A 69,366-nucleotide genomic window follows, 5' to 3' on the forward strand; every position below is an offset into this window, starting at 1 on the left:
TAATAAAAGAAGAAGAAGAAGCCACATCAAGACTGGTAGGATGGGCAGAGATGCGAAATGTGCTGGCCCAAAACATCTGTGTGGTGGATGAAAATTGGGAGGGATATCTTGGCCATGGAGGTTCCTCACCGAGGAGCAAGGAACTCTAGTCTCACACCAGGCTTGCCATCCAGGAGAGGAGCCCCCAAACATCTGGCTGTGAAAACAGTGGGGATTCCAACCATCTGGGTGGGATGGAGGGCTACAAGAAATCCAGACATCCTCTTAAAAGGGCCTGTGCACAGACTCGCTCACAGGTACTTACCCTGGGCTCTGGCAGAGGAATGGTGACTTGGGGAACATCAGATGCATACAGGTGGGGAGGGCAGACTGGGGTTTCTGGCCTCAGTGGACAGTCTGGAGGACAACTGGTAATTTCCCTGTTTGGTTCCTCTTCCCATGCAGCCAGCAGGCAGGTGCCATCTTTCCTGTATTGAGCCTGCCCCCACGCTTATGGCAAATCTGAATATGATTGGCCTGGTGAGCTCCACAGCTCCTTCCTACTGACTCACTGAGACCCTGACATACCTAACTCCATACCACAGGAGGCTTTATGTGTGGCTGAACCTTACCAGAGCCAGCAACTGGCAGCAGGTGGCAGCAGGCCTCAGAGTGTCCTAGCTTTATGTAGAGCTACCCCAGACCCAGTACTGGTGGCAGCTGTCCTCAGTTCACACCATGGCCTCTCCTACATGCCTCCAGGTCCAGCACAGGCAGTGACCAAACATGGATCACTTTGTAGCTCCTGCCAGATAGTCCCTGACCAGTCACTGGCTGACCTGGGCCTGCACTGGAGTCCATCCAAAAAGGCCCAAGAACCAACATACTTGGAGGTTGGCTTCAGACCACAGGAAAGCACTGTTCAGTTAGCCCCACAAGTGGCACCTCATAGGGTGGTCTCAACAGACACCAGAGCCTACTGGGGTGAATCTCACTCCATATGGTAAAACCCCCCAGCACAGCAGCCCATAAGCTGTGAATGTGGCCAAACCCCACATCCAGTCAGCCTGAGGAGCAATCCCACCCACTGACATGCCAATAACAATCAAGGCTCAAATATAACAGGAGGGCACACACAACCCACACAAGGAACATTGCTGGAGCACCTGGCTCAGATGACCAGAAAGATTGTGCCAGGGCCCCACAGGGCTCCTACAACATAAGGCCATCCAGCAAGAGATGTAGCAGAGCTACCTAACACACAGAAACAGAGAGGCAGCCAAAATGAAGAAACAAAAAAAATATGTCCCAAATGAAAGAACAGGAGAAAACTCCAGAAAAAGAACTAAATGAAATGGAGGAAAGCAACTTACCAGAGACAGAGTTCAAAACACTGGTTATAAAGATGCTCAAGAAATGTAGTGAGAACTTCAACAGAGAGATAGTAAGCATAAAGAAGGACATAGAAACCATGAAAAAGAACCAGTGAGAAGTGAAGAATACAACTGAAGTGAAGAATGCACTAGAAGGAATCACCAGCAGACAAGATGATGCAGAGGATCGAATCAATGATTTGGAAGACAAGGTAGCAGAAACACCCAATCAAAACAGCAAAAGAAAAAAGTAATTAAAAAAATGAGGAGAGTTTAAGAGACTTTTGGGACAATATGAAACATAACAACATTCACATCATAGGAGTACCAGAAGCAGAAGAGAGAAAGCAAGGGATTGAGAACCTACTTGAAGAAATAATGACTGAAATATTTCCTAACCTGGCAAAGGAAAGAGACATACAAACCCAGAAGGGGCAAAGAGTTCCAAACAAGATGAACCCAAAAAGACCCACACCAGGACACATTATAATTAAAATGGCCAAGGTTAAAGATGAAGAGAGAATCCTAACAGTAGAAAGAGAAAGGCAACTAGTAACTTATAAGGGGGCTCCCATAACATTGTCAGTTGATTTCTCAGCAGAAACTTTGCAGGCCAAAAGGGATTGGCATGAAATATTCAAAGTCATGAAAAAAGATCTACAACCAAGGCTACTCTACCCAGAAAGGCTATCATTTAAAATCTAAGGACAGATAAAGATCTTCCTAGAAAAGCAAAAGCAAAAGGAGTTCATCACCACCAAACCAGTATTACAAGGAATATTAGAGGGACTTCTTTAAGACAAAAAACAAAAAAGAGAGAAAGCAAAAAAAGAACAAAAACATGAATAATAAAATGCAAATAGTTACGTATCTATCAATAATTACTTTAAATGTAAATGGATTGAATGTTTCTTCAATCAAAAACATAGGGTGGCTGAATGGATATGCAAACAAAACCCTTACATAATTTTATGCTGCCTACAACAGACTCATTTCAGATTGAAAGACACACAGAGACTGAAAGTAAGGGCATGGGAAAAGATATTTCATGAAAATGGAAAAAAAGAAAGTTGGGGTAGCAATACTTATACCAGACAAAATAGACTTTAAAACAAAGGAATTACATTTCTTGTAATACTGAATGGTGTTGCTAACAAGAGACAAAGAAGGACCCAGTAGTCCCACTTCTAGGTATTTATCTGAAGAAACACAAAATACTACTTCAAGGGGACGTGTGCATCCATATGTTCATTGCAGCATGATTTACAATAGCCAAGATGTGGTGGCAGCTTGGGTGCCCATCGATGGAAGAATAGATAAAGAGGAGGTGGTACATATATACAGAGGATGCCAAAAGAATGCATACAAATTTTAAGAAAAGAAAAAATGTATTAAAATTATAACACTAAATATATACCGAAAACAAAAGATGAATACAAGTCATGTGTATACTTTTCTTTGGCATCCCCAGTATAAAGGAATATTGCTTGTCTATAGATGGGAATGGGTTGTTGCCATCTGCAGTGGCATGAATGGACCTGGAGGGTGTTGTGCTGAGTGCAGTATGTCAGACAGAGAAAGACAGATGCAATGTGATTTCACTTATATGTAGAATCTAAAGAACAAAATAAACAAACAAAACAGAAACACACATTCATAGATAAAAAGAACATTTTGATGGTTGCCAGATGGGAGGGGGGTTGAGGGAGTGGGTGAAATATGGGAAGGGATTAAGAAGTACAAATTCGTTGTTACACAGTAGTCATGGGGATGTAGGGTACAGCATAAGAAATATAGTCAATAATATTGTAATAATTACGTATGGCGTCAGATGGGTACTAGATTTATCAGGGATGATAGATGGGAGGGGGTTTTGGGGCAGGGTGAAAATGGTGAAGGGATTAAGAAGTACAAATTGGTAGTTAAAAAATAGTCATAGGGATGTAAAGTAAAGCATAGAGAATATAGTCATAACATGGTAAAATCTATTAGGTTGGTGCAAACATAATTGCAGTTTTCACAATTATTTTTAAACTTTTAAACCACAATTACTTTTGCATCAGACTAATATGCATAGTGCCAGGTACGAGACTAGTCAGGGGGATCACTTCTTAAATTATACAAATGTCTAACCACTATGCTGTACATCTGAAATTAATACAAAACAATATTGAATGTTAACTGTATTTGAAAAACATTTAAAGGGGGGTAAAAAGATGAAGGGGAATAAGAGGTTCAAATTTATAGGTATAGAACAAATAAGTCATGGCGATCTAACGTACAGCATGGGGAATATAGTCAATATTCAATATAATCAATAGTACTGTGATAGCATAGTACAGTATCAGATGGTTGCTGGACTTATGGTGATCACTTCTTTAGGTATATAAACGTTGAACTACTCTGGTGTACACCTGAAACTAATATAACATTGTATGTTAGTTATATTTTTAATAAAAAATATTTTTAAAACACAGTGTAATATACCATTTATAGTATTCTTTCTACTTATAACTTTTTAAATAATATGGTAAAAATTTTATTTAAAATCTATTTTACCTAATAGATTTTACCATAGAGTTGACATACAATATTATATTACTTTCAGGTATACTACATAATGATTAGACATTTATATAAATTAAAAATTGATCACCCCAATAAATCCTGTACCCATCTGACTCTATAGTTATTACAATATTATTGACTATATTCCATGTGCTATACTTTACATCCCCAGGATTATTTTGTAACTACCAATTTGTACTTCTTAATCCCTTCCCCGTTTTACCCACCCTTAACCCCCTCCCAACTGGCAAACATCAAAATGTTCTTTGTATCTATCAGTTTATTTCTGTTTTTATTTATTTTGTTCTTTAGATTCCACATATAAGTGAAATCATATGGCATTTGTCTTTCTCTGTCTGACTTACTCCACTCAGCACAGTATCCTCTGGGTCCACCGATATTGCAGATGGGTCCACCAATATGGAAAGACTTCATTTTTTTATGGGGGGCTGAGTAATATTCCATTGTATATATGTACCACCTCTTCTTTATTCATCCATCAATTGATGGACACCAAGTTTGCCTCCATATCTTGGCTGTTGTAAATAATGCTGCAATGAATAAATGGATGAACATGTCCCTTTGAAGTAGTGGGTTGGGCTTCTTTGGATAAATACCCAGAAGTAGGATTACTGGGTCCTTCTTTGTCTCTTGTTATAGTAGCTCCTTTTTTTTTCAATTAAAGTTTATTGGGGTGACAATTGTTAGTAAAGTTACATAGATTTCAGGTGTACAATTCTGTATTACATCACCTATAAATCACATTGTGTATTCACCACTCAGAGTCAGTTCTCCTTCCATCACCATATATTTGATCCCCTTTACCCTCATCTACCACCCCCCACACCCCTTACCCTCTGGTAACCACTGAACTATTGTCTCTGTGTGTGAGTTTTTGTTTCTCATTTGTTTGTCTTGTTCTTTTGTTGTTTATATATCACACATCAGTGAAATCATATGGTTCTCTGCTTTTTCTGTCTGCCTTAAATTTCGCTTAGCATTATACTCTCAAGATCCATCCATGTTGTCACAAATGGTCCTATTTCATCTTTTCTTACTGCCGAATAGGATTCCATTGTGTATATATACCACAACTTCTTTATCCATTCATCTATCGAAGGACATTTTGGTTGTTTCCATGTCTTGGCCACTGTAAATAAAGCTGCAAAGAACATTGGAGCATCCTTGTCTTTATGTATAAAGGTTTTCAGATTTTTTGGGTAGATACCCAGGAGAGGGATTGCTGGGTCATATGGTAATTCTATTCTTAATTTTTTGAGGAAACTCCACACTGCCTTCCATAACGGCTGCACCACTCTGCATTCCCACCAACAGTGTATGAGGGTTCCTTTTTCTCCACAGCCTCTCCAAAACTTGTTACTATTTGTCTTGTTGATGATAGCCATTCTGACTGGGATGAGGTGATATCTCATTGTGGTATTTATTTGCATTTTTCTGATGATTAATGATGTTGAGCATTTTTTTCATATGTCTATTTGCCATTTGTATGTCCTCTTTGGAGAAATGTCTCTTCAGGTCCTCTGCCCATTTTTCAGTTGGGTTGTTTGTTTTTCTGTTGTTGAGTTGCATGAGTTCCTTGTATATTTTGGATATTAGTCCCATTCACTTATTTTAGCTTTTACTTCCCTGGCCTTTGGAGTCAAATTCATAAAATGCTCTTTGAACCCAAGTTCCATAAGTTTAGTACCTATGTTTTCTTCTATGCAGTTTATTGTGTCAGGTCTTATGCTTAAGTCTTTGATCCATTTTGAATTAATGTAGGTACATGGTGACAGATAGCAGTCCAGTTTCATTCATTTGCATGTGGCTTTCCAATTCTGGCAGCACAATTGATTGAACAGGCTGTCTTTTCTCCATTGTATGTTTTTTGCTTCTTTGTCAAAAATTATCTGTCCATATTTATGTGGTTTTATTTCTGGGTTCTCAATTCTAGTCCATTGGTCTACGTGTCTGTTTTTCTGCCAGTACCATGCTGTTTTGATTATTGTTGCCCTGTAGTACAAGCTAAAGTCAGGGAGTGTGATATCTCCAGCATTGCTCTTTTTTCTTAAGATTGCTTTGTGTTATAGCCCCTTTTAAAAGTCTATTTTGTGTGGTATAATATTGTTCCCATGGCTTTTGTTTGTTTGTTTGTTTCTATTTTCATGCAATAGTTTTTCCATCCCTTTACTTTCAGTCTGTGTGTGTCTTTTGATCTCAAGTAAGTCTCTTGTAGGTAGCATATGTATGGGTCTTGATTTCTTATCCATTGAGCCATATTAGCTTTTGATTGGAACATTTAATACACTTATATTTAAAGTAATTGTTGATAGATATGTAGTTATTGCCATTTTATTATTCGTATTTTTTTTTTCATTTTAAAGAAGTCCCTCTAACATTCCTTGTAATACTGGTTTAGAGGTGAAAAACTTCTTTAGCGTTTTCTTATCTGGGAAGTTCTATATCTGTCCTTCAATTCTAAATGGTAGCTTTCCTAGTTAGAGTAATCTTGGCTGTAGGTCCTTGCTTTTCATCACTTTGAATATTCCATGAAATCCTTTCTGGCCTGCAAAGCTTCCATTGAGAAAACAGCTGACAATTTTACTGGGGCTCCCTTCTAGGTAACTAATTGCTTTTCTCTTGCTGCTTTTAAGAGTCTATTTTTGTGTTTAACCTTTGGCATTCTAATTATGATGTGTCTTGGTGTGGGCCTGTTTTGTTTCCTCTTGTTTGGCATTCTCCACACTTCCTGGACTTGTATGTCTATTTCCTTCACCGGGTTAGAAAAGTTTTCAGTCATTATTTCTTCAAATAGGTTTTCAATTCCTTGCTGTCTCTCTTCTCTGATTCCCCTATGATGCAAATGTTGGTACTCTTGACGTTGTCCCAGAGGCCCCTTAAATTGTCCTCATTTTTTTTAAAACAATAAATTAATTGGGGTGACATTTGATAGTTAAATTATGTAGGTTTTAAGTGTACATTTCTGTAATACATTATCTACGTATTGCATTGTGTGTTCACCACCAGAATCAGTACTCTTTCCATCACCATATATTTGATCCCCTTTTCCCTCTTCTACCACTCTTCCTCCCCGCTTACCCTCTGGTAACCACTAAACTGTTTTCTGTGTCTATGAGTTTTTGTTTCTTTGTTTGTTTGTCTTCTTCCTTTGTTGTTTTCATTTTTATATCCCACATTTGTGAATTCATATGGTTCTTGACTTTTTCTGTCTATTTCACTTAGCATAATAATATCAAGATCCATTCATTCATGTTTTTGCAAATGGTAGTATCTCATTTTTTTATTCTTTTTTCTTTTTGCCATTGTGATTCAGTGTTTTCTGATACCTTAACTTCTAATTTGCTGATTTGATCCTCTGCTTCATCTAATGCACTGTTGATTCCTTCTAATGTATTATTTATTTCAGTTACTGTATTCTTCATTTCTGACTGGTTCTTTTTTAAGTTTTCTGTCTCCATTTTTATGTTTCCCATCTCTTTGTTGAAGTTCTCACTGAGTTCATCTACTCTTTCCCTAAGTTCATTGAACATCCTTATCATCAGTGTTTTGAACTCTGCGTCTGGAGATTGTTTGTCTCCATTTTGTTTAGTTCTTTCTCTGGAGCTCTATTCTGTTCTTTTATTTGGGACATATTTCTCTATCTCTCCATTTTTTGCTGATTCCCTGTGTTTGTTTCTATGTATTGGGTAGGGCTTGTATGTCTCCTGGTCTTAGTAAAGTAGCCTTATGTAGTAGGTGTTCTGTGGGGCCCAGTAGCATGAGCTCCCTGGTCACCTGAGCCAGGTGCTCCAGGTGTGTCCCTTGTGTGTGTTGTGTGTGCCCACTTATTGTAGTTGAACCTTGGTTGCTGTTTGCATGTCTATGGGAGGGATTGATCCTCAGGTTCATTGGTTGTGAAGACTGGCTGTGACTACAGTGGAGGAGCTGGTCAGCAGGGTCTGACCTTATGGAGCAAGATTCACTTTAGCAGGGCTCTGGTTCCTGTCCAGTCTTCCTTTCGGTGTGTCACTCACAGAGACAGCTGGGTGGCACTCTGGCTTGGTCCAAAGCTGGCCACTGGGCATGCCAACCCTAGGGTCTCATGGGAGAGGCCGTGCTGCAGGCCAAGTTCAGCTGCAGCCTGTGCCCTGCCCAGGGCCACCATAATGCACCTCAAAGCAATCTACATATGGGTTCCACCCAAGCTGGGCTTGGAGATGCCTGGCAGAAACCAAGCCACAAACTGAGGCCTGCTGCTACTAGTGCCAGGCTTGAAGCAGCTCAGCACAAGGTACATGGCTTCCCAAGGCCAGACACTGCTTGTTTCGGGTATTGTGAACCTTTGAGAGATTTTAGGAAAGTCCACAACATGAGCCAAGACAAGCTGTTTGTGTGTAAAAGCCATTGGAAGTAGTTTCATTGAGCCCACAGTTGGGTGGGGCAGGGTATCAGGCAATTAGCATATCAGGGTGAAGAGTGTTAGCCAGGTTGATAGAGACTCCGATATGGCAGCTGCCTGCATCTGCACACCAGGCAGGGAAAGAGCTCAACAAAGAAATAATGGATTCTGCCAGCACTTCTGTCTGGGATAAAGCTGCCCCTCCAGCTCTCACCCTGAAGCCAGACAATTCAGCTCCTCCCCATTTGTCCCTAGAGCCTTTTTAGCTGCTGCCTCAGGACTGAAGCTCAGAGCGATTGAGTTCATCCACAAGTAAGTCTGTGCGAGGGCATTTTATGATGAATGCCTGGGAGTGCAACCTCTGTCTCACTCAGCCACAATCTTTGCTGGTTTTCACAGCCAGAAGTTGTGGGGACTTCTCTTCCTGTCACTAGTACTCTGGGCTGGGGAGCCTAGTGTGGGACTGGGACCCCTTTCTCCTTTGGGGGTATCTCCACAGTCAATATATCACTCCCGATTTTTAACCTCCACCTGTGGATGTGGGACCAGCCCACTCCATGTCTCCGCCCCTCCTACCAGTCTCGAGGTGGCATCTTCTGTATATCCTTAGTTGTAGGAGTCCTGTTCAGCTAGACTTCATGTGATTCTCAATGATTGTTTTTCTGTAGTTTAGTTGTAATTTTGATGTGGTCTTGAGAGGAGGCAAGCACAGCGTTTATGTACTCCACCATCTTGTGCAGAAATTATGACTTTTTGTTAAGAAGATTGATTGCTAATAAAATCACACAATTTTAGTGCTAAAATAGATGGTAATAATTCTTTTTTGTCACTCATTTTATAGACAAAGGAAATGAGATTACTAGAGGAAAAGTGACTAGCCCAATAACATATAGCTTACTTGTGTAAGAACTGAGAATCTAACCCATCTCTCTCTCTGACTGCAAAATCTCACTACCATCCACAAGATATTTCCTCCAGTGGTCTACCACAGTGAGTGCAAGTCCACCGACAGTAACTTTCTTTGTTTTATTTTGTTTTGTTTTTTAACAGTAACTTTCTTTGAAATAAGGTTTTGCATTAAACCCTCTGTCTTCATCACTCATTTACACAAAGAGAAGGCCTGCTATAAAATTTTTTACCTAAACCATTAGTTGATAGGACACAGAAGTAATTTTTGATGAGGAGGAGGAAAGAAGGAAGGAAGGAGAAAGACAGACCAGGGCAGACACCAGAGTATCTGTCTCAAAGTAAGGGAAAAGAATAAGAACATTGACTAACTAGAGAAATAGTCTAAAGAGGTATTAAAGCTAGTACTGGAGTGCTGATAAAGAAAAGTAGTGGTGGGTGGTAAAAACAAATATCACCTAACTCTTATTAAATGAATGAACTTCGGAAAGTGCTTTGCTCTTTACAAAGTGCTTTATGTAAAGCATTTCCTAAAGAGCCTGCTGCTAGTAGGCATTAAATAAATGCTAAATTTGTTTTTATTTCTTTTCCTTATATCTTTCCTTCTTAAAAATATGTTGAGGTATATCAGGTCCAGAGGCGTCGTGCCTGTTTTAACACCAAGTTGTGCCTCATAGTAGAAAGAGAATGAACTTCAGAGTCAGACAGATAGGACATGAATCCTGTTTCAATCATTTATTAGTTGGTGCTGTGAAGATAAAAACCCAATTCCATTCTGAGAAAGATAGTCAAGTTATTTTTTTTCCTGAAATGGAATGGTTTTCCCTGAAAATATTCTAGGGAGAAGGCTGAGATGCTCATGAGAGCTCCCAAAATTCTGTTTTCGAATTCAGATGAAAACTTTATGGGAAGAGGGGCCAGGCTTTCTGGGGCACAGATTTGTATATTTTCACCTGCTCAGTGCCCTCTTGAGATTGTTTTCTTTTAGCTCTTTATTCAACAACCTCTCAAAGAAATGAGCTTCTTTTATCAATTACACATTTGGCCAGAATGCAAGTTCATGTGCTAATATAAATACAGAATGCAACAGAGGAAAATAAAAGAGAGAAGTCATGAGTGCTGCATTTTGCAATTTATAACTGATAATGCTAATATCTCACATTTTTTAACACAAAAAAGCACTATTGCTTTATGTTATCCCAAGAAAATGAAAGGGCTTCCTGTGTGATTGGTAATGAGGAAGAAACTTTTCCAACTCCTTAAAATCAAGCTGAACCTCACTTTAAGGAAATCAAAAGCAGAAGATGGCACCAAAATGGATGAGCAGTGGATTTTGACAAGGTAAAAGATGGTTTTCCATATTCTCTGGTACCATATCTGGTTTCTTGGTTTAGTTGTTCAGAGGACTGTGGTAAAAAGGCTCAGCAGTAAAGAGAACAATTTTCAATTATTGATGCTACTATGGTGTAGGATATTGGAATGGAAACATGGATGCCATATAGTTGCTGTCTCTGGGACACACTTACAAATGACTGTCTAGGACCTATGATCATCATCTCTATGTAACTATCCATTATCCTCTTGGTACAGTCTGAGAACTTCTCAAGCCAAGAAGTAGGAGAAAACCGCAGGAACAATATTCAGGATGTGTGGCATATAAATGTTCATGTGGGCAAGTGCTGGTTCCTGTGTCTGCAAGCACTTCTAACGTAATTTCACAACCTAGATGATTTATCAGTCTTGTCTATTATTATTGCCTTAGAGTGGATGCTTCTTTGAGCATATTTGAGTATCATGATGTCATGGAACACTCATTTTGTTTTAAGCATGGGAATGTTCTAAAAGGTTTGGAAATCAAAGGATATGTAATTTGAATAACAAGTGGTTCTTTTTAGCTGACTAAGGTATAGGATATGTGAAGGATGAAAGCAGAGATAAAATTGATATGCCAGAGTGAGGAGTTTTCATGTAACCCAGTATGTAGTAGAGGAACATGGAATGGCTTCTGAGTGATAAGATCAGTGCCATGTTTTTAAAAATAAATTGGTATAATAATATTAATAGCTAACTCTGTTAAGCATGCTTTGAACTACTGTGTGTGTGTGTGTGTGTGTGTGTGTGTGTGTGTGTGTGTGTGTGTGTGCAGGGTAATCTCACAGCAAACCTAAGAGATAAGTGCTACTAAAATCCTCATTTTTTTACAAGCAAGAAAATGGAAACACAAAGGATTAAGTATTTTGCCCATTGTAACATGAGCAGTAAGTGATAGAGGCAGAATTCAAACCCAGGCAGCCCATCTCCCCAGCTTGTTATTAATCTTGTCTGATTCTCAATACTGAGTACAAATAGACTAGAGAACTTTTAAAATATATTCATATCTGGGCTCCAGCAAGACAAAATAAGACAAAATCTCTGGAGATGGGACCCTACCTAGCATCTGTAGTTTTTAAAAGTGTCTGGGTGATTCTGATGCACTGTGAAGTTCAAGAATCACTTCACTACATTCTGCTGTAAGTGGACAAAATGCATTAACATGTTCGTTTAAAGAAGAATAAAGTAGAATCTCTTGAACCTACCCTTACCCATAGATGATCACAGTTAGACTTTTGGTCTATGCATATATAGAGAAATGACATTTAAAACATGTAACAACTAGCACAGGACAGATACCAAACAGAACAGACAGTGGTCATAAACAACTAGTGTTTTGTAACCTTCTCAGTGTGTACTAGTTGAATTTGTTAAAATATACATACATATGTATCTGTACATATATATCTATATACATAAATATGTACGTAGTAATATATATTACAGATATTTTCAAAGTCAATAAAAGGCATCTACATTACCCTTTTTAGTAGCTGTATCATTTTTCACTGTATGGAGTTAGCACACTTTATTTAATCAGTTCTCTGGTTATGTCTATTTTTTTTTCTTATTGGAATTGGACTCAAGTGTTCTCTTTAGACTTGCTGCACATTTTGTATTGTGAGTTGATGCTCCCTAAACAACCAAAAAGTAACAGAAGACTAGGCATTAGTTCAAACAGACTAGAAATGATTTCAATTTGTAGATGGAAATCAAGACCTTTACTCACATTTTTTTCCCTGGCTGCTGTAGGCCAGCCCTGCAATTGACACTCATCTTGCAAAAAAATGTATAAATCATCTGGCCAGGACAGCTTGCTGTGGGCCCAGGTCTCTTAAAGTAGGGGACAATATATTTGCTCTTTGGCTCACTGCACCTGTTTTGGCTTCCATAGAGGTTTTGCCTGTGCTTGAACTTCTGACTGCCCTCTTTACCTTGTCTTTCTGCATTTTGGTCCTCTTTGAATTTCTTAAGCATGTCTACCTGTGCTTCCCCCCAGGCCTGCCCCATCACATGCATTTATCAATTATATGTCTTCTGCTTGCAGGCTTGGTTTGTGATTTGATCTTTGCCTTGATTTTTTTTTTAAAAATTTTTTATTAGTTTCAGGTGTACAAAACAATGTAATAGTTAGACATTTATACCTCTCACAAAATGATAGCTCCCTTTCTCCTATCTACTACCCTTCTGACATCGTATATAGCTGTTACAATTCCATTTGATTTGGGTGTGATTTCAGGTTTCTAGTTACTTTCCCACCTAGATAACCATGCACTGCATATCCTGGACCCTTGACTTCCGGCCTGTTCTTTACCCTGTCTCAAAGCTGTGGGTGTCTGTAATATTATGGGAATAAAAATCCTACTAACAATAGAGAGTATTCCCTACATAGTATAGAAATGAATTAACTATGTTTTATTATTGAATAAGCATATTCAAGTTACATGTGCATAGACAGTTTGTATGAGAGTATAAAGTCAGGGCATTTTCACACACATTTGTATAATTTGTAGCCATATATAACACATGTCCTTCAGGTTTTATGGTATCCTTATGTCTCCTATAAGAGAACATAACAGGACAATTTGTATACTTTTTTTTTTCCATATAGTTCATCTTAAGTTCACTTGAGAATTGAAATAACTATTTGTTTTAGTTAATCGCCTTCACCCAAAGGAATAACAGAACCTCTCTTATCTCCTCTATAAGCAAATGGTTGCAGCCTGAGACAGACACAGTTGAGCTATCAAGGTGGCAGGAAGACTTTGCTAGGTGTTTACTTTCCAAGTCAATAAAATACAGACCCTTGAAGAGAGTTATTTACATTCCTAAAGATTAGAGTACAGGCCCTTGCTTAATTTGGTCTCCCAAAGAAAGATTCTTAGAAGGGGAGGGCAAGTAATCTATTTGTCCTTTATAAAAAGGCACAATAGTTTTTATTTATTCTTACAGTAGCTCTGTCATTGACAACAGTGGGACTTCAGACCCAAAGAGTAGTTAGGCAGACCCAGAGAGCTGCCTAAAATGCAGCAGCAAAATCATCCACAGAGCTGAAAAGACTCAAGAGATCTTATCTTCCAGGTGTGATCTTAACTCACAGAGCACAAGTAAGATATAAGATTGCTCCTAAGTTCTCCAACAGCATCTCAGGGGCCCAAAAGTCTAGGAGCTGTCTATTTCCCACTAGTATCAGATAATCCACTCATGCCCTTAAGGCACTCATTAGAGTGATGTTTAGCTTTCTGTTAACTTGGATCATTTCTTTGTTTCAGACAAGTCATTTCAGTAAATAATTTTACTTTCCTAAGTACATTTGTATCAAGGCCATTTGTCAGAAGAGGTACATGTATAGGTGATTCATGCAGTGTTATGGTATTCTAGACATGTTCTTCACATCTGTCAGTCTTCATGTTTAGTTTAATACATTTCCTTGTAACAGACATACTAGATCTCAGAAATCACTCATATTCATGATTACTGATGTCTAATCCCATGATCTTCAAATCTCAAAATGCTTAATGAACCTCTGGCCTGCATGATAGATTTGAGAAATGACAAGCACTTTGGACACTAATACAGATTTTGCTCAAATTTGTTGTAAGATAATGTGTCACTTTGTGCTCTGGAAGTGAATAACAATTTTAAAAGAAGACAATTGTTGAAGTTTCCAAACAACCTAGCTGAGTGGTTGTTACTAATAGATTAACACACTTTATGTAGATTATGCCAAACAGGCTCTTTGCCTGAGAAGAGATGGATCCTCTAGTTTGCTTCATGCTTGTACCAGAATAAGGGTTAAAATTTATTCTGATGTATGAACATGACTTAAAGGTGCAGGCAGTGATAAATGGACTCTCACCAGGAGAATCAAAACTAATAGAAGAAAAACAGGGGGGTGGGAAACTGGGATCAAGAGGAGGAAGGAGAGGAGTCAGAGAAAGAGGAAGAAGGGTAGAGAAAGAGGGAATGTTGATTTTTCAACTTTGAGGAGTTGGCAAATATCTCCAATGTGGAATGCATGGGTGGAGGCCAGAGACAAAGAAAAAAACAGACATAAATGGTCTTAACACATAGAAGCCAAACTAAAATTATTTACCATGTCCATATTTACATGTACAAATATAAATGAGTTTAGAAAAAAATGATGCCAATTTAAGATTTCAGATGAGTCAGAAAGGTTGGCATTCTAATGGTTTTATCTGTGTCAGATAAATCCTAAGAATAAGGGGGGAAAAAGGCAACTGGTGACATCATAGATTGTCACTGCTTGAAGGAACCAATAATAAGTTAGTCTAACTCACTCCTTTAATGAATGAAGAAACTGAGGCCCAAAATGAAAAGACTTGACAAAATTCAGACATTTAGGAATAGAACTTAGCCTTTTAAAATCTTAGGATATACTTGCTTTTTAAAAGTTGTCAAAAAATTTTTCTGCTTATTTTTTACACACAGCTATTTTTTAAAGATTTTATTGGGGAAGGGGAACAGGACTTTATTGGGAAACAGTGTGTACTTCCAGGATTTTATACGTGTCAAGTTGTCCTTTCAATCGTAGTTGTGGAAGGCGCAGTTCAGCTCCAGGTCCAGTTGCTGTTGTTAGTTGCAGTGGGTGCAGTCAGGGGGCGCAGCCCACTATCCCTTGCGGGAGTCGAACCAACAACGTTGTAGTTGAGAGCCCACTGGCCCATGTGGGAATCGAACTAGCAGCCTTCAGCGTTAGGAGCACGGAGCTCCAACCCCCTGAGCCACCGGGCCGGCCCAACATACAGTAAATGTATCTATTTACTATGTTTAAAAGACTAGAAGTTCATGGATTTGAATTTAGGACAATCTTTAACAATCTTTAACATCAGAGGAAATGCCCACTTTATAGGTCAGACTGGAAGACTTGGTCATACTCTCATCAACTAATGAGATATTTAAAGTGAAGGGACAGAAACTAAAGCTAACACATCAATTCCTCATCAATAGAAACTCTAAGGCAAACATGAAAATATTTGGAGAAACCACTAAATGTATTTTGTATTTAATTTTTTTCTTTTTTCTTTTTTGTTTTTTTTTTGGGGGGGGAGGGAAAAGGAGATCTGGTCTCTTTTTTTTTTTTAAATTAAATTTATTGGGGTGACAATTGTTAGTAAAATTACATAGATTTCAGGTGTACAATTCTGTATTACATCATCTATAAATCCCATTGTGTGTTCACCACCCAGAGTCAGTTCTCCTTCCATCACCATATATTTGATCCCCTTTACCCTCATCCCCCAACCCCCACCCCCTTTACCCTCTGGTAACCACTAAACCATGTGATTTCACTGATATGTGGTATATAAACCAAAAACAACAAAAGAACAAGACAAACAAATGAGAAACAGAAACTCATAGACACAGACAATAGTTTAGTAGTTTAGTGGGTGTCCTGTGTTTTATTCGGCAACCCTACCCATGGCAGGCTACATAGAGGGGAACCAAGGTGCTCTGGTCAACAGCCCCAGCTGAGCCCCCATCAGACGCCAGCACCAAGCGCCTATGTGAGTGAGCTCTCCTGGGTGTCCCAGCCAAGTGGAGCCTCCAGATGACTGTAGCTCCAGGTGACAAATTCCACATGAAGCAGAAAAGCACCCAGCTGAGCCCAGTCAACCAACAGGTTCCTGAAAGATAATAAGTGGCTATTGTTTGAAGATGTTGTTAAGTAGAAAGGGTATCCAAAATTTCGCTTTGGGTGTACTCTCCCTCTTTTTCTGTGGTCTTTTATCATTGGATAAAACAATGGTTCTCTTATCCTTCTAGCCTGGGTAGGTCTTTGTTCTACGTTTGGCTATTATGTATGGGTATCAACTTCTGACCATTTCATCAATTTCTTTGTGAAAGGATTACCAAAGGAATTTTCATGATATATGATTTTCACTTTAGTCTTGGAACTTGGAAACTCATCCCAATTCCACTGATCATGACACGAGCCTCCACTGCAGTCACACATGTTAAGGAATTGAGAGGCCGGTACTACACATGGTTCTGTGAGCCACATGGAAAGCTGTGTCCTCAGAATGTGGCTTGGTGACTATGCAATCCGAACAGGGGGTAGTTATTCACTTTGAGACGTGTCCCTCAAAGACGGTGCCCTGAAACACTTTCTGTTGCTCAGGGACAGCCTTGCAAGGAAGACACTTTCCTTGGGCACATGTAGACAGGACTCCTTCACGAGACGGCAGATAGATGGGCATTGCAGTCCTTAGCCTTTGCCACTGTCGTACTCCAGTACTGCTGGGTGAACAAGTCTGTCCTATGCTGGGTTAATTAAGAAGAAGCACCTTGCCTGCAGACCTAAGCCACTTCCTCCAACAGCACATTTACAAGGAATGGAACAGACGAATTGCATTCCTTATTCTTTTGTCATATTTCTTAGTTGGTTCAGAGCTCAGATGTGGAGAAGGGGTGTATTTGGGGGCCCCTAATGACTCAAGTATTTTGGAGCAAGACCTTAGGAGTAGTAGGGGAGCTGGCGAGACACAGAAAAGGGGAGAAGGGCTGTAAGCCCATTGTAAGTCCCACCCCTGGCGGCGCAGAGCAGAACATATGCTCCCTGAGCACGGATTGCTACCAAGAGTTTTGAAAGGAGAGGTCTGGGCTATGCAATGCCTGTTTCTCCTTGCAACCTCACTAATGAGGGAAGTTACTCTAGCAGAAGAGAAACAGTTTGTGTGTAGAGGGGCTGGAAGAGTTTTGGTCATGAAGGTCCCTCCACGTGGAAGAAATATCAGGAATGATGGATAAGAATTCCCCAGGATAAACCAATGTATGGTTGAAGCAGTAGGGTTTCTGCCTAGTAAATGACTATAATAGTTTAGGCCCGCCTCCCTGAAATAACTGTGAGAGTTCTCAAATGACACTTTTTGTATATGTAGCTACACCATTCAGTCAGATGATTATAGACAGTTCTCAGTTCTCTGCCACAGATGGTTGTCTGCTTAGCATTCGTGTGATTTTACATGTTCACCCTCCCAGGCTAGCCCATTTCCAACAAACCTAGGAAACTCTCCTGGGTCTGTGTGTGCTCATAACACTGCCTTCCTGTCTCTTTAAAGCAAACAAAATTCTTGACGATTTGGACATGATGGGTTGGAAGACCTAGTCAGAGTTCCCACAATCGCCCGGTTCCTAGTCTAGTGTATTGTATCACTATACTTCCTCATCGGGCAGCAAGAAGAGCGAAAGTGTTTTGCTTTTAGCAAAGCGCAAGGGGAGTGTGGACTTTGCGGAGGTGGTTCCAGTGTGCAGGATAAACATGCACATTGCAGTTGCCATGGAACCCGAACATTAATCTGCGACCTTGAGACTTTTCAGTAGAAAGAGACTTAGACTGGAAGGAGAGCAGGTCTTGTCCACAAGCTTTTGGGACTGAGCTGAGGGTGTGGGACCCCGTGGTGAGCATGGACTGCCTTGGGGAGAGGGGAGACAAAGGGATCCAGATCCAAGTCGCCTCTTCGTTGCTTTGGGGTTCGGTGCCCTGGAGGTCTGGTAGGTAAAGCCATTGTGGTCCTGTCCAGCCCTAATGGGTATGGTGTTCTACTCTAGGGGTGTTCTGGAGGTAGTCTCCTTCTGAAGGCAGGGACGTGGCAGGTAAGAGGAGCAAGGACTCTCTCTGAGCCCCAGTTTCCCCCTTTGTCAAGTGGGGACAAGAATGCTTAAGCCTGAGAATCGCTGTGCACACTTGCTGAGGACCCATGCGTAAACCCACGGCTTTGAGGTTCTAATGGGATCATAATGCTTGCCTGAATACATGCCTCTTCTTCCTTTTCAATTTTGTTGTTAGGGGACATCTGAGGAAAGGAGAAGCAAAGGCCCTGATGAGCAGCCAATTGTAATATCTGGTTGTTAGGATCACTAGGCATTTGTATCAGGGTCCTTGTCACTAACCCAGTGCCTAGCCTGTGGTGCCTGGCACATAGTGGCACCAGAAATGCATAGTCATTGCTGGCATGTCTCTCCCTGTGCAGCAACTCATGCTGGTGGGAGAACTCCTATCAGGTGTCTGAAGGAGGCAGGTTTTGAACAGTGTCCTGATGGCAGCTGAGGCTTCTATTACAGGTTCAGGGCAGCCGTCCTCAGGAGACCCTAACACATTGCAATCCTGGTGAGATCTCACACCTGACTCAAGTGAGTTCATAGATGTGAACAAAAGCATGTAGTGCAATCGCTCCTGTGAGGGTCACAAACCAGCTTCAAAATAGAGAAACTACTTTGCTGTCTTCTGGGAGGCGAGGTAGAGATCTAGCAGGTGGAATGGTGGAATGTCATTCCATTGGAGGCTGCAGGCTTTGTAATAGCTCTGAGGCTCATGTAAGAGAAGGAGTTGTTTTTTTGTTTTGTTTTGTTTTTTTTGGAAAGTGGGGTGGGTCAGAAAAGCAATGAATTGTCCAGCTGGAGAGGGAAGTTGGTCTTTAACATGCTTTTGCAGTAAATATACTTGTGGTTTAAGCATTCTTATTCCCATTTGACAGAGAGGGAAGCTGGGGCTCAGAGAGACTCCTTGCTGATCTTAACGCCTGAGTCCCTGCCTTCAGAAGGAGAATAGCTCCAGGATACCCCTGGAGCAGGACACCATAGTTCCTGGGTTGGGCGGGACCACAATGGCTTACCTATAAGATCAGGCATTGAAACCCAAAGCGGGAAAGAAGCAACTTGGATCTGGATCCCTTTGTCTCTCCACAACCCAGGGTGGGACAGCACCCACTACTGGGACCCACACCCTCAGCTGAGTCCCAAATATCTGCAGGGGGGACCCAGATCTTGTCAGCAGGCCACAACTGTCTCTGTTAAAATGTCATCATGGGGCCGGCCCGGTGGCTCAGGCTGTTGGAACTCTGTGCTCCTAACTCCGAAGGCTGCCGGTTCGATTCCCACATGGGCCAGTGGGCTCTCAACCACAAGGTTGCCGGTTCAACTCCTCGAGTCCCACAAGGGATGGTGGGCTCTGCCCCCTGCAACTAAGATTGAACATGGCACCTTGAGCTGAGCTGCCCCCCGGATGGCTCAGTTGGTTGGAGCGCGTCCTCTCAACCACAAGGCTGCCGGTTCGACTCCCGCAAGGGATGGTGGGCTGCGCCCCCTGCAACTAGCAATGGCAACTGGACCTGGAGCTGAGCTGCGCCCTCCACAACTAAGACTGAAAGGACCACAACTTGATTTGGAAAAAAGCCCTGGAAGTACACACTGTTCCCCAATAAAGTCCTGTTTCCCTTCCCCAATAAAATAAAAAAAAAATTTAAATGTGATCACGGTCATCGCCACAAAGGTGGAATTCCTTGGGTATATGAGAGCGCACTTCCCTTTTCCTCCTAAGACTGTGTATCCATTTCTGGAGCCAAGACAGCAAAGACTTCTCCCCAGACCAGAGTGGAGCCATCTTGGCAGACTGGACTGGAACAGAGCTGAGCAGAGCAGTGAAAGACACTTTATTCAATGCCAACAGCTTAACTGTGATACAGCATGGCCCTGAGAACAGCATGGCTGTGGAACAGCTCAGTAGTGCCACAGATCCATTCTGAAGCAACAGGCTGTGAAACAGCATCTCTGTGAGGAGGCCCTGGGGAGATGAGCCCCCTAGCCAGCTAGGCTCTGCTCTGAGCTACTCTACTCTGAGGTGGTGTGCTCTGGGCTGCACTGCTCCACTGTACTCCACTCTGAGGTGCTGTGCTGTGAGCTGTTCCTCTCTGAACTACACCGCTCTCAGGTGCTCTGAGCTGCTCTGCTCTGCTCTGATCTATTCTGCTCTGAGCTATTCAACTCTGAGGTGCTTCGCCCTGCTCTGCTCTGTTCTGAGGTGCTCCAATCCGAGCTGCTCCTCTCTTCTCCATGGAGACACCTTCAGTGTTTCAGATCTGACCAGGGAATCACACTCTCCAGACTTGGGTGCAAAGGGAACCTGCTCATGTCTAGACAAAGGGGTGCTGACTTATGTCGTGTGGGAGACCCTGCTCGCTGCGCCATTTGTCGTGTGCTGAGGCCTGCTCGCCTGCCATTTTTCAGGCGGGGCGGCCTGCGGGGTCTCTGCTCCCACTCCCCACACAAGAACGCAGGATATGGTGAGGCCAAAAAGGAACACTCACGGAGCCATAGGTAGGGGAGCCATACCACTATGGTCTCACTGGAGGCTGGGCCCACCGGACGTGCGACCTGCCGTCCGCCTTTCCGCCAACCGACCGACCGATGACTCTCCTCCACTCTCCTCGACTCTGTTCCTCTCCTCTCTTCCGCTCTCTTTGGCTCTCCTCTTCCGCTCTCTTCGGCTCTGCTCGGCTGCTCGGCTCCTCGGCAATCCTCGGCAGTCCTCGGCTCTCCTCCGTAGCCACAGCAGTTATACCAGCGGCCAATCGGCTAACCGGCCACAGCCGACAGCCAATCAGCCACAGCCAACGGCCATCCACCACCCGAGCCAGCACCTTTCCACATGAGGCCGAGAGCCTGTAAACTACTCTCTGGGGCTCTGTCCCCACACTTATATAGACAGAAGTTCCCACTGCTGTTCCCTGATTGGTCAATCCTCATGCAAATGGGGTATGAAATCCTCACAGTTTCAGTGGTCCAAAACGCACTGTCCTGATTGGTCAGAATGCGGCCACCCTGATTAGTCGGTGGAGATGCTAATGAGGATATAACTGCACAACTCTGATTGTATATGGAAAGTCTCAGTTCTATTGGTTGAAATACAATTCCAAGACCTCCTTTATAAGGGCTTGCTCAGATGGCAAGAACACAGTGCAGGCAGGCAGTTCAGGGCAGGCTTCTCCCTGAAGTGCAGTTTGCCTGAGGCCCCTGTGTAGAAATGGCTGCTAGGCTCTGCTTTTAAATTTGAGCCCAGATAGCCACCAGGAGCCCTTCTTGGCAGGTATGTTCTTTCTCAGGGTCCACAGACTTAACAGTCAGGAAAAATGTGAAAGAGTTCCCTATCACCACCACCATTATATGGTCCAAATACAGTACATTAGACAATGCTTTTAGACAACATACTTAACCATGGTGGAGTTTGGAAAAACATTATAATTTCAGGTGATTTTATCCCATACTTGGTAATCCCTTGAGATGAAATGAAAAACAGGTAAGACAGAGGTTATCAGTGACCATAAAAGTTTATTTCTAACATGCACTAAACATATTTGCAATGAAGCAAAAGTATGAGCTATGTGAAAGAAAAATGTGTGCTCCATTTCAAAGCCCATCATCCCCAAAGCACATTCTTAACCGTTATCTGGCTGTGTCTGTGAAAGGCATTTTACAACTCTGCATTTAATGTACTGTAATTGATCCTACTGCGATATAATCCTGTCTATATCCAAGCCATTGAATTCCGTCCTGGGGGAAGGAAATTCTTTCCTCTTGATAAAATATCTGTTTGTCTCCATTTGAAACATCAGTTCAACATTCTTGATCTACACGTGTGACAAAAGGAGGTTGTTGAGTTGGCAAGTGTAATTTCAGTGGAAGTGTGGGGCAACACAACCAAACGGATGGTGTCGTTGGGGCTAATGTCTGTTAACGAACAAAGGGATGGATGGGTGCATGGATCGATGCAGGAAATGTCAAACATGGGCTGGCAATTCATGGATTTTTATATCATTTGAATAGCAGCACTCTCCATGCAGAAGACAGAACCCTTGGTGTTGGGTGGCTGACAAGGTGCAGCTTTTCAGGATGCTGCAACTGATGGCTTTCAGATGGGAGGCGTTTCCGGTTTTGAAAACAGGCCTGAGCTTCGTGATTGCCATAGAATCCTGATGTCATCATTACGGTGACTGTCGCGTCCCACACGACGAGAGATGTGGGTGGGGGGCGGCGAGGAGAGCAGCGCAAGGTTAAGAAAAGACAGTAGCCATGAATAGAGTTTAAGCGGGGCCAAGGGACCTGCAGTCTCAAAGACTGGACACCTAATCGGGCCTCACATCAGCTTTTATTAGTTAGGTGAGGAAGTAAAGGAGATAAAGCTTGTCAATCTCAAGATCTGTGAATCCTATACATCATGATAGGAAACTGATTCAAGCCAATCACCCTTGCCTGCAGGCAGCTGAACCCTAAGTCTCAGGATGTTTGTACTTCCCCAAGGGACAAAACCTAATGCATATGAATAGATGGAGAGCACATCATTGAATCACTTCCCAAGCAGGTTGTGGGAAGGAATGCAGCCACAGAGGCAGAGGCTCTCCTTAGCCGGGGGAAGGTGGGGGGCTGTGCCCACCTCTATGAACCCCGTGGATTCTCCTGTTGGTCCCCACTCGACTGTGCCTGGCTTGAGTTGTCCCCCCTCCCCCGTGGGGAATCTTACTCGTCATTGGCTGACCAGCCATCTTTCTGGGACCAAATAGGGAGACATAAGGTGCAAGCACAAAGGTAAAGCAAAGTCCCTGAAAGGATCCGTCTCACAGACTCTCCTTTCTTTAGGGGCAGGTACAGGGAGACAGACAGGTAGGCTACTGTGTGGCAACAGGTGACAACTGTGACGACATTTTAATAGAGACAGACCTGGCCTGTTGACAAGATCTGGGTCCCGCCTGCAGGTGTTTGGGACTCAGCTGAGGGTGTGGGTCCCAGCAGTGGGTGCTGAACCACCTGAGGCGTGGGGAGACAAAGGGATCCAGATCCAAGTTGCCTCTTTCCCATTTGGGGTTCGAAGCCCCGGCTGTCTTGTAGGCAAAGCCATTGTGGTCCTGCCCGGCCCCAGTGAGTGTGGTGTCCTGGAGCTGCTCTCCTTCTAAAGGCACGGGCGTGGGAGGTAAGACAGGCAACAACTCTCTCTGAGCCCCAGCTTCCCCCTCTGTCAAGTGGGGATAAGAATGCTTAAGCCACAGGATCGCTGTGGACACGCGCTGATGACTCATGAATATACGGCACAGCCCTGTAGTTCTCAGACATCCTGATGCCTGTGTGAATACACGCCCCCTCTTCCTCTTCTTCTTCTTCTTCTTCTTCTTCTTCTTCTTCTTCTTCTTCTTCTTCTTCTTCTTCTTCTTCTTCTTCTTCCTCTCCTTCTCCTTCTCCTCCTCCTCCTCCTCCTCCTCCTCCTCCTCCTCCTCCTCCTCCTCCTCCTCCTCCTTCTTCTTCTTCTTCTTCTTCAATTTTCTTGTTAGGAGACAGCCAAGGAAAGAAGAAAAGGCCCTGGTGAGAAGCCCATTGTAACATCTGATTGTTGGGATCACTAGATATTTGTGTCAGTGTCATTGTCACTAACCCAGTGCCTAACCTGTGGTGCCGGACACATAGTGGCACCAGAAAAGCATAGTGCTTGCTGGATCTGTCTCTCCCCGTGCAGCTCCTCATGCCGGTGGCCGAGCTCATATCAGGTGTCTGAAGGAGGCAGGTTCTGAGCATCAGTGTCCTGATGGCAGCTGAGGCTTCTACTACAAGTTCAAGGGCAGCTGTCCTAAGGAGACCCCAATACGTCACAACCCTGTTGGGATCTGACACCTGGCTCAAGTGAGTTCATGGATTTGAACAAAAGCATGTAGTGGAATCGCTCCTGTGAGGGTCACAAACCAGCCTCAAAGTAGAGAAGCTACTTTGATCTCATCCTGGGGGAAGAGGTTTAGCTGTGGAATGTGATTCCATCAGAGGCTACACGCTTTGTAATAGCCCTGAGGCTCACCTTTTTTTGGGGGGAGGGGGTAAGAAAAAGCAATGAATTGTCCAGTTGGAGAAGGAAGTTGGTCTTTAACATGCATTTGCAATAAATATACCCAAATCGTTCAAACCGTGCAAGTAATGATCAGCAATCCCCTTGTATCTCGCCTATGGTTTTGCAAATAGGCAGTTATTAGATCTTCCTAGCAATTTGACATTGTAATGTAGATTCCTCCCTGGTGACCTCATTTTATCCCCATTATATAATGAAATATTTTAGAAAGGCAGAAATTTTCTAAGTGTCAGTTTAAAATGTCAATTACCATAACTTAATATATTTTTTTAAATATTTGTTACCCTTGAGTTTGCCCTATTATAATGATACTCAGCCACATTTTCCCAAATAACCAGCAACTCCTGTTAAATATCATTATGAATATTTTCCTAGGATATAGTATTTTTATTTCTGTACATCAGAAAGACATGGATATCAGCTTTCCCTGAATATTGGGATATATTTCTGGGGTGGCTGGTTTGCCAAGTGGTTAGAGCACAGTGCTCATAACACCAGGGTGGCCGGTTGGATTCCCACATGGGCCAGTGAGATGCACCCTCCACAACTAGACTGAAAACAACGACTTGACATGGAGCTGATGGGTCCTGGAAAAACACACTGCTGCACAATATTCCCCAATATAAATAAATAAATAAATAAGTAAATAAATAAATAAATAAATACACATTTGGACATATTTCATTGCAAGTCATTATAGCTATTTTGGTTATATGTCGTGTGGAGCAATTTGATAAGGCATAGTGTGGATGTGTTAATAATACAAAAGCATAATCGTGGGAATTGTTCACCTGATTAATTTAATTATATCACAGAATTGTCATTATATAAGTATATTTCCAATACTTTATTCAGGTATGGTTGATATACAATACATTGTGCATATTTGAAATATGTGTTCTAATAAATTTATATATATATATATATATATGCATATAGCCAAAAAATGTGTACATGTTTTAAGAAAGGAAAAAAACTGTATTAATTTTAATAATCAATATATACTGACAACAAAAGATGAATACAAGTCACATTTGACTTCTGCAATTACGAGAAGTACTTAAAGTGGTTACCATCAGTGTCCAGACAATTCTGATTGCAGTGAACTACTGCTTGAGCAACGTTGACCAAAGTGTCCACTTGCACACATTTTTTTGACAGGCCCGGTGTGTGTGTGTGTGTGTGTGTGTGTGTGTGTGTGTGTGTGAATCCAATGCTACAATCAAGATAATGAACACATCCATCACCTCAAGAGTCCTTCTTTGTGTCCCTTTGTAATACCTCCATGTACCTCTCCCACCTCCCCCTCCACGTCATCTTAACCCACTCCCACTGATCGTTTGTCGTGGTAGCATAGTTTTCTTTTCCCATCATTTTATGTGAATGGACACATACCATGTATGTTCTTTTATGTCTGTCTTCTTTATTTCAATCTAATTATTTCTGGATTGATCCATTTGTTGCATGTATGAATAGTTCCTTGTTTTCATTGTTGATTCATATTCCATTTTATGGATATACCACAATTTCTTCTATCCATTCATTTGGCAATGGACATGTGGATTGTTTCCAATTTGGGGCTCTTGTAAAATAGAGCTGCTGTGAACATTTGTGTATAAGATTTTGCTTAGACATATGCTTTCTTTCTCTCAGGTGAATACTTAGGAGTACAATGGCTAGGTCATATAGTATTTCTAAGATTACTCTTGTAAGAAACTGATTAACTCTTTTCCAGATATGGCCACACCATTTTTGTTTGCCACCAGCAGTGTCTGAGAGTTCCATCCTCCACATCCTTGCCAAGACTTGGTATGGTCAGTCTTTTCAATTTTGGCTATTCTCAGAGGGCTGTAGTGGTATTACATGTCCCTAATGACTAATGATGTTGAGCATCTTTTCACGTGCTTATTTGAAATTTGTATGTCTTCTTTGGTGAACTATCTGTTCAAATCTTTGTCCACTTATTTGTTGAAGTGTCTGTTTTCTTCTTACTGACCTACTGGAGACTTTTTATTCTGGATACAAGTCCTTGATCAGATATGATTTGCGGATATTTTCTCTCAGTCAGTGGCTTGTGTTTTCTTTCTTACAACAGAGTCTTTGGAAGAACAGACATTTTTAATGTTGAGGAAGTCTAGTTCATTAGCCTCTTCATTCATGGTTTTGATTTTGCTTTTAGTATCATATCTCAGCAATCTTCATCTAACCTGAGGTCATAACAATTTTCTCCTGTGTTTTATTTTTTTCAGAAGTTTACAGTCTTAGCTTTTATGTTTAGGTCTCTGATTCATTTTGAGTTGACTTTTATACAGGGTACGATAGATAGATCACAGTTTATGTCTGTGCTTATCGATGTTTGTTCCCTTGTCCCAACACCATTGATGAAAAGACTATCCTGTCTCCACTGAATTGCCTTTGTAGCTTTGTCAAAAGTCATTTCGCCATATACGTATAGGTCTATTTCTGGACTCTTTGTTTCTTTGATATACATTTCTACCTTCATCCCAACACCACACTGTCTTGTTTACTATAGATTTATAGTGAGTAGGTAGTGCTTATCTTGCAACTTTGTTCTTCTTTTTCAAAGTCTTCTCTCATAGTCTAGGCTCTTTGCATTTCCACATGACTCTTAGAATAAGTCTGTCAAATTCTTTAAAAAAGTGTATGCTAGGACTTTTACAGGAATTGCATTGAGCGTATAGATCAGTATGGGGAGAACAAGCATCATCTTAACCATATCGAGTATTCTGACAAATGAAAGTGAAATGTCCCCCCGTTTATTTGGACCTTCTTTAATTTCTCTCTGCAATGTTTTGCAGTGTTCAGAGTACAGCCCTTGTACTTCTGTGGACATACATGTGCTACATACATTACCTCTGTGTAGTTCATACATTTTGATGCATTGTCGTTGTGAGTAATTTTATTACAATATGCAGGTATTATATTTTGACTGAAGTGTCAGAAACGAAATGTTGCTGGGAAATCTTTTTGGTCAAAAGCACAGGTTACTCTAGGATGGAAAAGATACTTGATGTTCAATATGTGTATTAGCCAGGGTTCTCCTGAGAAACAGAGCCAAAAGGATATATATATATATATATATATATATATATATATATATATTTATAAATATATTTGTGTATATATATATATATATATATATATATATATATATATATATATATATTGGGGTGACATTGGTCAACAAAACTACACAGACTTCAAGTGTACAATTCTATAATACATCATCTATATATTGCATTGTGTGTTCACCACCCAGAGTCAGTTCTCTTTCCATCACTATACAAGGTCTGACAATTGAGTTTGCGAACTCATCCTAGAAAAAGTGCTACATACCTCATTGCTGAATATCACTACCGTCACCTTCAAAGTACTCCCCTTGGGAAGCTATGGACCAAGCCATCGCCTAGTCCATCGTTCAAAGCAATTTTGCATCTCTTTCTGAATTCGTCATCAGAGCTGTCATTATATTATCCCTGATGTCCTGAATGTCATCAAAATGTCTTCCTTTCAATATTTCCTTTATCTTTGGGTAAAGAAAGAAGTCATTGGGGGCCAGATCGGGTGAGTAGGGAGGGTGTTCCAATACAGTTATTTGTTTATTGGCTAAAAACACCCTCACAGACAGTGCCGTGTGAGCTGGTGCACTGTTGTATTGCAGGAGCCATAAATTGTTGGAGAGAAGTTCAGGTCATTTTCGTATAACTTTTTCAGGCAGGCTTTTCAGCACTTCCAAATAGTAAACTTGGTTAACTGTTTGTCCAGTTGGTGCAAATTCATAATGCATAATCCCTCTGATATCAAAAAAGGTTAACAACATCGTTTTGACTCTTGATTTGGACTGACAAAACTTTTTTGGTTGTGGAGAATTGGCTGACTTCCATTGTGCACTTTGATGTTTTGCTTCAGGTTTGAGTTTGTACACCCATGTTTCATCATCAGTGATAACATGGCCCAAAACATTGTCTTGCCTCTCCGAAAAATCTTGGCTAACTTTGACTCTCCTTTGCTTTCATTCATCAGTGAACTCCTTTGGGACCGTTTTTGCACACACCTTTCTCATGCCTACATTTTCAGACTCTGGGTGATGAACACACAATGGGATTTATAGATGATGTAATACAGAATTGTACACCTGAAATCTATGTAATTTTACTAACAATTGTCACCCCAATAAATTTAATAAAATAAAATTAAAAAAAAAAAAGCTTTTCCTGTTTTTCTATCACTGTTTCCTTGGTCTGCTATACTTTTCACAGTCAGCTGATGATTTTTTCACACAGTTCAATGAATTTTTTAAATGTTTTCATCAGTTCTGCTCATTACTGGCTGCCCTGACCTCTCTTCATCAGTGACACATTCTCTCCCCTCAGAAAAACGTTTAATCTATTTGTACACTGCCGTTTTCTTCATGGCAGTATCCCTATAAACTTGGACTAACATATCCTTGATTTCACTTCCATTCTTGCGAAGTTTAACAAGAAATTTAATGTTTGTTCGTTGCTCTAATTAAAGCTCAGACATTCTCGCGACAACAATAATAAATGCCACTCAGCAAGACACTGCCACACATTGGCACGAACACAGCTGTGAGACACTGATATACCAAGGTTATGAAACCTTACCGAGCTGCTCGTACAGTGCTGCCAATGTAAGCGCACAGTGGCCAGTTCATGAGCTTAATTGTCAGACCTAGTGTATTTGACCCCCTTTACCCTCTTCTACGTGTTTATATATACATAGAGATTTATGTTAATGAATTGACTCATGAGATTATGGAGGCTTGGTTAGTCCAAAATTTGATGGTGGAGGCCTACAGGCAGGAGACTCAGGAAAGAGTTACTTTTGGAGTCTGAAGGCGGTCTGCTGGTGACCCACAAAGGGCTGATGCTTTAGATAAAGTCCAAAATGCTGTCTCCTGGCAGAATTCCCTGAGGCTCAGGGGAGTCCAGCACTTTGTTCTATTAGGCCTTCAACTATTTAGATGAGGCCCACCCACATTATGGGAGGATGAGGCTTTATTCAGTCCACCATTTAAATGTATATCTCATTCAAAAGCACTCTCACAGAAACATCCATAGTAATGTTTGATCAAATATCTGGGCATTGTGGCTCTGCCATGTTGACAAAATCTACCAACACAATATTCATTTTGCTTAGATTTCCATATCAGCTTTTAGATATTACTGGCAAGGTACTGAAACCAAGGAGAAAAATGTTCCAGAGAAACTTTGACAGGTCATCTCTAGAAAATCAGTCTCTGAAATGAAATAGTTTAGTAGCATTTAACTTTATTAGTGTGGCTTTAATTGAATTGTGGAATTTTTTTCTTTATGCTCAAACACAACCACCTCGATGATCCTGGTTTCTTGGATGACAAGGAAAAGAGGGAGACAGTGTATATGAATATACGTGTGTGTGTGTGTGTGTGTGTGTGTCTGTGAGGTAAATCTGTGAGGAATATTTATCATGAGGAATATTTGAGGTTAACTACTGTGTGTTTCGTCGGCCCTGCTCATTTCCTAGCACACATTAGGAAACTATTCAAGATGGTTGCTGTTTGTTTTTTCCCAGCTTTCCTTGGCCAGCATGGGTACCGTGGTGACTCGGTGACTGCTGTGGGGATTTGGTACAGACTGAAAATTCGTTCATGATTCTTGCCTGAATCACTCATTACTATGATACTTGTTAACTGTTGCTTTTGTAAATCTGTCATTCCATCTAGATTTATAAATTGACGTTCAAATGTTGAGTAGAGCTTTCCGCTCTCCTCATCAATTATTAATGTAGTCATGTATTTATTTATATTAGCATGATCATAGATTCCTGCTTTTCTCAAAGGGTTACCATCTGACACTATGATTATGCCTTTTGATGCTCACAGTGTCACAGAATTGGCCAGTATGAGCCCCATCAAGTTGGCTTCTGTGTCCATTCGAAGCCTCCCTAGAATTCTTTGAGCGTGTACTCTACTCTGTGAGCCTTAGTATCTTTCCATGAGTAGAAAGGAAGTAATGATGTCCACCTCCCAGCATTGCTTTGAAAACTTAAAGAGAAAAAACTGTGAAAAAAGGCAACCTACAGCATGTGGCATCCAATAGGTCCTCAAGATGGTAGTTGCCCATTCTTATTTTTACTCCTTCATCCCGTCAAAGTGATGCCTCAGAAATGAAAATATTAATAATAGGATGACTTGGAATCCGAGTGAGGAGCTCCGAGAGTCGGGGAGGCAGACCACCTGGACCCTGAGACTGGAAAAGCAAGTGGGGGTGTTGTGGGGGCGGGAGATGCCCCACCCCCCACCCCGACCAGCTTAGAACCGGCGCCCAGCGCCTGGCAGCCTGGCGAGGAGGCCAATGCAGCCACCAGGTCGGAGCCGGCCCCCGAGAGAGGTGCGCAGTGCCGGGGGACGCCTGAGCGGAGGCTGCGGGAAAGGAGGTGGAACCGCTGCGCGGAGGCCGCAAGGGCACTTCCGCGCGGAGGCTGCGGCGGCGACTGGCGCCGGCCGGGCCCAGGGCCCAGGGCCCAGGGGTGGCCTCAGATGCTCCCTGGGCTCCTGGGGGAAGCGATCCACGCCGGCCTCTCCACAGCTAGCTTTCCCGGAGATGGCTGTGGGGGAGGCTGCTGCTGCGGGAGAAATGGGGGAGCCGGAACTGGGCTGGGGGGGCGCCGGGGCGGGGGCGTTGGCTACTCCGGGCCCTGATTCTGGAAAGGGTCTGTTGGGGCCCGCGTCCTGGGGGCTGTCCCTTCCCACAGGCGCTTCCTTGATGCCAAGGTCTCTGCTGTGTGCGCAGTAGGTTGGCGATTTCAGGCGGCGGGGTGCATCTATCTGCCAAAGAGCAGCTTGAGAAAAAGTTGGAGCAGGAAAATAGCCTGGATTTCTGGAGGTGTGTGGGGATGGGGGGTGGGCAGCCGCCATTGACTGGAGACCCGAATTGGGGTTGGGTGACTGTGACCAGAGCGGGTCAGGCATCCAGGAATAAATCCTAAAAGTTCCCTCCGTACCAGTTCCTAGGCACTTCCCTTGGCTTCCTCCCTTACCTCCAGCCGTAACTGGGGGTAGGAAAAATGGGCTCGGAGGCGAGGGTGAGACGGAAGTCACAGTTACAAGTACCACTGCACAACCTGTTTTCTGGAATATGCAGGCGCCCTTCCCCCAATTTATGCCGCCCAAGGCAAAGGGGTGTGTTGAACCTAATGGTGAATCCTCAGAATTGAAGACGGGAGCGATGGGACAACTGTGACGTCAAGAAAAGATGTCGTTATCTGGAACCCTGAAACAGAGGGCCGTAGTAAAGCGAGAACGTTCTACCTAGAAGACCTTGAATGTTGAAATACAGATCACATGTGGACTCCCATCATTGGTGTCGGTCTGTCCACCAAGTGCTCAGTGGCTACCATGGTCTCCTGACTGTGTTTTCTTCTCGTCCATTTGTCCCTAGGCTTACTTTAAGACCGGTCACTTCTGCAAGGAAGGAAAGGAGGAAGAGACTGGCTCAATTCTCTGGAGTTTGATGCGAAAGGGGAAATGCAGGGGATAGCGACAGAGTAAGATCATGGCAGGTCTTTGATCCACCTCTCCTGCTCTCTGCCAGATTTGCACACTGCCCCAGCATCCCTTGTCCATTTCCTGCAGGAGATATTAGGAATATTGGGGTAGGTGTGGATTGGGCTGTGAATGGGAGGAGAAGACCTGAGATCAGACACCAGGAGACAGGAAACGTTAGACAAATTGGACCCTTAAGCAGAGATGTTTGTGTCAGGAGTCAGGGTGTCTGCGTGTCAACCAAGCACTCAGACTCTATTTTCTCCTGTATGTTTGTCCATGGGACAGCCTGCTGTCTGCTCTAGGGCATAATTGGTACCACTGGAACAAAGCAAGGAGTGGGAAATTGCACCACATCAGAGCAGGTTGGTATGACAGTGGATACAACTTCGGGTGTGCTATTGGAGACCAACGCAGGCCCAAGAGTGACTGGGGTCTAGTCTCAGGACTCCTCAGCCTCTCTCATTGCCAACGTATTTTCCCACCAACCTTACACCTGCTTGGTGGCAGGCCAAATAGTGTGGTAGCTGTGGGCAAAACGAATGTAACAGAGGGACTTTCTAATAGCCCAACAGCCCCACCAAGAATTCAAGGTCCAGTCTGCGTGTGTGTCCCTGCATGGAGGGACACAATTCAAAGAGACTCAAAGCCCCGTGTCCTTCTCTCTCCCGAGATCCACCTCCAGTGGCATCTCTGGCGGTGTTGGAATTGCTGCTGAGCAACACCCTCAATAGATGTGCACCACCTGGGAACCATCCATCGTCCACATGCTTGGTTTGTGCCTCTTCTGCACTTTGTCTGTGATATTGGCTGAGGCTGGTCTTGGGAAGGAGGCTGGCTGACTGCTGGACTGGTGATTGACTCTAACTCTTATTTCCAACTGTATTGCCTGAATCACCGAAAATCGGTAGTGTGAAGATACAGAATTGTGAGAGATCTGTGGTAGAGGCAGGGACTGTGGTACTGGTATTATATTTAACTATGTTCTCTGTAACTGGTACTATGACTGGGGCTGAGATTGAGCCTGGTGCCCAGGCCACGCCTGAAAAGAAGGCTGGAGAAGAGGCTGGGGGTGGGGCTGAGTCAGAGAACGAAGTTCCGATGGTGGTCAGACCCAAGGTTAGGACCCAGGCCCAGGTAATGCCTGGGGTAAGGCAGAACTCCATCCAAGGTTATGAATGGTGCAAAGCCCAAAACTGCGCCCTTGTCTATGAACGGGGTAAGGCCCAAAACTGAGTCCCAGGCAATGGCTGGGGCAAGGCCTAGAAGTGAAGTCCAGACAATGTCTGGGGCAAGGCCCAAAACCAAGACCGGGGCAGTAGGTAGCGCATGTCCTAAAACTGAGGCCAAGGCAATCCCTGGGGCAAGGCATAAGGAAGAAGCTCAGGCTTGGGCCCAGACTGAGTTTGGGGCTGAGGCAATGCCCCAAAAAGAGGGCGTGCCCCAGACCAATGCAGTAGCCTGGCCACTGCTCAGTAGTGAGTGTGGCTCAGGTGCTAAACCTGTGGCCCTGTCTGTAGATAGGGAACTGCTCAGGGTGGACACTGAGACCTTTCCTGGCTCCCAGGGTCAGACGGGAATCCAACCCTGGTTTGGATCAGGGGAGGAAACTAATACCGGGTCTTGGTGCTATCCCAGGCCCAGGGCCAGAGCAGAGGGCTCTAATGAATCTGGATTCTGGTCCGCAGATGAGATCTCTACGATGTCTTCCTTCTGGGCTGGAGAGGAGGCCAGTATCAGATCACGGCCCAGAGAAGAGGCCAATACCAGGTCCAGACACAGGGCTAAACATCAACCTAACCCCAGGTCTCGTCCCAGATCCAAGCAAGATTCCTATATTGATTCCTAGTCTGGGTCTGAGGAGGAGTCGGGCAACCCATTCTGCTCCTGGGCTGGAGAAAATACCAATAACTTGTTCATACCCAGAGTCAGCGATGAAGCAAATGTTAGGTCCAAGCTCAGGACAAAGATAGAGGATGTTCCTGAGTCTGCAGATGAGTACTTTAAGGATTCCTGGCTTGTGCCTGGAGAACAGGCCGATAGTAGATTCAGGCCCAGAGACAAGGAAGAGCCCAGTACCGTCCTGAAGCCCAGGACCCAGAAAGATGTTGATAACAGTGATAGGGTCAAACAGGACCCCAGGTTTGAGGAGGACGTCATTATTGGGTCCTGGTTCTGGGCGGAGAAAGAGGCTGGTATGGAGGCTGGGGCTTCTGCCATCTGTGAGTCCACGCCAGGGGCTGAGGAGGGGGCCATCGGTGGATCCTCATTCTGGACTGAGGAAAAGTTCAGTTTGGGGGCTATGGCCAGAGAAGAGACGAGGCCAGAGTCTGAAGAAGAGGCCATATTTGGGTCCTGGTTCTGGGACAGGGATGAGGCCTGCTTTGACCTAAATCCTAATCTGGTGGACAAGGCTAGTCCCAGGTTCCGCGATTCAGCTGAGGAAATTAATACATCATCCAGGCCCCAAACTTGGGAAGAGGTTACTGTTGAGTTCAAACCTGGTCCTTGTTATTTCGTTGGTTTCCCTTCCCCAAACCCCTTTAGAATTCCTGAAGAAGCAGCAGCAGCTGCATTCACTGAACTGTCTGAGGGAAAGCCGCAGAATGCAGAACGTACCCCAAAAAGGGAAGAGCAGGAATCTGTGCTTCAGCCCGATCGGCCCGATCTGCCCGATCTTGAGTTCCCATTTCAGTATGAACCATCCTACAGGTCAATCAGGAGAATTCGGGAGCATCTTAGGACCAGGGAGACTGCAGAGCCTGAGAGTTGGTCCTGCAGCTGCATCCAATGTGAACTTAAAATTTAAAATCATAATATTTAAAATCATAATAGGTCTGAGAAGTGCTTCTCAATTTACCCGAGATTTCATTCAGGATTCCGGTGTCGTCTCACTTATTGAAACTTTGCTCAATTATCCCCCCTCCCAAGGTAGGACACAATTTTTGGAAAATACGATTCTCATGGCTCCACCATATCCAAATCTAAACACGATTGAGACATATGTATGTCAAGTGTGTGAGGAAACCCTTGCACAAACCGTGGATTCCCCCGAGCAGCTGCTTGGATTAAGGCTGCTTAGATCCCTCACTACAACTACTGACTATCACACACTGGTTGCCAATTTTATGTCTGGGTTTCTCTCCCTATTAGTGACTGGTGACGCAACAACAAAGTTTCACGTTCAGAAAATGCTGTTGAATTTGTCTGAAAACGCTTTGTTGGCCAAAACTTATACAGTGCCAAAGCTCTATCGATATTTGTGGGTCTTTTTTTTTTTTTTTTTTTAACATACTAGAAGAGTCAAATGATAACAGTCAAATTGTTATTAAAATGTTTTGGAATATCAGTAATATTATAAGGAACAGAACAATGGCTTTAATTGATGATGATTTCAGTCTTGAGCCACTTAGTGCTGCATTCCATGAATTTGAGAACTTAGCCAAGGACCTACAAACCTAGATAGACAATCAACATGGTCCTGATCCTGAGGGGGGACAACAAAGCTAATATCGTTAACCACCTGCCTCTGATCGGCCTGATGTTCCCAAAGAGCCCTGAGTAGTGGCTTTCGTTTTCACAGCCTGGTTTTATGTTGTAACTTATGTTTTTAATGCTGATGTTCACTTGGTCCAAATCTTGGTTTGAGCTGACTCATTTTGTGGATGCGAAATGAACATCAGAGCTGAAAACACATGTGTTGATATTTGTCTTGCCATCCATATTGAGGTATATTTCAAGTATTGAGCTTCCAACGAACGGAGTCGCCTATGTAAGCTACCCTGCTATTCGTTGTTTAAACAAATGGTTCTTTATTTGAGTCTGTGTTTTCAATCAAGTTCTGTCTGAAAACTGGCAGAAGTGACCCTCCTTCAGTGTAAAATCCAGATGCAGGTACTTTGTGCACACTGACAAACATAGATAATCAATAGCATGACAAACATACCCTCATTGGAAAATTCCATTCCTGGAGCTTAAGAAGGAAAAGACTACTGTGGGCCATGGTACTTGAGGAATGCTTCCGAGAAGAGGGAACCACTTAAATTGGTCGCCAAGGGCTAGGGTAAGACAAACCATTAGGTCATTCTTGGGAGTGAGCAGTGGTGGTAGGAAGAAAACTGTGTAACTTGAAAATCTGCTCCGGTAGCGAGGACGTATACCCTGTCTGCCTGAATTAGGTGAGACAAGTTTAGTTAGGGATGCAGTTGGAATGAGGCCGGTTTGGAGAGCTAAATCGGCCAGATCTGCACATTTTACAACTCAAAAGTACAGGTGTTGCTTCAGTACCACCTAAAGAATGAAAGAGTAGAGTAGCACACCAACTAAATGGAGTCAGGAGTAAGATTCTCTTTGTGCTCCCAGTCCAAAGAAAGTATTAAGGAAATCCCATTCAGCTATTAAAAATGGTCTGTTCGTTGGCATGAAATGACAACGACGCTTTTATGTCCAGTGAAATAGAGAAGAGTGTGAGTGACATCTATGGAAAATTAGATCCCATTTTAAAACCGTGTGTGAATAAACACAATTTCTATGCAATTTCAGTATGATTTTCTAAGAAACTTCATATATTCCATAGCCCAGAATAAAATCACTCATGTGTGGGATATAAAACTGAAGGCAATGGAGGAACAAGACAGACAAAGAAACAAAAACTCATAGACACAGACAACAGTTTAGTGGTTACCAGAGGGTTGGGGGGAGGGGGGTGGTAGAAGAGGGTAAAGGGGGTCAAATACATCGTGATGCAAGGAGAACTGACTCTGGGAGGTGAGCACACAATGTGATATATAGATTATGTATTACAGAATTGTACACTTGAAACCTATGTAATTTTACTAACCCTTGTCACCCCCAATAAATTTCATTAAAAAAAAAAACATTAAATATCTACCATGCTAAAAACAGTTGTCAGAGACAAACATTAGGGAGATTGAAAAATTAATAAGACAGGGCTTTTTCTTTTAATATGCTTACAGCTAGTGCCTCAAGTTATAGGCAGACATGTTAGAAATGATACAGTTATATAAGTGATTAAACTATATTTGTTAGAAATAATTGTTAGAGAATAAACCACTTAGAAAAGACAGAAAGGAATAAGACTTAAGGAAAACTAGCTTTTTAAGTGAAATGTTTAAAGAAAAATAAATTATCAAAGTTGTTTATATTCATCTCTCGACTGTACAGACGCCAATTTTTTTTACATGACTATTTCATTAAAAAAAAAAATCCTAACATTCCCGTTTGCAGTGACAACAGAGTAATGGAAGCAGATAGACAGTGGTGATGGTTGCACAACATTGTGAATGTACTTAATGCCACTGAATTGTACACTTTAAAATGATAACTTTTATGTTATATCTGCCATATTAATAAGTAAAAAGGTCATGCCATACTTTCAGATAGAAATCACAGAACTGAGGGATAGAGTTGGTTTGGAGAGGGAATCCAGACTTGTGCAAAATAGGTTTTATTGTTTTTTAGGCACAGTGAAAATGTTATTTCTGTTTTGTCTGAGGATGCTGTTAATTGTTGAGAAGGTAAAATTATGACTCATAAATTAGAAATGAACATTTGAAAGATTTTTCAACACAATGAAGAACTGCTAAGATTACAAAAGTGGTTGAAGGAGATATGTGTGCATACAGCATACACAGTAAGTCACAATAAAAACAAAATAATGCTAAATTTTATATACACATAGAAGATTCATAAATCTTAGGATAACATTGCTGGCTTAAATACAAAACTAGTTAATATCTTAAGTGCAATCATTTGTAACCATGGATGTTATGTGTTCCACTGGACATAAGCCATTTCCAGTATCTGACAAAATATCTACCAGTTAACACCAGCCTCTCAGTGTAGAAAACATGCTGGGTCAATTCCTCAAAAAAATTACAAATAGAATTACCATATGACACAGCAATCCTTCTCCTGGGTATCTACCCAAAAAATCTGAAAACATTTGTACATAAAGACAAGTGTGCTCCAATGTTCACTGCAGCTTTATTTATGGTGGCCAAGACATGGATACAACCAAAATGTCCTTCGACAGATGAATGGATAAAGAAGTTGTGGTATATGTACACAATTCGGCATAAGGAAAGATGAAATAGGACCATTTGTGACAACATGGATGGATCTTGAGATTATAATGCTAAGCGAAATAAGTCAGATGGAAAAAGCAGAGAACCATATAATTTCACTGATCTGTGGTATATGAACCAAAAACAACAAAAGAAGAAGAGAAACAAATGAGAAAAAAAACTCATAAACACAGACAATAATTTAGTGGTTACCAGAGGGTAAGGGGGAAGTGGTTGGTAGATGAGGGTAAAGGGGATCAAATATATGGTGATGGAAGGAGAACTGACTCTGGGTGGTGAACACACAATGGGATTTATAGATGATGTAATACAGAATTGTACACCTGAAATCTATGTAATTTCACTAACAATTGTCACCCCAATAAACTGGGGGGAAAAAGAAAAAGAAAAAGAAAGTGAAGCAGAGCACTGAACTGAAATAATATCCAGCAACCTGTGCTGTCCTTACCCAAGTTTTGTGTAACTTTTCTGGCAGTGCAGCATGCTTTTTTCTCCCTTTCTAGTATGCGAGATTTGTGGAACTAGGGCAAAGGAGCAGTTTTGCCTCCCTTCACAAACCACAAGTGTTAACAGGCATCATCCCGCTGCTGGAAATTGGCGTTTCAGCGTTATTTTGCCTATCAGGGTTTCTGAGGACAGATGGATCCTGTGTGTGTTTTCACATGTCGCCCCGAGTTTTAGACAGAACATTCAAAGTCAGATGGTCTCCAAAGCCGTCATCGAATGCTCCCCCGCCAGCGCCGGGCTCCGACAGGGCAAAGGCCAGGCCTCGGGCTGGAAGCGCGGGCTCCCTACGCCGCCTTCCTCAGCTGCCGGTCTTCGCCACGGTCAGGAGCCGCAGGTTCCGCTCGCGAGCAGCTCAACCTCCCAAGCAGAAGCGTCTGTCCCGGGGGCTGCAGCTGCGGCAGACGGGCTGCCCGCGCGGTCACGTGGGCCGGCGGCGGGTCACGTGACCGCGCCCTCCGTGGGGCGGGCCTCGAGGTGTGTCCCACGCAAAAGAGACGGGAAGGACGTCCGCGTGACGACTGGCCGACGGCCGCGGGAGGAGCGGGAGGATGCTAGGGGGGGTGCGTGGGGCGGGGGTCTGTGTCGCCGCGCGCACTAGCCTGGAAACGACTCTCTCGAGCGGCCAGAGCTGCAGCCTTTGTTGGTAGAGGACACAGCCCCGCGGCCGGTCGCGAGCGTCTTAGCAGGGTCTGTCTGTTGTCCCCGAGCTCAAGGGGCAGGAAGTCACCCTGCCTCGGGAGGGAGGCACACGCGGAGAGAAGCGGCGATCGCTCGCTGGCGGCCCAGGTGGGTGCCAGGCCCCGAAATGGCACCCGCGGGACGTGGTGGCTGAGACTAGATCCGGGTGAAGTAAGTGCCTCGGACCCTCCCGCCCCCTCCTGCCTTCTGAACGCCCCCCCCCCGACCCCGACCCCGCTCCCCGCTCCCCGCTCCCCGCTCCCCGCCCAGCGGTCTTTCGGGCTGCGTTTCTGGGTGTGGGTGGGGGAGGTGGACGACACGTGGAGGCAGTGGGCTTCAGGGAAGCCCAGAGAGAGGGGGCGGTGAAGTGACCTTCGTGGACGCCCAGTTCGTGTAAACCACTGATGCCACTGGCTCTGGAAAAGCAGGTGTGACGATGGGGACCTCGCGCAACACCCCTGTCCTCCCAGCTGTTCGCCACTCGCTCTCTACGCGGTCTGTCTGTTCCTGACGATGGGGGTGGCTGAGACCGGCTCGGAATTGGGGTAGGCTGGGGGCGACGGAGGGGAGAGTAGCCTGCCCTGTGCTCCCAGGCTCCAGCTGCTTGGAGATGCGGCAGAGGAACGAACCCAAATCTGGGCAGCTCTAGGGAAGAGGGAGGCGGACAGACTCAGGAGGAGGGAACCTAGATGCGGTGGGCCCTTCACAGGATTTCTCACTGGGATACTGCCAGGCTTCTCAACCCCCAAGAGGATCTCTGGATCTCGGCCCCAGGCAGCGTCTTCCTCCCCCATCTGGGGACACAGCAGTCGCGACTCCGTCTGAGGCTCCCTCCCCTTTCATTCCTGGGTCGCAGGGCAGGCTCTTTCTGGGAAACACCTGCAGGAACTGCTTTATGCCTGGTCTCATAGGTTCCCCTCTGCAGACACTTGGCTCTCTTCCGTGTGTTTTGCTCTCTGTCCGATTCTTAGGGCTTGTCCCCGTGTTCTCATCCTAGGTAGCAGCCCTTGGTAAGTCCTTGTCCTCTCTCTAACAGAATATTACCCCCCTGATGCCCCAAGGCTGGCTACTAAGGCAGTTTAGGAAGTAATTACTTTTCCTAAGCCTGCTCATATCCTTATTTTTATCCTCAGTATAGGCTGAAACGCTGCTGTAATACGACTTCAGGCCCTCCTGTTTACATTGAAAAGCTAGGATTGAACAGTGGGCATGTGGGGTAAAATTACAGACTGAGGCCTAGGACTACCTCCTCCTCTCTTACCCCTGCCTCCTTGGTTATCGTCTTTCCTCCACACTCCAGAATTAAGGTAATCTAAGGGTGGGGGCCAATGTTGAGGTTGTGGTCTTTCCACTCAGGCTCTGTTGTCGCTGGTCTGTGTCTACACTGTGTGTTTTTAGAGTTTGACATAGGAGAAGAAATACCTCAAACGTGGTGTGGTATAGAAAGAATAGATCTAGCCTTTCTCCCTGGTTCCTGGCACAGAGCTTCAAAATCCTTGGGAATCCTTGAGTGATAGGAGTGTCTTTGTTACGCTAATGAACCGATCTCTGGTGGGCCCTTAGATGGCCTCATGATGTGGCCTGGTCACCAGAAGGACCAACCATGTGATTAGAGTTGGAACTTTGGCCACTGCAGGAAGGAGGGCTGGATTTGGGGTTCAGTCAGGTGGACACTGATTTAATTGTGCTTACATATGAAATGCCCAGTAAAAATAACCCCTGGGCTTTGTGGAGCTTCCTGGTTCGTAAACACAATGCTATCTGGGCAGGGGGATATGCCCGGAACCCGTGGGAAGAGGGCATGACAGCTGTGTGTCTAAGACCCTTGCAGACCTTGTCCTATGTGTATCCTTTATAATAAAACTGTAATTCGAAGAATAGCACTCGTAGTGAATTCTGTGAATTGTTCTAGGAAATTATCAAATCTGAGGGGGTCATGGGAACCGCTGAATTTATAACTGGTCAGTCAGAAGTATGGGTGGCCCCCCCAAGACTTGTAACTGGCATCTAATCTGAAGGGGGACAGTATTGTTGGGGACTGCCCCTTTAAATCTGTGGAGTCTGATGCTACCTTCAGGTGGTTGGTGTCAAAGAACTGATGTCGCAACAATGGTGTCATGCGTCCCTATTTTTAGCAGCCACCCCTGTAAACCTACCTCTGATCCTGTGCATCATACATAAGCAACAAAGTGAAGGAGGCAGAGCCCACCCGTATATTATGGGTGAAAAAGTAGCCTATGTGACATATCCCTGCATTTAGATGATTTTTAAATCCTCTATCTTTTTTTTTTTTCTTATCAGAGCTCCCTCAGGTTAGAAGTCCTGCTGGGGGTTCTGCATTTATATTTGGGGACCTTCACATTGTGGGCTAGCAGACTACCTCTAAGTCCCATGGGCATCCCGAAGCAGATCTGTGCGTTTTTAACGTCTCAGCCAGAGGGCGGGGTGACTGGTGTGTGTGTGTATCCAAGAATGAAGGTGATTATCTCTGTTCTGATCACTCCTTGGCCACGATCATCCCTCATGTTTTTCGGGAGTGTAGTTGAAGTAAAAACCTCATCACTCGTGTGGCTCTTTTGTTTCTGTCCCCTTTCTGGATAAATATTACGGGCTAGCTCATGGAATAAATATCAGGGTCCATTCAGATGTCATGTGCTGCCTGGGGATAATAGTGAAATTGTCGTCTCTTCAGTCATAAATGAAGGCAAGGTATCTTCTTACATCCTTGCTGGACGATTAGCACCCACTGAGTCTCTCCCCCCCCCCTTTTCCAAAGAGCAGCCTTCAGTGGGATCACCTCTATAGGAGACCACCAGGTTCCCTATGCAGGGTTTCAAGGCCCTGCACCCTTCCATACAATTCCACCTTTCTGTCTCCACCTCCCAACACATCCTTCCAAGTCAGGGTGGGGGCTGGAATGAGAGAAGGACACACACAGTTTCAGGAGGCACTCCCTCTCAGGTGCCTCACCCTCGTCCAAGCCCTGCTCCACTTTGCCTGCACTCAGGCCACACTGCACTCTCCTGCTATTTCCCAACCCAACTATCCCCTCTGCTTGACTACTTCCATGCCTTTCCCCACGCTGTTCACGCAATCTTCAGTGCTCTCGCAGTCGTTCTCTGCCTACGGGAAACATACTCATCCTTTTAGGCTCAGCTCAAATGCTAGGTGTGTTTGAAGTCTTTCTGACACCCTCACCCTTACTCTTTGCCCCTTGGTAGGAAGTAATTCCTCCCTCCTGTATACTTACACAGTATTTTATTATCTCCGATTTTAGCATTTGTTTGTTTATACCATGTACTAGAGTCGGGTTTTTTGTTTTTTGTGGGGTTTGTTTGTTTTGTTTTGTTTTCATGAAATAGACAGAACTAGTGTTGAGGGACAGGTAGCACAGAGGGAGAAACTTGGCCTCTGGAAGTGTAAATCAAACCCTTCTGTCTGACGGCAACACCTGAGCCTTTTACTGCTTATGATAGTAACTACTGTTGATATTAAAATTTATTGGGTGCTTTACGTGTACCAGATGCTCTTCTAAATGCATTGACTTATTTTATTCTCAAAACAAACTTATGGAGTAGATGCCGTTGTTGTCTCCGTTCTTGATGTGGGGAAGCTGGGGCACAGACTGGTTAAGTAACTTGGCCAAGCTCACTGAGTTGGTTAACAGAAGAACTGAGACTGAAGCCTTTGTAGTTTCAATCTCCCCATCAGGCTACATCTATATCCCTCTAGTGTTAATGGTCACTAAAAGCTGCCATCATCACTGTCACTACCTTCTTCAGATTTGCTGTTCATTACAGCTTGTAGCAAAGTACTTTATTCATCAAAAAGACACTTAAACCGGAGTGTTGTTACACCGCCTGTCCCTCATCCCTTTCTCCTAGTGTATCATCAGCCTACTCCTTCCTTACCAACTTAATTGTCCATCGCGGTCCATCGTTTTTACTAGTGTTCTGCCATGTCCTCTAGTGCCTGGCTCCACTGTCCTGGCAAAATCCCAGCTCCTGATAAATCCCAAATATCCACCTCTTTTGATCCCTGTATTGCTTACTGCAGTACACCTGGGAAAAGTCCTCCACACCTTTCTAACTGTTGACACTATGAATTTAACTTTCTCAACCTCAGTACAGCCCCCTGAACTGAAATCTCTGATATCTTTACGTTATGGACATTTCATAAGGGTGCACTTTCACACAATGACTCTCCGAACTGAAACCAGGCTTATCTAGGAGCTCAAGTATTTAATGTACCTCCTAAGCCCTTAGAAAGGTAAGGATCTGGGTTTTCTGCCTGAAGCTTTCCTTTTCAGTCTACAACAGAAGCCAATCACCGCTGTCAGACCTCTGGCAGTCATTCATTAGGCAAGGCGGTCAGAATCTACATTTTTCCTTTCACCTGGGAACATGAGCTCTGCCACTGGTTTTAGGGGCTTACTGACAGACAAAAGTCAGGAACTGTTACTCACTGATGAGTTGTTTTGTGCCTGAACATACATGTCATTTAAGTTTGTTCCATTTTCATATAACAAGGAACTTAACTAAAACTAACTGAATAAGGAAATTTATTATCCACAGACTGGAAGTACTGAGGCCTCGATGGTTGTTTGATTCAGCTAAGGACTCGGCTGTTTTTCCATCTCCTCCTCCTGCCATTCACAGTATCGGCCTCCATCCTAAGGCTGGAAGCTTGATGGCCGCAATAATTCTAGGACACAAGCAAGTTCCTGAGGAAGAAAAGGAGACAATCTTTCCCGATGGCCTTTTCTTATGAGTGAGGACACTATCCTCAGAAGTCCTGCAGTCTTCTCCTAATGTCCCATTGAGCAGAGTTAGATCACCACCCCTTCCTGAACCAGGGAGTACCAAGGCAATGGATTACCCCTAGAACAAGCAGACTGACCCCTGGAACCGGGATCAGGCCCCCTGTGGTACGTGACTACGAGGAGGAGGAGGAGGAGGAGGAGGAGGAGGAGGAGGAGGAGGAGGAGGAGGAGGAGGAGGAGGAGGAGGAGGAGGGCATACTTACGCAAAGATGATGTTCTTTTCGTAATTATGGGAAGCAGAACAGTATACAGAGCACTGAGGTGACAGTAACAAAGAGCACAGTGGCAATGTCTTAGCTTTTGTGACCTCTAACAGCCACCACGGAGTTCTCATCTACTACCCCATAATATGACTAGATCACAATTTTAAAAGGAACTAGAGACACCTGATACATGCAGGTATTTCAGAATTTCGGATAGTTTCTCATTCAGTGTGCACGAGAATCCTGTGGGGGACGCGTTAACTGAGTCACAGAAACATGGAGTACCTTTTCCAAAGTGACACAAATACTTGGTGGCAAAGTCTCTATTCAAATTTTGGACTACCTGGCTCTGAAGTCCGGCCAAGTCCCAGAGCAGAGCCCAGAGGAGAGAGCCCCAACTGTACCATGCAGCCTCCTTTTAGAAAGCGCTTCCGGGGCTCAGAAAGTGGTTACTCTAGTCTAAGCAAGCACCTCGTAGTACGGTGAACTGGCTCTCGGTGCTGGTGGTGACAGAGGTGACTTTCTTCTCCTACAGTTAAGTCACAGTTGCTCCGACCTCACCACGAGGAACTTTGATTCAGGAAGTTGGAATTCTAGTCTGCACTCCAGGTTAAGAATTTGGAGGCTGACATGCTAAACTGTGCTAGCCACACACATTTTCTACGCCTGGGAAGGGAAAGGGCTAATAATTATGGAGCAGCTAGGATTTCTAGGGCAACTTTATTCCCAGATGTAAAGTTCAGCTGAAAATAAGAGGACAAAAGCTTATCACTCACTGATCTTTAGCTACCCAGTCAAAATCCATAGGCCAGGCCAGACGTCCAGATTCAGTTCTGACATGTAAAGAGCTTGGAAGACATTGCTCCCGTACTTATAGCCTGAAAGAAAGTTGAACAAACTGAGAATCAGTGACTAACCTTAGACTCATCAGAGAGCTGAGGTCACGGGGCAAATGAACACCCCAAATTCTGGAGAAAAGACAAATCTGGAGAGTCACAGCCTAGCTCTCCTTACATAGCGCAGAAACGGCTAGAGACAGAAACAGGTGAGAAGACTTAAATGGTAATCTTGACAAACTGCTGGAGGCTGAGTGTGGAATAGTATGAGAGTGAGAAACCCGACCTGCACTCTTAGAGGTTTAGCGGGCTTTAAATATGGGAACTCCAGCGGGTTCTCCCAGTGAAGCTCCCAGGCAGATCCCCTAGTTGGTCCGGCAGTGAGAGGGGAATTGTGCTCTTGTGAAATACACCCAGAGCCTTCTCCGTGACAGAGGCCTACTCCGCAGGGGAAAAGACTGCCAGAGCCTTATCCCAGCAGAGGGAAGGGCATTCTTCCTATCCAGCCCACTCTAGCCTTCCATTTTCACCTAAGGAGGAGAAAGAAGCTAAGAAACACTTGTGAAGGTCACAGCCTAGGGACACAGGCCCACAAAAGCCTGGGATTTAATTGTAAGATTATAGAACACTTCTTCTCCCCACGTTTTTACCTTGTCACACAAGCCTCCAGTGTAATAGCTGTGCAGTACGGCTAAAAGAGCTGCAACACACAGACTGTCTGTGCAAGGAGTAATTAGGGAAGCCCAAAGCTTAGAGGGGAGACAAAAATAAGGACACCAGAGGAATTTGAAGACCCTGGCACCTACAGCCACAGCAAACATTATACCACAGCTCAACCGCTAACCAGCTAACGCAAAACTTCTCGCAAAGGGTCTGTTTACCTCAGTTCCTGTTACCCAACACATCATATCCAGCTTTCGACAAAAAATTACAAGGCGTGCCAAAGACAAGAGCAGGCACAGCTCGAGGATAGAGAGTAAGCATCAGAACCAGACTGAGATGTAATGCAGATTTTGTGATTATCAGGGAATTAACAACATGTATGACTACTGTGTTAACAGCTCTAATGGATAAGCTACGCAGGTGTGTATGGCAAGTGGCCGAGACCTGAACTGCTTCTAATTAATCCCTGCCACTTTTGCACACTGCCCAAGATCATGAGCGCTTGGATGGGACTGCAAGACAAGACGAAGGACAGGAAGAGGAACCAGGACGGTCCCTACCTGGTACCTGACACTTGGCTGTGGGGGTCACAGACAGCGAGGATTGTATGACCCCCGGTGTGGGTCCTGACAGGGAAAGGTCCTCTTTCTTGGGCAACTGTGGGGACCGCAGAACGGCAACACGTGCATTTCGAACGAGAAAAAAGTAGTGTGGCAGCAAGAATGAATCTGGGCGCAGAGCAGGATTCTCTCCCAGGGTTAGAGGTCTAGGTCTGCCTTTAGGAGAGGGGCAGTGGTGAGGCCTCCATGGCAGCCCCCTCCCCACGTTCTCTCCTCCCTGGGCCCCTGAACAATGAAAGAACTTGGGGGGGGGCACCTCAGGACCTCCGGGTCGATCTGGCCTTCGATGGCCTGTCCGTTCCCAGCCAGCATTCTCCCAGCCCTTCTCCCATCAGCGTCCAGGAAGGATGGCGCCAGGAAGGGGGAGGTGGAGGTGGAGGGGGGCAGACACAACTAGGGGCGCTTTGTATCCAACCGCTGCTGCTTCAGGCGCGGCTGCTCCCGACCTGCGGATCCTGCACCCCCACCCCCGCCCGCGGGTCCCAGAGATTATAGGGCGGGAAACGTCGTGGGGGGTACCGGCAGGGGGCCGCAGAGGTCCCCTGAGGCGGGCTGGCGTTACCCGCCCCACAGGCTGGGGCTGCTCCCGTCCCCGCCCCCTCCGGGTCGGAACTGCAGGGCGCGGGGCAGAGGTGGGTGCGTTGAGCCCAGCGGTGCGACCTCCCTCCGCCCCGCTTTCCCGACACCCTCGCGGCCAGCGGTTCGTGCCGCATCCTGCGCAGCCCCTGCCGGGTTTGGTGCAGCGGCGCGGGGGCCGGACGCCTCTTTGCAATTCGGTGCGCACGCAAGGCAGGGAGGACCCGAGTGAGGAGGTCCGAGAGGAGGGGAGGCCGACCACCCGGGCCCCGAGCCTGGAAAGGCAAGTGGGGGTGCTCTGCACGCGGGCGGTGGCCCCCCACTCTCGACCAGCTTACGACCCGCGCCCAGCCCCTGGCATCCTGGCGAGGAGGCGGAGGCGGCGAACGGGTCCGAGCCGGTTCCGGAGAGAGGGGCGCAGCTCCGGGGGACGCCTGCGCGGAGGCTGCGGCAGCGACGGGCTGGGGCCCGGCCCAAGGTCCAGGGGTGGCCTGAGAGGCTCCCTGGGCTCCTGGGGAAGCGATCCACGCCGGCCTCTCCCCTGCCTGCTTTCCGGGAGAGGGCGGTGGGGGAGGCTGCTGCTGCTGCTGCTGCTGCTGCTGCTGCTGCTGCTGGAGAAATGGCGGAGCCCTGAGCCGGAGCTGGGCTGGAGGGCGCCGGGGCGGGGGCGTTGGCTACTCCGGGCCCTGATTCTGGAAAGGGGCCTGTTGGGCCCCGCCTCTTGGATGCTGTCCCTTCCCACAGGTGCCTCGTTGGTGCCAGTCTCCCGTCTGCGCGGTAGCAAAAGGGCTACTGACTCGGTAGATTAAGAAGACACCAAAATGAGGGGCGGCCCGGTGGCTCAGGCGGTTGTGCTCCTATCGCCGAGGTCACGGGTTCGATTCCCACATGGGCCAGTGAGCTGCGCCCTCGACAGCCAAGATTGTCAACAGTGGCTGCGCTCGACCTGGAGCTGGGGGGCGGGGGCGGGTGTGAGCGGTTCCAGCCAGGAGGCTCATAATACCAACATGGGCCAGGGAGCTGAGTCCTACACAACTAGGCTGAGAAACAACAGCTGGAACCAGAGTTTGGGGGGGTGGGGGGTGGGGAGGGAAAAAAGTAGGGGGGGAGACACCAAAATGAAATGTGCACCCTTCTCTTAAGACAGCAGTTTTATTGCCTTAGGTATTTAGATGTTGCACACAATTAAGTGCAAGCAAATGGCGGGGGAGGAGTCCATGGAAATAAAGAGTGCGCTGTTAGTCCACCTTTGTCCTTGGGGAATCTGTTTTCTCGACATCCCAGCCCACTGTAATATGTTGAGGTACTGGGGGGAGGTGGTTCAGAATAGAGGGGACGGTTTTGGAAAAAGCAATGTAGAACGCATGAAGTCATTCTGCTTCTTTACTTGCTGGTTCTGGAAACCTAAACATCATCTCCATCCTCCCGGCACAGTCCCTGTCATTACGGTGCAGAGGTAGTCCCACAGATGTTGTGGAGTTCCTGAGGGTGGATACCTGAGAAAGTATGGGAGTTGGAAGACTTGATTTTTTTTTTCTTATTTCCTGATCCTTGAAAAGGAGATGTTAGGACCTGAATTCTGGGTATCTGCCCATTAATTAACCTGATATTTTTTCTACCGTTATCAACATAATTTCCTGGTGTTTGGCTGAATGCCCCTACCTCTTTCTGTAGGGCGTGACTCTTCTGCAGCTAGAGGACTGTTCTTTGGTGGGAAGGACCGCATCTCCAGAGGTCCCCTGCTGCGAGGACTGGCTGGCATAGTTGCTGAATGAGGTAGGAACTATGCATGCATGGAGAAGAGGAAAAGGCAGGGTCATGCAGGGGTGCTGTGGAAATAACCGTCCCCATCATCATTACTGCCTGCTTTCTAAATACAGTTGCGTGTTTTCCACTGCCCACTCTGGTACCTCATGTTTTTGTTCAGCGAGAGAGGTGTGGCCTCTGCTGGGAAAATGACTGACTTCAGAGTTGGGAGGTGTAAGTAGACAAGCTGCAGGTCTTAGGGGAATGGAGGGGGAGTCATTTGGGAGGAGCAGACAGGTGGGAGACATTTAACCTGACCTTGAACTTACGAAAGCATGTTATAACACTTGTCATGAGTGTTGGGCCCGCTCAGTCTCCTCTGTTTTCCTTCCTTGGCCTTTTTGTCTATCTATAGGCTTGTTTCTTTGTAGGTTCCTGTTGAAATCCTGTAGGTAGCTGTTTGCTTTGAATGTAATTAAGAAAGAGGACGAAAACTACTCATTTGGATCCAAGGTGAGTGTGAGCATGAGCACCCCTCTTGAGTGGGGGTGGGAATTGGCTGTTGGCACGTCGGAAAGGCCAGATCATATCTTGGAGCCATTGTCTCCCAATATTCTAGACACCTCTGCCCTCCCATTTGCGTATAGGAAATGGGTGTGGGGTGAGCCAGGATTGTGCCTATGGGGTAATTGATAGATACCCAGGAAATCGGGAGGGAAGCCCTGAGGAAGACCAAGGAGGCCAGAGTCGTTCCACAGTTGACCCTTGAATGACACGGGTTTGAACTGCGCGGGTCCACTTACACGTGGATTTTTTTTCATGTGACCACAGTTCAGTGGACCCACGCAGTTGTACTGACTACAGTTCAAACCCTCATTGTTCAAGGTTCAGCTCTGTGGTTGGGAATCCACATGTGCTGAGGGCCGACTTTAGTTGTCTATGGGTTTTCTGCTGCACGCGAGGTCAGCATCTCTAACCCACGTGTCGACCCCAAGGGTCAACTGTATAACCAGAGCTCTAGATTTGAAAAAGGGCAGGCACTGGGTTTAGAAAGCAGAGTGAGTGTCTGCCTAGCAAAACTCAGCATTCCAATCCCTCCTGTGTTTTTGTCCTTAGGTCTGCCTGTGATTTCAGCTGTAGGGTTTATCAACACTGGAAGCAAGGAAGGAGGAGGAAATTGCACCAGATCAGTCAGGTTGGTGTGCGGCCTACCTGGATAGACCTGTAGAGTGTAGTGGTGTATACCAGGGGGGCTGGGCATTCCTTAGCCTCTCTCCCTTTCAGCAAGCTTTCCCACCATCCCTGCTACTATTCAATGCAGAGAAAAGAGTGTAGTAATACCCGGGCAGGACACTGTTGGGCGATAATGGGAGTGTGGAAGGGATAAAACGAGGTAACAGTTTTCTACGATTCCACTTCTCCGACCACACAGTCCATGTCTACTCTGTCATGTCCTGTGTGGCTGCCTGCATAGATGGAAGAGATTCAAAGCCCATTTCCTTCTTCCCCCTCAGGTCCGTCTCCAGCGGTGGCTGTGGAGGCCTTGGAGTGGCGGAAGAGTACCCATCACCTTCCCTCGGCCTGAGTGCCTCTGCCCTCTGTCTGTATCAGTGACAGAGGCTGTGTGTTTGGCAAGGGGACTGCGTGCCTGCTGAACCGCCAGTTGACTCTAACTGTTGCTACAAAGTGTCTCTCTGACCCAGTGAAAGAGTGTCAACACATCGGCCTGGGACAGGTTGAGAGCCAAGGCCAAGACTGTATAGGGCTACCTATATAACTGGGCTTCAGCCATGACTCGGAGTAGAAATAAGGCCAAAACTGCAAAAAGGGCTGGTGTGGAGGCCGAAGCCAAGAGAGAGGCTGCTGGTGTAGTCAGGCCTGGAGCCAAGACCCCGGCCAAAGCAGTAGCCAAGGCAGGGTCTCAGGCAGATTCAGTAGCAGAGACGAAGGCAGTGTCTAAGAACAAGGTTGTAATTGAGATGAAAAAAGGATCCCTGGCAAATTTCAGTCCCAAAGCTGAAGATGCGGCCACTGGAGTATCTTGGTTTCGTTGTGTGGCTAAGGCTAGTGCAGAGTCCAGGTCCATGCGTAAAGATAAGGCTGGTATTGGTGCCTGCTCCCGGGCTGGGGAGGAGACCAGTGTTGGTTCCGGGTTCTGGACTGGAGAAGAGACTGGTAATCGTCCCAGGGCTAAGGATGAAGAAAGAGCTGATCCTGGTCCCCCGTCCTGTGCTGGGAAGCTGGAGCCTGTGGTGGCTGGGGCTAGCTGCAAGGCTAGGCCAGGGGCTGAGGAGGAGGAGGAGGAAGAGAACGTTATCGGGAACTGGTTTTGGGATGGAGACGAAACTAGTTTTGACCCTAATCCGAGACCCGTGAGTAAGATAGTTAGGCCCCAGCCTGTGGATGAAATTAATGAAAAGAATAGGCCCAAGGACTGGTCTGAGGTCACTATCTGGCCCAAAGCCCCTGCTGTAACCCCAGCAGTGTTAGGATTTAGATCCCAAGTCCCATCTGAGACGAGGCCTCCTTCATATATTGTCCTGGCCTCAGCTGAGGAGAATGCTCATTCTTTGCCTGTGGCAACAGTGTGCTCTTCCATGAGCACTCCTCCATGCTCACAGCCTATCCCTGAGTGCCCATTTGGTTCTGACCCTTGCATTCAGACCATAGAGGAGATTAGACGCCAAATCAGGTTCAGGGAGGCGAATGGGATTAAGCCATTTGCTTGCCCTTGCAAAATGGAATGCTACATGAATTCCGAGGAATTTGAAAAACTTGTTACCTTACTTAAGTCAACTACTGATCCTCTCATTCATAAAATAGCTCAAATTGCAATGGGGGTCATTCATGTTCATCCATTTGCCCAAGAGTTCATCAATGAGGTGGGTGTGGTGACGCTTATTGAAAGCTTGCTCAGTTTTCCTTCCTCTGAAATGAGGAAAAAGGCCGTAATTACTCTGAATCCCCCTTCTGGGGATGAAAGACAACGCAAGGTTGAATTACATGTCAAGCATATGTGTGAGGAAACGGCGTGTTTTCCCTTGAACTCACCCGGACAGCAGTCTGGATTAAAGATACTAGGGCAACTGACTGCTGACTCTAACCATCACCGTATTGTTGCCAATTACTTTTCAGAGCTCTTTCGTGTGCTGTCCCTGGGAAATCGTAAAACCAGAAATCTTGTTCTGAAAGTACTGTTGAATTTGTCTGAGAACCCAGCTGCAGCCAGAGACATGATCAATACAAAGGCACTAGCAGCATTAAAACTCATCTTCAACCAGAAGGAAGCAAAAACCAATCTGGTTAGTGCCGTGGCCATATTTATTAACATAAAAGAGCATATCAGAAAGGGCTCGATTGTAGTTGTCGATCACTTGAGTTATAACACACTCATGGCCATCTTCCGTGAAGTTAAAGGGATTATTGAGACAATGTGAAATGAGCCAGAAATAAAAGGGAACGCTTGGAACAATCTCCAAACTCTAATAATAGGCTGTCTCTTCTGAAAGAGCCTTGCATAATGTTTTGTTCGTTACAGTGTGCATATTGTGAGTTACATCTTTAACACAGTATCGTGGCACAGTATCTCCAGCTTTGAGCTAGACGTTTTGGTGGGTATCAAATGACTATTCCATCGTGAGCTGAAAACGCCTGTTGATTTTTACCTTGTGTCGATGGGACGCTTCTTAACGTTTCACTTAAGAACTTAGTGAACCAGTTCATCCTAAGTAAGCTAACTTGTTCATTAGTATCTGCTTAGATCCATTTGTGGCTTCAAACAACATAAAAGATAATAATCTAGTTGTGGAAATGCACACGCAAGATAACAGTATGTGCAATCACGCATACACCGTCACTCGCTCTGCGAAATGTGCACTCCCGGTAGGTGAAGGAGGCAAGGGTTGCTATAAGCTGTTTAGTGTAAGAAATTACTCTTTTATTCTACCTACGTCAGATAACTCATTTCTCAGTGTGTGAAAATACTGGGTTATACACTTTGAGGTTTTTAAACGGTTAAGAAACTAAAAGAAGATCATACTGTAAATAGTGTGTGTAACTTGCTCCCCTCCCCGACTAACTGTGTATCGTGAATGTCTTTCCATGTCAATAAATACGCTTCTGCAACATGTTTCTGAATCACTCAGTGTTTTTGTGTATGTGTGTTCACAGTTGGTGCATAGTGCCTAATCTTCCATTGCATATCCTCTTAATAAACAACATGTACAAATGTCTTCTCTTACAAAAATAGGACTAAAGTATTCTGCCACTTGCCTTTTCATCTTTCCAGTTGTCTTTCCAATTTAATATTTACATGCTTTTTATTTAATAGCTTTCTTGAGATATAATTGACATACATTAAACCGTATTTAAAATACACAATTGGATAAGTTTTGACATGTGTACACACGTGAAACCATCGCCACAGTGGAGATAGTGACCGTGTCCATCAACCCCAAAAGTTTCTTCACATCCCTTTGTAATCTCTCCCTCCTGCCCCTCCTATGTCTCCGCACCCCCAGACAACCACTGACTGCTTTACGACAATATGGAGTCATCATTTTCTGTAGTTTTATAGAAATGGAATCATACAACATGGATTGGGGGCGGGGGTCTGGCTTCTCTCACTCACCATGATTATTTGAGATCCATCCATGTTATATGTATCAGTGATTACTTTTTATTGCAAAGTAGTATTCCACGATATGGCTATACCACAGTTTGCTTATCCATTCGCCTGTTGGAGATTTGGGTGGTTTCCAGATTTGGGCTATTAGAAATAAAGCTGCCGTCAGGATTCGTGTACACTGTTTCTATGGTCATATGCTTTGCTTTTTGGTAAATACCTGGGAGTGGGATGACTGGATCATATGGTAGGTATATGTTTAACTTTTATGTTTTCCAAAGTGTACCATTTTACACTGCTGCAGCTGTGTATGAGAGTTCTGATTTCTCCACATCCTTGCTAACACTTGGTATGGTCAGTCTTTTTAATTTTAGCCACATGTCTGACTCTGGGTGGTGAACACACAATGTGACATATAGATGATGTATCACAGAATTGTACTCCTGAAACCTATGTAACTTTACTAACATGTCACCCCAATAAACTTTAATTAGAAAAAAGAAAAAACTTTTAGCCGCATGTTCTTGTGGACCGAATATGCATTTCCCTAGTGACTAATGGTGTGGAACATCTTTTCACATGCATATTTGCCATCCATATGGCTTGGAAGAAGTATGTAAACCTTACGGCCCCCTTTATTTTTTTAATTGGGGGTGTGCATTTGGTTGATTTTTAAGAGATTTTTATATATACTGGGTACAAGTCTATTATCAGATACGGTTTACAAATACTTTATGTCAGTCTGTGGATTGCCTTTTTATTCTCTTAAAGATGTCTTGAAGAGCAGAAGTTTTCAATTTTGATGAAGAATAATTCTTTTAACCAGTTGTGTTTTAGTGCTACATTAAAAAAAAAATCGTTGCCTAACCCAGGTCACAAAGATTTTATCCTATGTTCTAAACGTTTTACAGTTTTAGGTTTCACATTTCGGTCTACGATCCATTTTGAGTTCTTTTTATACGGTACAAGTCATAGGTTGAAGTTCATTTTTTGGCATAGTGGTAACCAATTTTTTTCCAGCATCACTTTCTTAAAAGACTTCTTTCTCTACTGAGTTGCCTTTGCATCTTTGTCAAAAATCAGTTGTCCCTGTATGTATGGGTCTGTTTCCGGGCTCTTTATTGTGTTCCTTTGATCTACTTGTGTATCTTGATTGTGATGCCACACTGTCTTGATTACAGTAGCCTTATAATGTCTTGATATCAGGCAGTGTGAGTCCTCTGACTATTATTTTTCAAAGTTATTTTGGTTATTTCTTTTGCACATGAATTTTAGAATCAGCTTGTCGATTTCTACAAAAACTCCAGCTGGGATTTTGATCACGATAGCTTTGAATCAGTAGATCAATTTAGGGAGAACTGACATCTTAACAATGTTGAATGTTCTGACCCATGAACAAAATGTATCTCTACTTATTTAGGTCTCCCCTTTAATTTCTCTCAGCAGCATTTTGTAGTTTCCATGCAACATACTCTTTAGTATATTCTTTCATATTCTTTAGCACGTTCTTACATTCTTTTTCTGTGGAAATCGATGCATCTTTGTTTATATCTTTATGCCTGTTTGAATATTTCTGTATGATAAATTCCTTGAAGTGGAACTGCTTTGTCATAATCATGAGTGTCAGTGCTCTCCAGCTAAAAACCACCAGGAACATGCCTGTATTTGAACAAGTTGAGTTGCAGAGAGAGAGAGAACACACACCGTGGGGAATCATGGGGTGCATCAATAAGAGGCTTTAGAAATGACTTATTATAGGATTGGGACTTGTGTTAGGTGATCAGAGGAGGGTTTAAGGAAGTGAGGCTTTGCTGTAGATGGAAAGCTGTCAGGAAGCATGAGTAATTCTATGATTCGGCATCTAAATCAACCTTACTCTACGAATGGGGAAGACTAGGACAAGGCTAACGTGATAGGTAAAGAAGTAGCAGTCCCTCGTAATAGCCAGATTGGAGGTATATTGGTCCGTTTTGTGATTGGGACTATGCTTCTCTGTGTTCATACATGATTACAGAGTGGTCTTGTTTTTGTCTTGATACATCACAGTCACAGAGTGGCCTTATCTGATATTAATGGTATGTGAAATTGTTTTCAAGAGAACACCAAGGCCTAGCTGTGAGTGCCAGGCCAGCTCCTGAATGTCAGGGGCTGCTTTTCTTTTCATGGATATTTACAAATTTTGATATATATTGGCTAACTGATCTTTACAACATATCCCTTCAACCCATGGAACGTGAATGTCTCTTCATATACTGGCCAACACGTGGTATCAATGTTTTCAATCTTTGCTACTCTGAGAGGCAATAAATAAATAAATAAATAAATAAATAAATAAATAAATAATAAAAATTCAGCTCTGCCTTGTTTTTTATAACATGTTAATGCTTACATAACGTTCTGTACTGTGGATGTGGCACTTGAAGCACAGCCATCCTGTCGATTTCTTTAAAAAAGTGTCTGCTAGGATTTTTATTAGGATTCCACTGAATCTATAGTTCAGTTTGGTGAGAATAGGCAACATCTTAACAATACAGAGTCTTGCAAACAACGAAGACTGTATGTCCCTCTATTGAGGTCTTTCTTAATTTCGTGAAGAACGTTTTGTAGTATTCGATGTACAGGCCTCGCACATCTGTGGACAGATCATTCCTAAGTATCTCCCACTTCTTGTTGCTATTGTAAATGGTAGTCTTTTTAATTAAAATCTCTGTATTCTATTTTCATTGAACCGCCAGCAGCCAAATGTTCCACAGATGCTGTTGAGGAATCTCTTTGATTGAAAGCACAGGTTACTCCAGGATGGAAAATGTATTTGATGCATAACATGCATTTGCCTGTATTTCCAGGTCAGCATTTAATCTGTTATTGTCATTCTACTGAAACTAGCAAGAAAAATGTCCCAGACACAATTCAACACATCATCTCCAAAAAAATCCCTCACTCAAACAGCTCAGTAGCTTTGAAATTTATGTGTATGGTCAGAAATAAACCTGTTGAATTGTGGGGATGTTTTTCTTTACACTCCGTAAATCTACCTCAGCGAATTCCTGGGATCTTGGGTGGTGAGACAACGTGGTGGGTGGGAGAACAGGGACGGGTGGGGGGGGGAGAGAGAGAGAGAGAGCAAGCAATTCTGTTCCATTGGTCTGCGTGTCTGTTTTTCTGTCAAACCATTCAGTTTAGATTATTGTTGCCCTGTAGTACAAGCTAAAGTCAGGGAGTGTGATACCTCCAGCATTGTTCTTTTTTCATAAGATTGCTTTGGGTATTCAGGGTCATTTGTGGTTCCAGACAAATCTAATGATTTATTGTTCTATTTCTTTAAAAAATGCCACTGGGATTTTCATTGGAATTGCATTAAATCTGTATATTGCTAAGGGAAATATGGCCATATTAACTATATTGATTCTTCCAATCCATGAGCACGAAATGTCTTTCCATTTCTTTGTGTCTTGTTCAATTTCTTTTAAAAATGTCTTGTAGTTTTCAGCATATAGGTCTTTCACATCCTTGGTTAAGTTTAACCCTAGGTATTTCATTCTTTTTGCTGCAATTGCAAAAGGAATTATTTTTGTGTTTCTTTTTCTGAGATTTTATTGTTAGTGTATAGGAATGTGATGGACTTTTGTAGGTTGATTTTATAGCCGGCAACTTTACTGTATTCGCTGATTGTTTCTAATAGCTTTTTGGTGGAGTCTTCAGCGTTTTCTATATATAGCATCATGTTATCTGCAAAGAGTGACAATTTAACTTCTTCATTCCCAATTTGGATGCCTTTTATTTCTTTCTCTTGCCTGATTGCTCTGGCAAGGACTTCCAACAATATGTTGAAAAGCAGAAGTGATAGGGGACAGCCCTGTCGTGTTCCTGAACGTAGAGCAAAGGGCTTCATTTTTTCACCGTTAATTATGAGATTAGCTGAGGGTTTGTCATATATGGCCTTTATTTTGTTCAGGTGTTTTCCTTCTGTACCTATTTTATTAAGTGTTTTAATCATAAATGGATGTTGTATCTTGTCAAATGCTTTTCTGCATCAATTGATATAATCGTATGATTTTTGTCCTTTATTTTGTTTATGTGATGTATCACATTGATGGATTTGCAGATGTTGAACCATCGTTGTGCTCCTGGGATGAACCCCACTTGGTCGTGATGAATAATCTTTTAATGCATTGTTGCATTCGATTTGCTAGAATTTTGTTTAGGATTTTTGCATCTGTATTCATCAGAGATATTGGTCTGTAGTTTTCTTTTTGTGTTTTCCTTACCAGGTTTTGGTATCAGGGTAATGTTGGCCTCATAAAATGAGTTCAGGAGTACTGTCTCTTCTTCAATTTTTTGAAAGAGTTTGAGCAGGATTGGTATTAGATCCTCTTTGAAGGTTTGGTAGAATTCACTAGTGAAGCCATCTGGTCCCGGACTTTTGCTTTTGGGAAGGTTTTGGATGACTGATTCAATTTCGTTACTGGTGATCGGTCTGTTTAGATTTTCCAGTTCTTCATGGTTCAGCCTAGGAAGGCTATATGTTTCTAAGAACTTGTCCATTTCTTCTAGGTTATTGAATTTGGTGGCATATAGTCCTTCATAGTATTCTTGGATGATCCTTTGTATTTCTGTGGCATCTGTGATAACTTCCCCTTTTTCATTTCTGATTTTGTTAATTAGTGTCTTCTCTCTTTTTATCTTAGTGAGTCTAGCCAAGGGTTTGTCAATTTTGTTAATCTTTTCAAAGAACCAGCTCTTTGTCACATTAATTTTTTTATTGTCTTTTTGTTCTCTATTTCATTTAGTTCTGCTCTGATTTTTGTTATTTCCTTTCTTCTGCTGACTTTGGGTTTCATTTGTTCTTCTTTTTCTAGTTCTTTAAGGTGTAACATGAGGTTATTTATTTGGGATTTTTCTTGTTTCTTGAGATAGGCCTGTAATGATATAAATTTCCTCTTAAAACTGCTTTCGCTGCATCCCAAAAATTTTGGTAGGATGTATTTTCATTGTCATTTGTTTCTATGTATCTTTTGATCTCTCCTCTAATTTCTTCTTTGACCCAGTCATTCTTTAAAAGTATGTTGTTTAATCTCCATGTATTTGTGTTTTTCCTGCTTTCTTTTTGCAGTTGATATCCAATTTCAAAGCCTTGTGATCAGAGAATATGCTTGGTATGATTTCAATCTTCTTAAATTTGCTGAGGCTGATTTTATGTCCCAATATATGGTCTATCCTTGAGAATGTTCCATGTACACTAGAAAAAATGTATAGTCTGATGTTTTAGGATGTAGTGCTCTATATATGTCAATTATGTCCATTTCATCTAATGTGTCATTTAGGGCTGCTATTTCATTATTTATTTTCTGTTTGGATGATCTATCCATAGCTGTCAATGATGTATTTAAGTCCCCTAGTATAATTGTGTTTTGGTCAATTTCTCCCTTTAGTTCTGTTAGTAGTTGCTTGGTATATTTCAGTGCTCCCTGATTGGGGGCATAAATATTGATGACTGTTATGTCTTCTTGTTGTATAGTCCCCTTTACCATTATGAAATGTCCATCTTTGTCTCTTGTTACCTTTTTCACCCTGAAGTCTGTTTCATCTGATATCATTATGGCTACACCTGATTTTCTCTGGATACCATTTGCTTGGAGTGTCAATTTCCACCCTTTCACTTTGAGTCTATGCTTGTCCTTGTAGCTGAGATGTGTCTCTTGGAGACAGCATATGGTTGGGTTTAGTTTTTTGATCCAATCTGCTACTCTGTGCCTTTTTATTGGTGAGTTCAGTCCATTTACATTTAGGGTGATTATTGATATGTGAGGATTTCCTGTCATTCTATCTTTAGTTTTCTGGTAAGACTGTGTCTCCATTGTTTCTTTGCCTTTTTGTTGTTGTCTATTATTTCTGTGTGGTGGTATTCTATGATGTTTCCCTTTGTTTCTTCTTTTATTACAGTATGTATTTCAGTTCTGGATTTTTTTTGAGTGGTTACCGTTAAGTTTTTGTAAAATAAAGTTTGATATTTAGAGTATTCTGTTTTCTTCAGCGTGCCTACTTTCTCCATTCCCATATTCCGTTTCATGCCTTTACTGTCCGCCTTTTTATGTTTTGGTTGCCACAAGTTGTCCCTGTTGATGGTGGTCGAATAGCCTCCTTTAGTATTTCTTGTAGTGCAGGTCATGTATTAGAAAATTCCCTCAGCTTCTGTATGCCTGGAAAGTTATTTATTCCTCCTTCATATCTAAAGGATATCTTTGCTGGATATATTATTCTTGGCTCATAATTTCTCTCTTTCAATAGTTTGAATGTTTGGTTCCACTCCCTCCTGGCTTGTAGAGTTTCTACTGAGAAATGTGATGATAATCTAATGGGCTTTCCTTTGTAGGTTACCATCTTCTTTTTCCTGGCTGCCTTGAGGATTCTTTGTTTGTCATTGATTTTTGAAAGCTTCAATACAATGTGCCTCGGAGAAGGCCTGTTGTGGTTGAGGTAATTTGGTGTTCTATTTGCTCCTTGGATTCGAGGATCCAGTTCTGTCCACAAGTTTGGGAAGTTCTCATCAACAATTTGTTTGAATATATTCTCTGTTCCCTTCTCTCTTTCTTCTCCTTCTGGTATGCCCATTATTCTTATATTGTTCTTTCTGATGGAGTCAGAAAGTTCTTGTAGAATTCTTTCATTTCTTTTAAGTCTCAAGTCTCTTTCTTCTTCCATCTGTGTCATTTCCAGGTTTCTATCTTCGATGTCACTGATTCTTTCCTCCATCTGGTCAACTCTACTACCTAAGCTGGCTATTTCATTCTTAATTTCTTCTATTGAGTTCTTAATCTCCAGAAATTCTATTTGGTTCTTTTTTAAAATTTCAATCTCTTTGGTAAAATGTTCATGTTGTTCTTTGATTGTGTTTCTGAGTTCATTAAACTGCCTTTCTTTGTTTTCTTGCATCTCGTTGAGTTTTTTTCAGAACTGCAATCTTGAATTCTCTGTCATTTAAGCCACATATTTCCATATCTTTAAGCTCATTTTGTGGAGACTTCACTTTCTTTCTGAGCTGTCCTGTTGCCTTCATTATTCATGGCAATTACTGATTTATTATTTCTCATCCTATACATCTACGGGAGTGGCTTCTGCAACAGGTTTATAGGAAGAGGTCTTTCTTTTGTTTTCCAGTATGTTTTTGTAGAATATTTATTTTTCTCCGACTGAAGCCTTTTTTTCTGTCACACTGTAGTGTTATGTTTTCTCTGCACTATTCCAGCTTCTCACACAATGGGGGAATTTCCTGGAAGGCAGGCTTCTCCTCTGTTAACAGTTCGCCTGGGTCATAGTGCACCATGTCCCTGGGGGTATGTGGAGAGCTTTAGAATTTCCAGAGCTCTTCCTGCACCAGATTCAGAGCCCATATGTTTCAGCAGTTCTGTTTACTCCTGCAGGTATCCACCCAGATAGGTGGGGACAGGGGTGGGGTTAGTTGTGAGAATTGGCCCAGAGCAATGATGGTGACCACCACCACTGCCGGTCCTGCTTCCACAGTTCCCTCCCCTTTGCTGGAACTAGTTAGGCTGTGAATCTGTGTCTGCAGATCACAGTTCTCAGAACTGCAAATATTCTGTTCTTTTGATCTGACACTGCTAATCTTCCGCTTCTAGCACTGGGCAGGTTGGGGCGGGGCGAGCTCTGGGAGGTTAGGGAAGGGGCGGCTTGTCTCAGTGCCTAAGGCTTCTGTTCTCTGCTCGGCAGTGAGTGCTTAAACCATCGTTTTCAGTCTTATTTACTCAGTCTTTTCTCTGAGGTCTCTGCCGTGAGCATTGGGTTCAGCCATGTTATTTGCTGTGCCCTCATCCCTGTGGGCCATATGCGGAGCCCTAGCAGTTCGAGTTTTTCCCTCTCCTGCAGCTGCGGTAGTTCCGGGACGCATGGAGCTCGGAGCTCTGAGCTAGGTCTGCGTCCTGTGCCTGTGCAGCCCTGTCTCTGCACTTCTCCCTTCCCTCCTCCCCTCTTGCACAATTTGCCCACCTTTAGGTGAATTCAGTAGTGAGACTCTTCATCTTGACTGTCTGCTGTGCAGGGAGTCCTTTGTGGAGTTATAGTTTTTCAGTTTGTTGTAAATTTTAGGGGAGATTTCCAGAGTCTCACTTCATGCCACCATTTTGATGCCATCTTGAGGGCATTTAATTTAATACTATTCAATGAAATTACTCTTGAGATGAGAAATCTCTCTTCTAAGAATTGCCACCGTTTTGATGATGTCTTGAGGGCATTTAATTTAATACTATTCAATGAAATTACGCTTGAGATGAGCAATCTCTCTTCTAAGAATCCATTCCAGAGGTATAATGCAAAAAGACATAAGCACAAGGCCATCCTGGAAGAACAACTCATTATAGCAGAAGACTAGAAACAGGACAGATGTCCACCACGGGAGCTAGTTGAATTTTATACCGTATATCTACATCCTAGGGTACTATGCAGGCATAAAAGGTGATGAGGCAGGACTCCCCTCTGTACAGCTATGGCAGGATCTCCAGGGTCTTTTAAATGAGAAATTCGAGGTACAGAAAAATGCGTAGAGTTGTTGCTGTGCAATATGGTAGTCACTAGCCACATGGGGCTATTTAAATTTAATAAATTATAAAAATGTATTTATGTTAAATAAATTTAATTATTTAACAAATTAATTTAAATAAAATTATGAACTCAGTTCCTCAGTAGTACTCACTACATGTCAGGTGCTCAACACCCACAGGCAGCTAGTGGCTACCAACTTGTCTGGTGTAGATACAGAATGTGTCAATCAATGCAGAAATTTCCATTGGACGGTGATGGTATAGAATGTGCCACGTTTTAACTGTGAATGGGGAAGAAAATCAATATACATATTATTAGGTTGGTGCAACAGTAATTACGGTTTTTGCAATTATTTTTAACCTTTTAAACCACAATTACTTTTGCACCAACCTAATATATTTGCATGTATTTTTAAAAAAAAACTGGAAGGTTAAAACAAAAGCTGATAAAAATGACTACTTATAACAGGATGGAGGAGCAACCCAGGATGGAAGCAGATGATGTATCTTCTCATAAAATTATAATCCATCACTACTAGCTCCATGCGCTGAAAGGGAAAAGAAGCAATGACCAACTCAGTAGCAAAGAGCAACTCTAGTCCCGCCACTATAAGGAACCAGGCTTCTTTGGAGAAATGGCTGATTCCAGGTCTGGGTAGGGATTGTGCCAGATGAGTCTGCAGCAAACTCTCCTACCAGAAAGCATGACAAAGACACAAAAGTCAACCTGAAGAGGCTCCCGCAGGCCATAGGTAGAGTAGTTTGAGACTTCGAGTAAAAGAATGACTACAATGGACTATAAAACCCATCAAGTTGACAAACACCTATGACTCATGATGACACTCTAAAGGAAAAGCAACACACAAACACAACTAACTCACTGCTCATGTTTGGAGGATCCTAGGGAAACAATTCATTATTTTGGTAATTGGAAATACTGCAAAAGACTTATTAAACATTCATCCTTCCCTTACTGTATGTACCATACTTCAGTGAAGCCCAAAACTTGATTGGTGGTGGTGATGGGGGGGGTTCTTTTATAAAAAACTTGTAGCTTATAAATGCAGAAGAAATTATAGAATTAGGACATTGCCATTTTTCTGACTTTTAGTGGAATGCAGATCTAGGTAATCATCTTTAGAGGGTGCAAAAAAACTTCAGGTGAAAAGCAGGTGAGAAATTGTGTAACAGATGGATCAGCAGAACAGCAGCTGGACCCAATGGGCAATCTCAGCATCATGTAGAAAAGACAACCAGACACGTTGTACCTCCTGGTATAACACTATGGGAAGCGTGTAACACCACATCTGAGGTACTCGTGCTGAAAAACATGAATTAGAGCAAGCCTCGAACTCTAATAGCCAATTCTGGGAAACAGTCATTGTCAAAGGAACATAAGGAACGACAAAATAGGGATTGAACCCACAAAAAGGAGCATGAAATCTCCAGCAGTCAAAGGTCCATATCTCAGGCAAATATGTTCTCAAGTTAAAAGGAGAGAGAGACAGAGACAGAGAGAGAGGGAGAGCAAATCTTTTTTAGATTAAAAGAGACTTAATGGGGGGGCCGGCCCGGTCGCTCATGTGGTTGGAGCTCCGTGCACCTAACTCTGAAGGCTGCCGGTTAGATTCCCACATGGGCCAGTGGGCTCTCAACCACAAGGTTGCCAGTTCAACTCCTCGAGTTCCGCAAGGGATGGTGGGCTACGCCCCCTGCAACTAGCAATGGCAACTGGACCTGGAGCTGAGCTGCACCCTCCACAACTAAGACTGAAAGGACAACGACTTAACTTGGAAAAAAGTCCTGGAAGTACACACTGTTCCCCAATAAAGTCCTGTTCCCTTTCCCCAATAAAAATAATTTGAAAAAAAGAGACTTAATGGTACAGGGAGAATTTAATGAAAGAAAAATTTAAACAAAAAAAGTGAAATTAAAACCACAATGAGGTACTACCACATGCCCACCAGACAGTGACAAATACAAAGATGGAAAATACCAAGTGTCAGAGAGGATGTGGAGTAGTGGAAGGTTCACACCTGCTGGTAGGAAAACAAACTAGAGGAACCACTTGGAAAAATTGATCAGCAATATCTACTGAGCTGGACATACACACACCCTATGACTCAGAAATGCAACCCTTAGGCTTGTGGTAGTTACATGCCCCGGATAAACAAAAATATTTCTCTAGCGAAAAGATTATGTACATGACATTCACAGCACCATAATTCATAATAAGACAAACACTGGAAAATATCCAAATCCCTGTACATATATTGTGAAATACCTAGACAGTGTAATACTATACATCATTGAGAATGAACGATCTCCAACTGTAGACAATAATGTAAATCTCACACATAATACACTGACTGAAAAGAGTCAGATGCAAAAGAGGACGTGATGTATGATTCCAGGAAATTTTCTTCTAACCTCCCACTACAGCTAGCTGGGGGCTGGAGAAGAAATTCAACATCCAATTACTTTAATTTCAAGGTACGTAGTAGTTGCTTATACATAATTACCTGCAGCGTAGATAACCTCAGAGAAATATGCATGCTCGAGCCCTAGAAAAGGGATTCGCTACACTTAGGACCAAGGGTAATGCTGTGTCTGATGGGCAGAAAACTAAATGCGAGACAGGAGACATACCTGCCCCAGTAACAGACTTAACCCACTAACTCTAGATGACCTTGGGCTAGTCACTATGCCTCCTCTGGCCTCACCTGCCAAAAGGGATCTGAAAGCCCTGCCTCCTAAACAATGAAGCCTAGGGCACAGAACAATGTGATTCCTATTGCAAAAGCACCTTGGGTTCCTAAAAGAGAAAAGAATTCACCATTGAAGTCCCAGGAATTATCTTAACAGCCAACTGGTCTACTGCGTAGTAACTATGATGATTTTACCTTTTCTCGTTGTTATAATTACTACCTTCTTGTTTTTCTCAAATAAATACCCTCTGTATATGGCAAAATGGCTACTGAAACAATCTCACCCAAAGAGCTATGGCCCCAGCCTAACATCAACCACCACGCGCTGACATAGCTCAACACATGTCTTTTTCTTCTACCTACTCGTAAGTGTCCTGGTTAGGAGTGTGGACTGTGAGACAGAGGAGGGCCTAATCCCTACTTCTACCAGCTCAAAACTGTGTGACTTTGAATATTAAAAGTATTCTACTCCAAGGAAGACTTCACCTTATAGTGACTCAGTTGTCTCACCTGTAAAACCAGGAGTATGACTCTACAGAAGAAAAAAAGCTTTAAAAATATTGCCTTTTTTGGGTTTTTTGTTTTTGTTTTTTTTAAAGATAAGTTATTAGGAATCACATTATTTAAAATTTTTAACTGCAGAGATGTTGGGATAGATTGCTCTTGTGACCTTGGGAGAAGGAAAACATGTCTCCATGAATCAGTTTCCTCTTCTACAAAACTGAGAAAGCAACTGACCCTAACTCATGGGTTGTTGCTCTGAGAATTAATTGAGTTAATATATGAAAACCCTTAGAACAGTGCTAGGCACACATTAACAACACAAAAAAGTTCATTATTTTTAACAAAAATTTACAAGTTCAGATTTTTACAGTTTTGAAAATTTTACAGTTTCCATGTGTCTTTAATAAAGCTTAATAATTTATGACTGAATCCCATCTGTCAACTGATACGTGTTTTAAATCACGAATTTTCACTGTCACCACTATTGGATACCTAACTACTAATTATCATGAGAACATCTCTACGACACTCAGAAAACTGATCTCAGGAAACAGCACCACCATTTCTGCATGTGGCTGAACCAAAAGCCTGGGAGTCATCCTAGATTCTGCCTTATCTTCACATTCCCCCACACAGATCAACTGCAGGTCCCGCCTACCCTACCACCAACACGCCCTTCCAGGCCACCCCTGTCCTCTGCACACTGCTGCAGCTCTGGCCCAATCCACCCTCGTCCCTCCCCTGGAGTCTGCAAGGTTCTCCTAATGGTTATCCCCACAGCTGTCTTGGCTCTCTCTGTCCAGTCCATTCCCCCCACAGCGGCCAGAGTCACCTTCTGAGAACGTGAATCAGAGCATGTCATTCCCACACTCTAACCCTCCGCCCTCAGAATAAACTCCAAACTCCTTACAGGGCCCAACGAAGTGGCTCTTGTCTGCCCTTTGGCCTCCTCTCCTACCATCTGCACTTTGTGTGCCAGGCTCCAGCCATTCAAGCTTGTTGTCTGCTCTTGGAGAAAGTGGTGTCATGCACATCCCACGGCCACTGACCAAAAGACCTGCCCAGGCCTGGCTTCTTCTCGTCATTCAGGACTCAGCTCAAATGCACTTCCTGAGGAAGAACTTCACTGACAACTCTATCTGTAAAAATCACTGTCCCCATCATTTTCTACTCTACGTGATTGTTCATTTTCTTCCAAGCACTCATCCCCTTATGGAATTGCCCCACTTATTGATGTGTTTACCTGCTTATTGCCAGTTTTCTCAAACGAGAATGGAACTCCAGGGACCCTGCCTGTCTTGCTCTCTGTGCTGCGTCCCCAGTGCCTAGTTCAGTGACTTACATACAAAGCACTGACTTACTATTAGAAGGAACTGCTACCTATCTGACACTCCAGAGATGGCACAGATATTTAAAGCTGAGTAGCAGGACAAATTGGCAAAGAAGGTACACATTAAAGGAATCAAAATTTTAGCAAATCCTTGGAGTTAATCTATAGCAGTGCTTTTCAAACTTCGATGAATACCTCGACCAACTTGAGAAATTGTTCAAATATAGGCACCTTCTACCCCACCTACCTGGTTTTGATTCCGCAGACCCAGGGTGGGCCCAGGCGTCTGCAATTTTAACAAGCACACCCTGACAATTTCTATGATGTGGTCCATGGACCACACATGGAGAAATCCTGACCTAAACAGCTGACATCTGTGTAGCATTAATTTAATGCCTACCATGCGGAGTTCCACAGTATCTGAGATGTCTGTGTTAATGTTATTACTTGAAAGTGCACTAGTCCTTCCCTCCCACCTATGACCACAGATTGCTTTCCCACATGGGATCTTCACAATATTCCTGGGTGGTCAGGAACACTGGGTATTGTTACTGGTTGCATAGATGAGGTTGGAGGAAAGGATAGTGACTTACCTGAAGTGTCCCAGTCAATGATGGGACACCGATCTCTTCACTCTTGCTCCAGGAACCCGTCTAGCACACACAACATCACACTTGGTTCTTCTCTATCAGCTCCTGTTTCTGGGGCTCAGAGTGCACACCCTTCTGTGATGTTCCACTAGAAGGGAGAGTTGGGGAGGTGGGGATGAGACAGCACATGGAACAGAGAGGAACGTGAGAGCATGGGAGAAGCACATGACGTGCAAGGGAAGGGGTGAAGATGTGCTTGCCTGTCCCCACTCAGGTCACTGGAAGCTGTGCAATGGCGCTTTGCCCCTCCCCCGGCTCCATCACACGGCCCCCTCCCCTCACAGCAGGGACACTGAGGCTCACACATCATGGAAATGTCGGTTTATCCCCGCTTGCGATTACCTGTCCAAGTATTCCCTCTGGTAGTCATGCTATGATGTTAATTTCTCAGGCATCGCATTGACAGAATGAAGGAGGTAAAGTGGAAATGGACAAATATAATTTGTATTGACTGTTTCTCTGAAGAACCCTGACCAATACATATATTCAGCATCAAGTATCTATTCCATCCTAGAGTAACCTGTGCTTGCAACCAAAAAGATTCACCAGCAACATCTGGCTAAGACAGTTCAGTAAAAATAGAATCCCTGGAAAGGGTAATAAAAACTACTAGCATTGGCAATAGCATCAAAAAGTATGAACTACATAGAGACAATCTATGTGGCACATCTATGTCCACAGATGTGCAAGGCCTGTACAACATCGCTGTGGACTGATGTGCTGATGACACGTGGGTAAACCCACAGCCTTGTGGTTCTCGCCAGATCAGGATGCCTGTGCGAATACACGCCGCTTCTTCTGCCTCTTTGACTGTGTTGTTAGGAGACAGCTGAGGAAAGGAGAAGACAAGGTCCTGGTGAGAAGCCCATTGTGCCGTCTGGTTGTTAGGATCACTAGGCATTTGTATCAGTGTCACTGGCACTAACCCAGTGCCTAGCCTGTGGTGCCGGGCACATGGTGGCACCAGAAACGCACAGTGCTTGCTGGATCTGTCTCTCCCCGTGCAGCTCCTCATGCCGGTGGCCAAGCTCATATCAGGTGTCTGAAGGAGGCAGGTTGTGAGCATCGGTGTCCTGATGGCAACTGAGGCTTCCGCTCCAGTTTCAAGAGCAGCCGTCCTCAGGAGACGTCACAACCCTGGCAGGATCTGACACCTGGCTCAAGTGAGTTCATAGATCTGAACAAAAGCATGTAGTGGAATCGCTCCTGCGAGGGTCACAAACCAGATTAAAAGTAGAGAAGCTACTTTGATCTCATCCTGGGGGAAGAGGTTTAGCAGTGGAATGTCATTCCATCAGAGGCTACATGCTTTGTAATAGCCCTGAGGCCCGTCTTTGAGAAGGTTTCTTTTGTCTGACACTACGAATTGTCCAGCCTGACGAAGGACTTGATCTTAACATGCATTTGCACAAAATGTGCATATACTTTTCTGACTGTATAAATAATAATGATCCCTGCGTTTCAAATGAATGTGAAAATACGTGGTTAGTTGGGTCTTCCTAGCAATTTGAGATCTTAACGTGGCATCTTCTCCGGTAACCATGGATCTCTGGTACCCATTCTACAATGAAATTTTTTCAAGAGCCTGAAATTTTCCAAATGTTAATTTAAAATGCCGGCTATAAAAATTTAGAATTTTATAAAATGATAATTGCTTCTGTGTTCTAATGATACCCGGCAATGTTCCTGGTTAATAACCAGATATTCTGAAATATCATTATGACTACACTCCTAAGACATCACATTTTCAATTCTCTACATGCAGACCACCCTCTTCCTCATCATGCCCTGTCCCCAAGCAACCACCTATCTTCTGTCAATAGAATACTTTTGATTTCTTATAATACTATGCAAGTGGAATTCTTACACAGGCTGTGTTTTATGTCATCTGGCTTATCTCATACAGCCACGTATTTATTTAGAGTTTTTAAAGCATCTCTTATTTGACTTGACTCTATGAAACATTATTTATGAACATATCAGAGACACCTTTTTGAATATTTAACGCCAGTAGCCACTAGAAGAAGACTTGTGTTTGGGAAACAGGTAGATTACCACTTCTATTGCAAATCACCAAATCATCCATTTCATATACACTGAAGTAGAAAAACCCATAGAATTATCTTCAGATTTAGGATTATAGTAAACAATATGTATAAATATAATGAGTAGAGTTATTAAATTCCCCACAAGAAAGGGCAATAAAAACAATAGTATTTTTTCCCAGTTGCCAAGCAAAAATTTTTTGCTGTGATGATGGTCAAAACCAAAGCATACAATAGGTTATTTGTGTTTCCTACTTACATTTTTAACTCCAAGAATACTAAAGTTACTAGGAAAGTAATAATCGCATGAATATTTTCAACTTCAGAATTTTACAGGTATTTCATAAC

At 43.6% G+C, this 69,366-nt stretch overlaps 1 protein-coding gene and 2 long non-coding RNA genes across 19 annotated transcripts; all 3 read left to right on the forward strand.

Moving 5' to 3' along the window:
- The first annotated feature begins 30,335 nt into the window (after positions 1-30,335).
- LOC141569642 (uncharacterized) lies at positions 30,336-32,123 on the forward strand. The gene is made up of 3 exons (XR_012493357.1): positions 30,336-30,690; positions 31,093-31,185; positions 31,741-32,123. It is a non-coding gene; the product is annotated as an uncharacterized LOC141569642 (long non-coding RNA).
- Positions 32,124-32,131: 8 nt separating this feature from the next.
- On the forward strand, positions 32,132-36,506 carry LOC109439910 (G-protein coupled receptor-associated sorting protein 2). Its single transcript, XM_074323768.1, is given in 6 exon segments — positions 32,132-32,209; positions 32,518-32,998; positions 33,000-34,658; positions 34,660-35,072; positions 35,075-35,115; positions 35,118-36,506. Coding segments are annotated over 5 exon segments (2,523 nt in total). The 5' UTR covers positions 32,132-32,209; positions 32,518-32,825; the 3' UTR covers positions 35,355-36,506.
- Positions 36,507-38,907: 2,401 nt separating this feature from the next.
- LOC109439902 (G protein-coupled receptor associated sorting protein 3) lies at positions 38,908-52,731 on the forward strand. 17 transcript variants are annotated; one of them, XR_012493383.1, is made up of 8 exons: positions 38,934-39,307; positions 39,565-39,681; positions 40,270-40,443; positions 43,711-44,063; positions 48,531-48,632; positions 49,034-49,115; positions 49,719-49,797; positions 50,117-52,731. It is a non-coding gene; the product is annotated as a G protein-coupled receptor associated sorting protein 3 (long non-coding RNA). The 17 variants fall into 17 exon arrangements; XR_012493396.1 differs by lacking the exons at positions 38,934-39,307; positions 39,565-39,681; positions 40,270-40,443; positions 43,711-44,063 and adding exons at positions 47,146-47,600; positions 48,291-48,439; positions 48,784-48,836; XR_012493385.1 differs by lacking the exons at positions 40,270-40,443; positions 43,711-44,063 and having other exon boundaries at positions 38,908-39,307.
- The last annotated feature ends 16,635 nt before the right edge of the window (positions 52,732-69,366 follow it).

This window comes from Rhinolophus sinicus, chromosome X, assembly GCF_036562045.2.
Source record: "Rhinolophus sinicus isolate RSC01 chromosome X, ASM3656204v1, whole genome shotgun sequence".
NCBI lineage: Eukaryota > Metazoa > Chordata > Mammalia > Chiroptera > Rhinolophidae > Rhinolophus > Rhinolophus sinicus.